At 45.3% G+C, this 72,089-nt stretch overlaps 1 long non-coding RNA gene across 1 annotated transcript; it reads right to left on the bottom strand.

The window, feature by feature from the left end:
- Positions 1 to 45,640: 45,640 nt before the first annotated feature.
- LOC142747750 (uncharacterized) lies at positions 45,641 to 58,233 on the bottom strand. Its single transcript, XR_012882011.1, has 3 exons — positions 58,137 to 58,233; positions 48,548 to 48,634; positions 45,641 to 46,576 (listed from the first exon to the last, which is right to left on the bottom strand). It is a non-coding gene; the product is annotated as an uncharacterized LOC142747750 (long non-coding RNA).
- Between the last annotated feature and the right edge of the window lie 13,856 nt (positions 58,234 to 72,089).

Below are 72,089 nucleotides of genomic sequence, written 5' to 3'. Positions count from 1 at the left end.
AGGAACGGCGTGGAGTTGGTTTGCAGTTCAACCTTCGAAGTCCGATTGTTTCGCTTGGCTTTTTCATTAGCCTTTTTTGGGGCTTTTAGAGTGGGTGAATTGGTGTCACCAAGTGGGTTGCGCGCGGGGGGACTGAGTCAAGAGGATGTGGAGTTGTTTGCCGATAGAGTGGAGATATTGCTGCGCAGGTCAAAAACGGACACGGCGGGTAAGGGGACGCGAATTGTGTTATTTGCCATCAGGGGCTCGGCGGTGTGTCCGGTACAGTGTATGTCTGCTTTTGGGGTACAGGTGGGGGTAATGGGGGTTCCGTTACTGTGGCATGAAGACGGGTCCTTTTTATCCAGGTTTCAATTTGGGGCAGTGTTTAAACGCTGTTTGCTGGCAATTGGGTTGCAGTCAGCTGAGTATTCTTCCCATTCGTTTCGTATTGGCGCAGCAACTGAGGCGGTGCGATGGGGGTTGGATGAGGCTGGGGTCAGGCGTATCGGGAGATGGGAGTCTAACCGTTTTCGATCTTATGTGCGGCCTCACTTGCTGTCAGACTGTTAAGAAGCTGCTGGGAGGTATGTGGTGCTGGTGGAAGATGGAGTGTGATTGGGATTTGTAAGAAGTGTGTGTTTATTTCTTTCACAGGTTTGCGTCCTTTGCTGGTGTGGATCCTGGGGCACTCCTTTGTGTACTGGGGCGCATTACGGGCGGAGGTTCGCCCGGATGGTCGTCAACTAAGGATTCCGCGGGAGGATGCTATCCTGCATTGGCTGGGTTTTCGGGGAATGGTTTGATCAAGGGTACTACCGGAATTCCAGGTGTATACGCAGCTAGACCGGGTTCCCGAAATTTTAGTTTTACATGTTGGGGGGAATGATTTGAGTGTTTGCCCTTTTCGAGATTTGGTGAGGGATATTAAGCACGACTTGTTGTGTTTATGGGCATTACACCCGGGCCTGATTATAGTATGGTCAGATATTGTACCAAGAAAGACATAGCGCTTGGCCCGATCCGTGGAGAGACTTAATAAGGCCAGAATAAAAGTAAACAGGGCTGTGTCGGCATTTGTGGCAAGAAATGGAGGTGTTGTGGTCAGGCATAGGGATCTGGAAGCGGGGGTAGGTTGTTATTGGAGACAGGATGGGGTGCATTTGAATGAGGTGGGGATGGATTTGTGGAGTTTGGCCCTAGCAGACGGGATTGAAAGAGGTGTGTTGGTGTGGAGGAGCTCACGGCCTTGAGGCGGTCAAGGTCCATGTCGCAGTGGCGGGGGGAGTCCTTGAGGTTGGTCAGTAAAACTGGTGGGGGGGACGCATACCCCCAAAAATAGGTGGAAGGCTTCTTAGGGTGTTACCCCTTTGAAGTGCTTTATGGAAAAGCCATCTGCAAGAAGGTGCCTTCGAGCCGGTTTACGGCTGGAGGTAAAACAAGTGGTGGTGGCAGATGGCTACGTTTTTTATAAGTCGTGGTAACCTCAAGGGCTTCCCCTGGTCAATTATAAGGTGTTATTTATATTGACCCTGTTAAGGGTTTGGTATGTGTATTCTGGTAGAATTTCCAATGTTCGGGAATTCTAAGTTATTTAAAGTTTGGGTTATAAAATTTTCTAATTTTATAAAATTTATAATAAACGGCTGCCGTGGCCATTAAAATCCAACCTGGTGTCGTGTGTTATTACTCTGAAAGGGTAAGGAATAATTATGGATCACTCGACTCTACTTATCCAAGTCATGTAATTTATGTAGAAATTTGGCAAAGTTAATATATAATCGGGGGGGGGGGGGTGAAAGAAGAGAGGTTTTGCTGTCTCCAACACATTTGGAAACCCCACTTTAGAAATGCTGTGATTGTCTTTGTACATTCCGTTTCGTCCAAAAAATGAAGTGGGACCCCATACAATGTTTTTCTCAGAGTCTTCCACAGACCTCGATGTAGAGCAACTTATTGCAAACATTATAATACATTATTCAGATGAACATGGATAATCTGTAACGTAAAAGCAAGAAAATACCAGATCTTACAGTGGAAATAGGGCCGACATAGGGTGCTTATACACGCTAGATAAAACTAAGGCAAACCCGCTGATTTCGGTGGGACAGGATGCCTATCTAATATATATGAGGGTGTATCCACCCTTCCCCAATGGCAGATGTTGGGGAAAAGTAGGATCATTTCTTTGTTCCTGCAGGAGATAAGCTACTGCCAGAGGAGTGTGGTTGAGCCGAGCATGCATGTGCATGGGGTAATCTGAAGGAATATCTGTCAGCCAACATGAAATTTATGTATTAAATTTTCTTTGCACTTTTACGGATCCCCAGTAAATGGCCAAGACACTCCCCAGCCAGTTAGAAATGTAATATTACATGGCGGTTATTTCGATAAATGTAATACATGGATAGCTCCAGTCTTCCAGAGCAATTTGTCTCATAGAGTGACAGACCCTCTCTAAGGTTCATGTGCCCTAACAACGCATTTGGACAGGGGTTGTCTTCATGAAACAACCCCTTTAACATAGGCCCCAATGCATGAGATCTATATACAGGGTGGGCCATTTATATGGATACACCTAAATAAAATGGGAATGGTTGGTGATATTAACTTCCTGTTTGTGGCACATTAGTATATGGGAGGGGGGAAACTTTTCAAGCTGGGTGTTGACCATGGCGGCCATTTTGAAGTCGGCCATTTTGTATCCAACTTTAGTTTTTCCAATGGGAAGAGGGTCATGTGTTGCATCAAACTTATAGAGAATTTCACGAGAAAAACAATGGTGTGCTTGGTTTTAACGTTACTTTATTCTTTCATGAGTTATTTACAAGTTTCTGACAACTTATAAAATGTGTTCAAAGTGCTGCCCATTGTGTTGGATTGTCAATGCAACCCTCTTCTCCCACTCTTCACACACTGATAGCAACACCGCAGAAGAAATGCCTCCCGATCTGACCCCCTTAGACTTTTATCTTTGGGGTCATCTGAAGGCAATTGTCTATGCTGTGAAGATACGAGATGTGCAGCAACTGAAACTACGGATACTGGAAGCCTGTGCTAGCATTTCTTCTGCGGTGTTGCTATCGGTGTGTGAAGAATGGGAGAAGAGGGTTGCATTGACAATCCAACACAATGGGCAGCACTTTGAACACATTTTATAAGTGGTCAGAAACATGTAAATAACTCATGAAAGAATAAAGTAATGTTAAAACCAAGCACACCATTGTTTTTCTTGTGAAATTCTCGATAAGTTTGATGTGTCACATGACCCTCTTCCCATTGAAAAAACTAAAGTTGGATACAAAATGGCCGACATCAAAATGGCCGCCAATTTCTGTACAGTTCTGTAGCAAATGTTGCCACAGTATAAACGATGTGAAATAAATAATAATAATAATATATGACAACCCCTTTACATATGCTCTATTAGGCAATATGAAAGTCACAAATGGGGTCCCATGCTCAGTACCAGATGATTCTGATGATTCTCCGCAGGCCCAGACATAATAATGGATCCCAGAGGTCCAGCCAAAGACAACCCCATTTGGAGGTGACCTTGGATCGATTACTTAACACTAGGGTCATTCCTTATGGGATGATCACAAATAAACTATTAGATCTTATAGATTATACACTACAGTTCTAAAGTTTAGGGTCACTTAGAAATTTCCTTATTTTTGCAAGAAAAGCACAGTTTTTTTCAATGAAGATAACATTAAATTAATCAGAAATACACTCTATACATTGTTAATGTGCTAAATGACTATTCTACCTGCAAACGGCTGGTTTTTAATGCAATATCTAGATAGGTGTATAGAGGCCCATTTCCAGCAACCATCACTCCAGTGTTCTAATGGTACATTGTGTTTGCTTACTGTGTTAGAAGGCAAATGGATGATTAGAAAACACTTGAAAACCCTTGTGCAATTATGTTAGCACCGCTGTAAACAGTTTTGCTGTTTAGAGGAGCTATAAAACTGACCTTCCTTTGAGCTAGTTGAGAATCTGGAGCATTAAATTTGTGGAATCGATTAAACTCTCAAAATGGCTAGAAAAAGAGAGCTTTCATGTGAAACTCGACAGTCTATTCTTGTTCTTAGAAATGAAGGCTATTCCATGCGAGAAATTGCCAAGAAACTGAAGATTTTCTACAACGGTGTGTACTACTCCCTTCAGAGGACAGCACAAACAGGCTCTAACCAGAGTAGAAAGGGAAGTGGGAGGCCCGCTGCACAACTGAGCAACAAGACAAGTACATTAGAGTCTCTAGTTTGAGAAATAGACGCCTCACAGGTCCTCAACTGGCAGCTTCATTAAATAGTACCCGCAAAACGCCAGTGTCAACGTCTACAGTGAAGAGGTGACTCCGGGATGCTGGCCTTCAGGGCAGAGTGGCAAAGAAAAAGCCATATCTGAGACTAGCTAATAAAAGGAAAAGATTAATATGGGCAAAAGCACACAGACATTGGACAGAGGAAGATTGGAAAAAAGTGTTATGGACAGACAAATCGAAGTTTGAGGTGTTTGGATCACACAGAAGAACATTTGTGAGACGCAGAACAACTGAGAAGATGCTGGAAGAGTGCCTGACGCCATCTGTCAAGCATGGTGGAGGTAATGTGATGGTCTGGGGTTGCTTTGGTGCTGGTAAAGTGGGAGATTTGTACAAGGTAAAAGGGATTTTGAATAAGGAAGGCTATCACTCCATTTTGCAACGCCATGCCATACCCTGTGGACAGCGCTTGATTTGAGCCAATTTCATCCTACAACAGGACAATGACCCAAAGCACACCTCCAAATTATGCAAGAACTATTTAGAAACAGGCAGCTGGTATTCTATCTGTAATGGAGTGGCCAGCGCAGTCATCAGATCTCAACCCTATAGAGCTGTTGTGGGAGCAGCTTGACCGTATGGTACGCAAGAAGTGCCCATCAAGCCAATCCAACTTGTGGGAGGGGCTTCTGGAAGCATAGGGTGAAATTTCTCCCGATTACCACAGCAAATTAACAGCTAGAATGCCAAAGGTCTGCAATGCTGTAATTGCTGCAAATGGAGCATTCTTTGATGAAAGCAAACTTTTATCTTCGTGGGTCATCTGAAGGCAATTGTCTATGCTGTGAAGATACGAGATGTGCAGCAACTGAAACTATGGATACTGGAAGCCTGTGCTAGCATTTCTTCTGCGGTGTTGCTATTAGTGTGTGAAGAGTGGGAGAAGAGGGTTGCATTGACAATCCAACACAATGGGCAGCACTTTGAACACGTTTTATAAGTGGTCAGAAACTTGTAAATAACTCATGAAAGAATAAAGTAACGTTAAAACCAAGCACACCATTGTTTTTCTTGTGAAATTCTCGATAAGTTTGATGGGTCACATGACCCTCTTCCCATTGAAAAAACTAAAGTTGGATACAAAATGGCCGACATCAAAATGGCCGCCATGGTCAACACCCAGCTTGAAAATTTTCCCCCCTCCGATATACTAATGTGCCACAAACAGGAAGTTAATATCACCAACCATTCCCATTTTATTTAGGTGTATCCATATAAATGGCCCACCCTGTATATATATATTAATAGAACCTGCTGGATAGCCCAACCATCCAACAGTCCAGCATATTCGATAATCTGGCACCTCAGTGGTCCCGAAGATAGGACAATGGTGGGTATAAAAGTTTGATGGGTTGGAGATTGTTAGATGGCAAGAGGGCAGGAATTCCTGAGAATATTTGAGTGTAAGAAGGTGACTAGAGTAATACAGAGGAGAGGGTCAAGGGAGTGGAGGTTGCATGTTGGATCGTTTCTCAGGATTAGTGTAATGCAGGTAGGACCAGGGTCGGACAGGGCTTTGTTGGTTGGGATGTTGAATTGTGATCTCTACGTATGACGTTAATGAGTCTAGCAGCAGAATTTTAGAAATTCCATATGTGTCCGTGTGTTCATTTGTAGATCACAGAGCAAGGTGTTGTAATAGTCTAGCCCTGATCTTCATGGACCAGTATTTTGGTTGTATCATGGACGAGAAGCTACAAATGTGGGAAAGCTTTGAATTGGAGATGGCAGGAGGTTATGGTAGTTTGGATATGAAGTTTAACTGGGAGAGTCATAGGTTACCCCCATAGAAGTTAGAGGGGGTTAGAGAATATTAGCTCAAGTATTGAAGAGATTGACAACTTTTGAGATGTCAGTCTTGAGGAGAATGAAATGGTTCCTTTGGCGCGTTACCATCATATATAGAACATGATGTTAGGCTGTCCGCAAGTTGATAGGATATGGCTGTTAACATGTTGGTTGTGTGTACAAGATGGTGCCAACACCTTGCCAGCCCATACTACATGACCTATTTCTGACTTTCTATGAGGCCCTGTGATTTCTATGAACATCTGGATTTCTAAAACATAAATTACAATGCACCCCAGTTTTTTTCTATAATTCTAAATAGCCATGCCAAGCAATGCTCAGAAAGCCCAACTTATAGTATTGTCACCACAGTAAAAAGAGGACAAAATGGGAATGTAAAATACTTAACTATTTACCAGTTTGTGTCCATTTTAATAGAAATTACACATGATACATGATATGTTTAACAAACGCTTGTGACTCCGCAAAGGAATTGCCTATGTGAAATAAATCATTTTGACTTGCTTTTTTGTTATTGTACCATTGAACTGAGAAATTTGGCATTTTTTTTGTTCCATCAAGGGCCATTATACGGTGTAAGTATCACTCTGTTGGTTTTGGAATTATACTTATAAATTGAAGTGGGATGAAAGCAACTGGAAAATGCTACCTTTAAAAATAACATTTCAAAAAGGTCTTCAATTATAAATAGGAATTTCTATCAAGTCACAGATTTGTCATTCCTACATGAGTTGAAGGATATGCAGTAGAGTCAAATATCAAGGTCGCACAAAGCTGCATTGACATGACGAGCTCTCGTAAAAGATAGAATAATGGCAAATTCTACCTATAGGACCTGCTTTCCTCACAACTTCACTTAAAGGGGTTGTCTAGTTTAGAAAACCCATTTTCGTATACCCTATTAGGGAATTCTGAGATAATAGAGGGACGTCCGCTGTTCGGGAGCCTCATCTCTTGACCTGAATGGGGAGCGGTTACAATGAACTACTCTATCTATGGAGAACCTGTCCTGTCCTGTATTACACAGGAAACCCATTTATGTAAATGTACAACATGTAATACTTAATTTCCCCTCTGGTGGCACTGCAGAGAAATTGAACACTTACTGCTAAGTTTAATCATAGAATACAGCTGATCGCTGGGTTGTCCCAGGAGGGGGACACTTTGTTATACGCTTATGGTTAGTGTTGCTAACCTCAGGGCTCAAAGGGGTTCTATTAGGCAGGGCAACACGGGGCTCAGCGTTAGCACTGTTGCCTTTCAGCACCGGGTCCTTGGTTCGAATCTAACCAAGAACAACAACTGCATGGAGTTTATACGTTCTCTCTGTGTTTCCCATTTCCTCCCATACTATATTGTACTGATGTATTAATTGGCCTTATAGTGTCTGGGATAACGGGGATTAGATTGTGTGCTCCATTGGGGACCAGAAACTGGTGAATGGTGCCAATTTCTGTACAGTTCTGTAGCAAATGTTGCCACAGTATAAACGATGTGAAATTAATAATATATGACAACCCCTTTACATATGCTCTATTAGGCAATATGAAAGTCATAAATGGGGTCCCATGCTCAGTACCAGATGATTCTGATGATTCTCCGCAGGCCCAGACATAATAATGGATCCCAGAGGTCCAGCCAAAGACAACCCCATTTGGAGGTGACCTTGGATCGATTACTTAATACTAGGGTCATTCCTTATGGGATGATCACAAATAAACTATTAGATCTTATAGATTATACACTACAGTTCAAAAGTTTAGGGTCACTTAGAAATTTCCTTATTTTTGTAAGAAAAGCACAGTATTTTTCAATGAAGATAACATTAAATTAATCAGAAATACACTCTATACATTGTTAATGTGCTAAATGACTATTCTAGCTGTAAACGTCTGGTTTTTAATGCAATATCTACATAGGTGTATAGAGGCCCATCTCCAGCAACCATCAATCCAGTGTTCTAATGGTACATTGTGTTTGCTAACTGTGTTAGAAGGCAAATGGATGATTAGAAAACACTTGAAAACCCTTATGCAATTATGTTAGCACCGCTGTAAACAGTTTTGCTGTTTAGAGGAGCTATAAAATGGACCTTCCTTTGAGCTAGTTGAGAATCTGGAGCATTACATTTGTGTATTCGATTAAACTCTCAAAATGGCTAGAAAAAGAGAGCTTTCATGTGAAACTCGACAGTCTATTCTTGTTCTTAGAAATGAAGGCTATTCCATGTGAGAAATTGCCAAGAAACTGAAGATTTCCTACAACGGTGTGTACTACTCCCTTCAGAGGACAGCAAAAACAGGCTCTAACCAGAGTAGAAAGGGAAATGGGAGGCCCGCTGCACAACTGAGCAACAAGACAAGTACATTAGAGTCTCTAGTTTGAGAAATAGACGCCTCACAGGTCCTCAACTGGCAGCTTCATTAAATAGTACCCGCAAAACGCCAGTGTCAACGTCTACAGTGAACAGGTGACTCCGGGATGCTGGCCTTCAGGGCAGAGTGGCAAAGAAAAAGCCATATCTGAGACTAGCTAATAAAAAAAGATTAATATGGGTAAAAGCACACAGACATTGGACAGAGGAAGATTGAAAAAAAGTGTTATGGACAGACGAATCGAAGTTTGAGGTGTTTGGATCACACAGAAGAACATTTGTGAGACGCAGAACAACTGAAAAGATGCTGGAAGAGTGCCTGACGACATCTGTCAAGCATGATGGAGGTAATGTGATGGTCTGGGGTTGCTTTGGTGCTGGTAAAGTGGGAGATTTGTACAAGGTAAAAAGGATTTTGAATAAGCAAGGCTATCACTCCATTTTGCAACGCCATGCCATACCCTGTGGACAGCGCTTGATTTGAGCCAATTTCATCCTACAACAGAACAATGACCCAAAGCACACCTCCAAATTATGCAAGAACTATTTAGGGAAGAAGCAGGCAGCTGGTATTCTATCTGTAATGGAGTGGCCAGCGCAGTCACCAGATCTCAACCCCATAGAGCTGTTGTGGGAGCAGCTTGACCGTATGGTACGCAAGAAGTGCCCATCAAGCCAATCCAACTTGTGGGAGGGGCTTCTGGAAGCATGGGGTGAAATGTCTCCCGATTACCTCAGCAAATTAACAGCTAGAATGCCAAAGGTCTGCAATGCTGTAATTGCTGCAAATGGAGCATTCTTTGACGAAAGCAAAGGAGAAAGGAGAAGGAGAAAATTATTATTTCAAATAAAAATCATTATTTCTAACCTTGTCAATGTCTTGACTATATTTTCTAGTCATTGTGAAACTCATTTTATAAATATAAGTGTGAGTTTTCATGGAAAACACAAAATTGTCTGGGCGACGCCAAACTTTTGAACGGTAGTGTATGTCCTGTGTGTGCAATGATAATAACATATATTACTATATGATTAATAGGAGACGTGTAAATGTTCTTTATGGGTAATGAGTTGGCCGATGAGACCACAGTTTAATACAGGCCGGCCCCACTTAATAAGCCAGCCCCCATTAGTTCAGACCCATATATGAAACAGAGGGCCATTTATTTTTATCACCTAGCAGCAGCTGTAACTTTGTATGTCTGGCAGCGACTTCTCCCCACAATGACATCTGATTACTGGGGGTTTCAGAAGCAGGACCCCCATGGCAATCAGCCAATCACAAAAATGCATTGTCTATATGAGAGAGTGTCTTTAGAGGGTATTGGTTACCTGGTAATTGATTATTTGAGTAACCTTTAGGAGAAACCAGGGTAAGGAAAATGTAGAGGAGAAAGAGGTTGCAAGCAGCAATGGGGGCTCTCACAGTTGACTTGCTGAGTCAAGCTCAATAGACAGGGGTAGCACCAAAGGATACAACAAATACATGGTCAATAACTAGCCAGGGTAAGAGCGGAAGGGTACAGTAGCCAAAATACTGTAAGGGGGATATATAACAGTGATGTATAATACAGATGTAGCCATTTTTACTTTGACTTTTAACGCATTAAATAAAAAATGGCTAGATCTCTTATCTTATTGACTTTTTCAATGACTTTTCAATGGCTTTTGTTGTGTTATAGTTATCAGAATCAAGTTAAAGATGGCTACATCTGTATGCTGCCATTGTATTTGTGTTTGCATACTAGGCATTCTTTATTGTTGCTGCCAGGAAAGGGCGGAGGTGTAGAGAATTATAGGTATGAAAATGTAATTTACTCTAGAAACCACCCACCAAATACCCAGAGGTTCATTGACAATGTGTTCCTGTATCTGAGTGGCTGACCTGCAGGTTCACCATCACTAGCTACATGAGAAGCTATCCCTTAAAATAAACGTGCATCTTTTAAGACTTTTTGATCCAACATTTTGTGCTGATTAGCTTCTTAATATATATTTAAGCAGACTGAGCTTTGTTTTTCTGATTCAAGCTCCAAATCCCCTACATTGACATAGATTTAAAGGATAACATGCTGACTAACTTCAGCCACCACTAGAGGGAGCTTAGGAGCTTCCTGTATACTGTGATATTATTGAGTTTCATGTATAAACAGTCTACAGTAAGCTCCTAAGCTCCCCCTAGTGGTGGCTCCAGGTAGTCAGAATGTTATCTTTTAAATCTACGTCTATGCAAGGGCTTTGGCGCTCTGTATAAGAATAACAAAGATCCTATCGCTATAAATATATATTCTGAAATTAATTTGCTTCAATTTTAAGACTATTTAACAAAATGGTGCTCAAGAGCAGACATTTGCTTTAATAGTCTGGAACCTGTGATAGCTCATAGCTGGGTGACAAGTCTTGTGAGGATAGAAGTGTGGCCTTATTGGTTTACTCCCCGGCTTTCCTAGAAACAGGATCCACTGACAAGAGGCTGATCACAGAATATTATGCTACGTAGACCCCTGTGATCATCTGTATTCTCTGGAGGAACCTGGCAGCAAGCGACACAGCAGGGTAAAATAAGGTATTACCAGTTCTAATCATAGCCTTACATTGGATTGTGCCCTGTGCCATTTCTTCTGTTGCCCCTCCCCTCATATGATGTACAATCAGGGCCGGCATTAGGATAGATGGCGCCCTGTGCAAAATATTCTTTCGGTGCCCCACCCCATCTCAAAAACAAATTGCCCCATAAAAGAGTATAATGCCCCCACACAGTATAATGCCCTTTTTAGTGTCCTACACAGCATATTGCCCCACACACAGTATAATGCCACTTTAATGCCCCCAACACAGTATAATGTTCCCCAGGTGTGCCCACAAATTATAAATAATGCCTTGGAGGTGCAGGGAGTGAGTGTTGGTTGGATTTCACTTACCACTGGGCGCTCCTTCTCTGCTTCGGCCCCGGCGCTGCACTAAGTCTAACATACATTGCATTGTACTGTCAGATGACACGTCACATCACACATCACAGAAGAACCGCCCGGGCCAGAAGGCAGCTGCAGAGTCGCCGGGCCGTGAGCCAGGGCTGGTTTTAGACAGTGTGGTCCTGGGCAAAGTTAAAAGTGGGGCTCCAAATACTGAATTATTGTATTAAAAATGCAATAATTTCAGAAGGCGGTGTGCAGAGAATTGCATCGCTGATTTCTACCGCATCTGGGAGTGTTGCAAGCCCCAAAGCGTATGTCCCCCCTCTCCCACAAAAAAAATTATATATACAGTGAAGGAAATAAGTATTTGATCCCTTGCTGATTTTGTAAGTTTGCCCACTGTCAAAGACATGAACAGTCTAGAATTTTTAGGCTAGGTTAATTTTACCAGGGAGAGATAGATTATATAAAAAAACAACAGAAAATCACATTTTCAAAATTATATATATTTATTTGCATTGTGCACAGAGAAATAAGTATTTGATCCCTTTGGCAAACAAGGCTTAATACTTGGTGGCAAAACCCTTGTTGGCAAGCACAGCAGTCAGACGTTTTTTGTAGTTGATGATGAGGTTTGCACACATGTTAGATGGAATTTTGGCCCACTCCTCTTTGCAGATCATCTGTAAATAATTAAGATTTCGAGGCTGTCGCTTGTCAACTCGGATCTTCAGCTCCCTCCATAAGTTTTTGATGGGATTAAGGTCTGGAGACTGGCTAGGCCACTCCATGATTGTAATGTGCTTCTTTTTGAGCCACTCCTTTGTTGCCTTGGCTGTATGTTTTGGGTCATTGTCGTGCTGGAAGACCCAGCCACGAGCCATTTTTAATGTCCTGGTGGAGGGAAGGAGGTTGTCACTCAGGATTTGACGGTACATGGCTCCATCCATTCTCCCATTGATGCGGTGAAGTAGTCCTGTGCCCTTAGCAGAGAAACACCCCCAAAACATAATGTTTCTACCTCCATGCTTGACAGTAGGGACGGTGTTCTTTGGGTCATAGGCAGCATTTCTCTTCCTCCAAACACGGCGAGTTGAGTTAATGCCAAAGAGCTCAATTTTAGTCTCATCTGACCACAGCACCTTCTCCCAATCACTCTCAGAATCATCCAGATGTTCATTTGCAAACTTCAGACGGGCCTGTACATGTGCCTTCTTGAGCAGGGGTACCTTGCGGGCACTGCAGGATTTTAATCCATTACGGCGTAATGTGTTACCAATGGTTTTCTTGGTGACTGTGGTCCCAGCTGCCTTGAGATCATTAACAAGTTCCCCCTGTGTAGTTTTCGGCTGAGCTCTCACCTTCCTCAGGATCAAGGATACCCCACAAGGTGAGATTTTGCATGGAGCCCCAGATCGATGTCGATTGACAGTCATTTTGTATGTCTTCCATTTTCTTACTATTGCACCAACAGTTGTCTCCTTCTCACCCAGCGTCTTACTTATTGTTTTGTAGCCTATTCCAGCCTTGTGCAGGTCTATGATCTTGTCCCTGACATCCTTAGAAAGCTCTTTGGTCTTGCCCATGTTGTAGAGGTTAGAGTCAGACTGATTAATTGAGTCTGTGGACAGGAGTCTTTTATACAGGTGACCATTTAAGACAGCTGTCTTTAATGCAGGCACCAAGTTGATTTGGAGCGTGTAACTGGTCTGGAGGAGGCTGAACTCTTAATGGTTGGTAGGGGATCAAATACTTATTTCTCTGTGCACAATGCAAATAAATATATATAATTTTGACAATGTGATTTTTTTTTTTTAAATATAATTTGTCTTTCACTTGTAAAATTAACCACATCATAACCACACAGTAATTGAATAATACCCCCATACAGTTACTGAATAAAATCTACTAAACAAAGACCAATTTTTCCACCATATAGTGACTATATAGCGGTAGATGCCAGTTATACACATGGGCTCTGCAGACTATATAACATTAATACCATATATTGACCATATAGTGGTAGATGTAAGTTATACACAGGAGCTCTGCAGACCATATAAGTGATTACTGTCAGGTCCGTATTTCACACCGAATAACCACCTCTGTAAATTGAAAGCTGAAGGCATGCCTGGAGAGAAGTACACCACACAAATGTCTGAGGTACAGCTTCAATGTCAGCCAGGAGGAACTGAACTTTATTCAGAACAAAGAAACACACACAGAGAAGACACATGCCCCTCCCTATAGATGTGGGACTTGCTTAAATTCCATTGGCTCCTCTGCTGTAAGTTTTCCTATACATTCTTCTGCACACTCCTCTTTGCATTCCAGGGGGCGGTGTCTTCCATAGGTGTGTCCGACATGAACAAAGAACTTGTTATATATATCAGTATATTACACAAAGAACTGAAATGTATATACATATGTGTGAGGATAATATTTTTCAGACAATATACATAGTAATGATCCATGACAGTCCCCCCTAAAAATATTATTACTCTATCCCTGAGTCTTGCCTAGCAACCTACCACTGACCACTCGAACCAGGCGGGTAGGGGTTTTGGATTTCTTCACCAGCTTGAGACGAGCTACTCCTGATGAGTAACCCCCCTTTGTACCTGGACTTCCATGGTGTCAGAGTGGTCCTAACTTTCCCTATTCTCCTCTGGATACAAGATGGTTGTCTTGATATAATCTACAAACCGCTGCTGGTTGTAATATATATATAATTAATCCGGTCTACATTTTATTAATGGTAACAATTGTCGCACTGTCACTTACTGTCCTAATGGGACTTTTACCCCTGCAGATATAACAGGTCATGGGCAGCACAGTGACCTTCACATCACACCTTCACATAAAACTCCTCAGATTGTAATTTGCAGCACCGTGGCATATTTACACACATTATAATTATAAACCTCAGACATTATAAACAATAGGGCCTCAACTAATAATCATAATGCTATCACCCTCAGGTTTCGGGTCCCATCAGTTCATTGCCAGTCCTGTACACCATCGTCTTCTTCTTCTCCTGTCTTCTGCTCTTCACTGACTGTCACCCTCAGGGTAACCCACACAATTGTGGAGTCAGACTACGTTGGTGTCCAGTGGGGGAGTTATTATTACCCCCTCCTAGTCACTTACTTATCAAAACACTTGATCCTGCTGACGGATTCACTCAGGTCTTTGGTCTTTACTTTGATCTTTGCTGATGTCATCAGGACTTGGTTTGGTCCTTCTCATCTGTCCGACACCGTCTCCTTTAGTTTACGTCATCAGGCTGTACATAGCACCTCATGTTGTGAGCCTGGGGTGAGATCCCACGTAGGCGGATTAGTGGAGTTGTATTGTGACTATCAAGTTACTTGTCTGGGCGGCCGCTTAGAATTGTGACACTGCCGTCAGTTCATGATAAACGCGTTGTACTGGCTCAGGCTGTGCCTGCCGCATCTCAGTGATGGAGTTCATCATATTAAAAGTCTTCTAGTTCATGTTTACTGGCACTTGCTGGGGACCCCCAACTCTTGTCAATTGTTAAAATAAATACTAATCTGGTGATAACATCATCCGCATACATTATAAACGTTGTTCTAAGTACATACAATAATGTCAGGCCCTTAAATGACATCAAACACCTTTATATAAGGAAAAACTTCTCTGTTACAATGGACAGGGCACCTAGAAGATGTGTGATTACTGGGTACATTTCATTTGCACTTGGTGATACCCTTTCAGCAGGATTTGTACCTTGATCTCAGCTGATCGCCTAGAACATCTCCACCTCACAGAAACAGGCACAGATACCACATGTTTATCTGACAAATGTCTCAAACCAATTTTTCTTACTCTAATCTGGTTCGTTCTACCTGGGAAGGCCTCTCAAGGTCTGTTCTCTTCGTGGGAGGCGGGTATGATAAGGTTGGCACCGGTCTGCCAGGACTGTTCTGTAGGCAAATCAAACAGCTCTAACAGAATTTAGCGGAGACAGCTGTAAAACCTGGGACATACCAATTAGATCTTACCACGTCGATCCTTGCAGTCTTGGGGCATATGTGAGGTCATACACCATCAATGCAAAAGCGTGCCTTGGGTCTTACCGGTTCATCTTCCCTTATCCGTCCACATTCTGTTAGAATCTGGTTCTCACGCCTTCCGCTCCCAGTTGGACTCTTCCTGTGAAGAACAAGCTTTTCATAGCCTAATCAGTAATTGATCTTAATCAGATAATTAACTTGAAGGAGAACATTAACAATGACAGATTTATTTTAAACGTTCACACTGGTCAGTAACTAAAACTTACAAACTGATTCTTCTTCTTTATATACATATCTATACATACACATATACACTGCACAGAATTCTCTGCTCTAAAATTTCCCTTTCACAACAAAAATAAACAAATAAAAATGTTTTCGAATGGGAATATTCCACTTCTGTACCTTTTATCTGACGCATGACTCTAATAGTCCAATGTTAAGGCTGGTCTAGAACTTTACATAAAACTTAACTTCAGAATTTAATATTCCCACAACACTTCTTAAATACAGTTATTAAACAAACTAACTTTGGGACAACGTCTAGAGAACTGCTAACATCTTATCATTGTACAAACATCAGGTCAATACTTGGGATAACACTGTACCCCCGTCACTTACACACAACATCTGCAGTGGGGAAGATACAGGCCGGGCTTCAGGCCCCCCTGAGAACAGGTCTACACATTCATATACTTCACATATTTTCACTTTATATTTATATTCATTTTTTGTATTATTATTCTATACACCTTATATATGTAATTGTTTATAACATCACTTGATTCACATCAACACTATTCATTTAATTATATATTTTTATATTCTTTATTTATATAGTATATGTTGTGATTAATAATGTATTGAATTTCTTTCAGGTATTATTATTCACGTGTGTATCACCTTATATTTCTGTATTAGTTTTTTAATAAAACTATTATTATATATATTTTTTTACTTTTTCACTGGGCACGTGTGGTCACTCACCTTTATCACATTTTATTTTAGGTATTCATTTATATATTTTATTTATATATGTGGTAATTAAGAGAAGGGAAAGGAAGGTAGACTAATGCAGGAATAATGAATAAATAAAATAAAAAATAAAAAAATTGAATATAAAAAATGATAAAAAATAATAAATATAATTTCTATCAAATATATGTATAATTTTGTTGGGCCTTTATATGTTCTTCAGGCATACAAACATCCTATATATTGGTTCTATGTATATTTATATGTATGTATGATGTGCATATGTATTTTGTTATCTATATATGTTGTACCCTGAAATCCATAATCACTACGTGGTTTTGGCATATATCTCCCTCTGCTTATTTTAGGTGTTAAACATGGCCACTGGAGTGTGTGCGATTAGATTCTGACATCTACACTGTTTTCTCATGATGTTTGTTTATTTATATTTACTTTGCAACTCATCAATGGTTTACGGTCTTGCTATACATTTTGCCCTCATTGTCTCCAGTATTAAAGATGGCCACTAGAGTGTGACACGTCATACTTCGGCGTCCACACTGCTTTCCTATAGCGCATTTCTATTCATGTTCATGCGCATGCACAGCTGCACTTTGCGAACACTCACATTAGGTTAGCCACACGAGATATTCATCATTATTTTTCATCTACTTAGTACAATCCAGGTAATTATACATCGTTCGTCTTAAATGTGAGCTATATAGCATATGTATAGTTATGATACTATCTGTATTCAATTAGTGTTCATCGGCAGTAGTTTACTATTGGTCTTGTCTCAACCAAACTCCGCCCATTTTTTGTATAAATTGAGCGTTCATCTCCTCTCCTGTCAGTACCCCTTGATAAAGCTACCACGAAACGCGCGTCGGGGCTCATGGTGTGGTGTTCACCCTAGGACTAATATGACTTATACTGGTTGGTACATTCTTTGGGACCGGGTTTGAACCTCGGTTACTCCCTTGATACACTGTGTACACACATACTTGTGTGCTTTGTATGTTCCTTCCTTCTATACTCGCTGTTTATTCAGTGTTTGAGTCATTGTATTGGTATGGCAACTTATATTGCATTTGTGGTTTGTGGATTTTTCCATTAAGAGTATGCCTTTCTGATTTATTATTTTTCTTACACCATTCTGTGCTGAGTATAGTCTACTGTGTCATATTTTGGGTGTTTCCCACATCTTTGTATTTTAACCGTGTGTCCTATTTTAGGTCTTGATGGCCAGTATGTTTTTATATGCATTTCAATAAAACTATGTATTTGTTACCATATACACCATTGTACTTGGCTCTATTTTTTCTTCCTTTGTGGATGTGTGATAGGTCCACATGTACATGTATAGGTATTCATTCTAACTTTGGAATAACATCTGGAGAACTGCTGATATCTTATTGTACAAACATCAGGTCAATACTTGGGATAACATTGTTCCCCTGTCACTTGCACACAACGTCTGCAGTGGGGAAAATACAGGCCGGGCTTCAGGCCCCCCCATGAGAACAGGTCTACACACACAAGCACATTGTCATACACTTCTACCTCCGGTAGTTGTATGTTCTGCAGTCGCTGGGACGGGTAATCTGGCCGGGCTTCACTTTTCACAGGTACCTTTGCTGTTTTACCTATGTCATGCCGTGCGCACATCATGCCGGCTGCTACAAACCTAGTGGTGGCATTATTGTATCCAGGGGCAAGCCAATTTACGACACCTGGCTGCATATACCCTTGTTGTCAGTTCTGTTTTCTCTTGCTCTCTCAATTGGCTTACCCGATGATCCATCCAACAAAGTTCCTACTACCAATGGGCCCATAATTGTGGGCGATGCCAAAAGTGTACCTAGAGCCAGTGTAGATGTCGGCCGTCTTACCTTCTGCCAGGTTACAGCCTCAGCGAGCACCTCCAGCTCCTATCCTTGAGATGAACAAGAAGGTAAGAGTGGTTTCTGGATGATTTACCTGGTGCCTCGTATCCTGTCTTGTACATATTGTATAATAAAATATCTCTTTATTACAAATTTACATTAAAAACCCATGTCACATATGGATAGAACATCTCAAAGGGGTGGCGTCTTCATCCTCTAAAATAAAACCAAATGTTATACACTTCTCCACACTCATCTGATAATCCAGAATACTTTGAGAATTTCACTTTTATCAGGTTCTGCAAATACTTGATTAATACAAAAACAAATAAAAATAAAACATTCCTAAAAACTTTACATCAAATTAACAATGTCCAGACAACTTTTGTTTTGCCTTCTCCCTCATCTAAATCCATAAAGACTCGTGTGAGTGATGTCACCTCTGCCTCCTGTGTAACTTTGCTGGAGGGGGATGGTCTCTTACACATAAACCAAAATTGTACCTGATCAGTTCCTTCACCCTTCCCCCCTTTGTGGACTCTGCGAGAGTAATGTAGCAGAGTTCAAAACGACATCTCAACATAACACTAGTTTAACCCCCTGTAATGTACAACAGCCTGAAACAAAAATGACTTTTTCCTGACAAATACATTTGATCTTTACAATGACATAATTTATATGTGAAATCAAAAATAAAACAATTGTAGTTAGTTATTCAATAAAAACAGAAAATATTATCTCTGATAACATTAATTACTGCAAACCAATAAACTGTATATAAAAATAGGGAACGGTGGGGGGCACATACATTTTCAAAATCCCGTGTCTCACAGTATCTGTAGTTTAATACATCTGAATTAACATCAAAACACATGAAATCTGATCACATCAGAACACATAAATATCGTAACTTTTATAAACAACAGCGCATGCGCAAAAGAGAAGAAATTTATTTAGGTTTGTAGACATTACTGATATATATATATCTAAGCAGTGCATATTGAAATCCCTTTGTCTCATCAGCCCTGCATACTGCACCCAGTCAGCCCCCCTCCTCCACCCAAACACAGCACACTACAGGGGAGAGGGAGGGGGGTCACACACTCACAGCTTCTCACAGCTTCTAGTCTCACAATCTTAACACTTTCAATGCCGGCAAAACAACATACGTATCTGCAATCATTCATCACACTATTGTATAAGAATTATCTACGTTCAAAACATCAAACATATAATTTGTAACAGTCCAATCTTTCGGCCACCATCTCTATATTATGATGACGTGTTGCTTCATAAGTGAACAGCGTCTAGCATGGAACCTAAAAAATAGAAAACACTACAAATGCCAAAATTAACAAGGCGATTATTTCATACTGATTTGGTTGGGCCGGGCGTGGCCACATCAGGGGCAGGGGGGGGGGGCAGCCTCTCCCATTGGAAACACAGTGCGCAGCTGTGAAGGGGGGGTGGTTTCCCACCCACAATGAGGACACACTCAACATGAGGTACGGACGCCATTACCGGGCGTCGGCTGGTCCTGTTTTCTAATACATACAATACCTTTCTTATTCCTAACTTCCTCTTCTGCAAATCCCTCTAAAGCACTTTCCATCAACTTACTACCTTACAACTTCCCTTTGTTCTCCAGAATACCTTTTGCCCAATCTGCGGCTTGGAGCCGCCCTCCTCTATGGATCCCACACACTTCCATCAATTTCTTCATTTTACGCACGATCCTGGAGATTTGAATATGGACCGTAAACCATCCATTCTAACAGTCTATATTATACACGTAATTTATATAACAATTTTCGATCTGCAACTCTTGGTCTGGCAGGAAATATTATAATTCCACAGTCTCCAACGCTAAGTCTCGCCGAAATAGTATCATCTCTAGTCTGCAATGTATTTATTATTACATCTCGCTAGGATTATTATCATCTCTAGTCTGCAATGTATTTATTATTACATCTCGCTAGGATTATTATCATCTCTAGTCTGCAATGTATTTATTATTACATCTCGCTAGGATTATTTAGACTCTCTCTGGCCTCGCTGGAAATATTAATATTTGCAGTCTGCAGCTCTCCGGTCTCTTATATAATCTTTTATTTAGACTCTAATTACCCAGAGGATGGTTAGTCGGGCGCGACTAAGGTCTCACAGGTTTTCAACCTCACAGCTGAAAATATCACCTCTGTCGTCTGAGATAATCCAGGAAATCAACAAAAGGGTTCTACAGATCGCTACAAGACTGCCCACTAACACAGATAAGACAAAGATTTATAAAATCAATTTGCTTACCGTGTTATTGCGGAGGTGATCAAATTCCTTCAGTGGGCAACTTTGAGTCCTCTGTTTCACCCTGTGATTGTCGGTTGTCCGGATTTTGATATTTCCTCGAGTGAGGCCCCACGTTCGGGCGCCAAATGTCAGGTCCGTATTTCACACCGAATAACCACCTCTGTAAATTGAAAGCTGAAGGCATGCCTGGAGAGAAGTACACCACACAAATGTCTTTGGTACAGCTTCAATGTCAGCCTGGAGGAACTGAACTTTATTCAGTACAAAGAAACACACACAGAGAAGACACATGCCCCTCCCTATAGATGTGGGACTTGCTTAAATTCCATTGGCTCCTCTGCTGTAAGTTTTCCTATACATTCTTCTGCACACTCCTCTTTGCATTCCAGGGGGTGGTGTCTTCCATAGGTGTGTCCGACATGAACAAAGAACTTGTTATATATATCAGTATATTACACAAAGAACTGAAATGTATATACATATGTGTGAGGATAATATTTTTCAGACAATATACATAGTAATGATCCCTGACAATTACAGCACATTTATATCCAGTGACTCACAGGTGACGTTTTCTCTGATTAGAGTCGTTCACTTTCCCTTTTTTTCTCCATCCGGCCCAGACCACTGTGCCAGCCACGACTCTTCTCTGCAGAATTTGACACACAGACATGTTGGTTTCTCGTTTTTACAGCACCTTCCACACCTAAACCTCATCCTCTAAACAACCTCATAATCTACAGTGCCCCAGATGTTAATAATGATCCCTCAGTGCTCGACACTATAAAAGTGCCCCATCAGTAACCTTGCCCCCTTTGTGCCCCCACAGTAATAATGCCCCTTTGTGCCCTGTAGATAGTGCCGCTGCATCCCCTGTAGATAGCGACACACACAGCCCCCTGTAGATAGCGCCACACACACAGCCCCCTCTTGTAGATAGTGCCACGCAGCCCCCCCTTTGTAGATAGTGCCACACAGCCCCCAATGTAGATAGTGCCATGCAGCCCTCCTCCCTGTATAGTGCCACACAGCCCCCCCTTGTAGATAGTGCCACACAGCAATCCCCCCATTTAGATACACAGCCCCCCTTGTAGATAATGCAACACAGCAATCCCACAATTTTAGATACACACCCCCCCTTGTAGATAATGCCACACAGCAATCCCCCTCATTGCAGATAGCCCGCCGCCAAAAAAAAACACATTTACTTACCTAGCCCCATTCCCACGACGGACGGAGCGCTTCACAACCTCCAGACAGGACACATGCATAGGCCAGCGTGATGCAGTGACGTCATCATGCCGGCCTACGCAGGAACTCTGTCCCAGTGTCTTATAGGCTGCCGGTCACATTATACTATTCAATTGTATCTGCGTCCTGAGCACGCGGATACGAGTGAATGTGGCAGTCACTAGCACCGGTGCTATCGATGCCACCGATATATATGTTATGGGCCGGGCTAGGGGGCGCCCTCAACCGCTACGGTTCCCGTTGCACTTACGGCAGTGTTCCCTATAAGGTGTGCGGCTGCGCGGCAGCGCACCTTCCACGGTCCGCCCACTAACTAAACTTTAAAGCCCGCGCACTGTCACGAGCGGGGGGTGGATGCAGTGGCATCGCTAGCACCGGAGGGGGCTCTGGTGCTAGTGACAGCCACATTCACTTGTATATGCGTCCTCGGGACGCACATACAAATGAATACTATAGGATGCAAGCAGGGCCAGCCTTAGGGGAGTGCGAGCACACAGGGCGCTGCACCCTCCCAGCATGTAGGGGGCACCACTGGGCTTCGCCTCCGCTCTGTGCTCTGCTCTTAGTTAGTTACACACATGGAGCCAAGAAGCAGAGGAGGAAGTTCCGCCTACAGCCCGTCCTGCAAGAAGCCTTTGATCCTGTCAGCAAGGTGAGTAGTCTGTGTGTATATGTCTGTGTCTGTTGGTGTATTCGTGTGTCTCTGTGTGTATACAGTGTGTGTCTCTATGTGTATACATTGTGTGTCTCTGTGTGTATACAGTATGTGTCTCTGTGTGTATACAGTGTGTGTCTCTGTGTGTATACAGTATGTGTCTCTGTGTGTATACAGTATGTGTCTCTGTATATACACGGTGTGTTTCTCTGTGTGTATACAGTGTGTGTCTGTGTGTATACAGTGTGTGTCTCTGTGTGTATACATTATGTCTCTGTATTTACAGTATGTGTCTGTGTTTGTATGTGTATATGTTACAGTGTGTGTCTCTCTGTCTCTGCATGTGTTTATGTCTCTTTGTAAAAGTGTGTTCAATATTAAAGTAGAACAGATAAAATTAAGATAAATGTGCTGCCTCCTATGTACCCTGCTGCCCCTATATACCCTGCTGCCCCCTATACATCCCACTGGCCCTGTATACCCTGCTGCCCCTTATATATCCTGCTGTCCCTTTCTATCCTGATGTCCCTATATACCCTGCTGCCCCTATATACCCTGCTTCCCCCTATATACCCTGCTGTTACCTATATACCCTGCTGCCCCTATATAACCTGCTGCCTCCTATATACCCTGCTGCCCCTATATACGCTGCTGCCCCTATATTCCCTGCTGCCCCTATATACCCTGCTGCCCCTATATATCCTGCTACCCCTATATACCCAGCTGCCCCTATATACTCTGCTGCCCCTATATACCCAGCTGCCCCTATACACCCTGCTGCCCCTATATACTCTGCTGCCCCTATATACCCAGCTGCCCCTATACACCCTGCTGCCCCTATATATCCTGCTGCCCCTATATATCCTGCTGCCACCCATATATCCTGCTGCCCCTTATATAACCTGCTGCCCATTATATACCCTGCTGCCCCTTATATACCCTGCTGCCACTATATGCTCTGCTGCCCCTTATATACCATGCTGTCCCTTATATACCCTGCTGCCCCTATATACCCTGCTGCCCCAATATACCCTGCTGTCCCTATATACCCTGCTGTCCCTATATATCCTACTGCCCCTATATACCCAGCTGCCCCTATATACTCTTCTGCCCCTATATACCCTGCTATCCCTATATATCCTGCTGCACCTATATATCCTGCTGCCCCTATATATCCTGCTGTCACCCTCATATCCTGCTGCCCCTTATATAACTTGCTGCCCATCATATACCCTGCTGCCCCTTATATACCCTGCTGCCACTATATACCCTGCTGCCCCTTATATACCCAGCTGCCCCTATATACCCTGCTGCCCCTATATACCCTGCTGCCCCTATATATCATGCTGCATCAAAATATCCTGCTGCCACCCATATATCCTGCTGCCCCTTATATAACCTGCTGCCCCTTATATACCCTGCTGCCCCTTATATACCTTGCTGCCCCTATATACTCTGCTGCCATTTATATACCCTGCTGCCCCTTATATACCCTGCTAACCATAATATACTCTGCTGCCCTTATATATATATATATATATATATATATATATATATATATATGCCTCTGTGTGTGTGTGTTTATGTGCCTGTGAGTATAGTTATCATCTACAACATTATCTGTACTCAGAGTTATCACTGTGTTATCTGTGGTGTTACATAGCACTGCAGGTAACCACTACTACATTAACTGTACTCAAAGAATTATCACTGTGTTATCTGTGGTGTTACATAGGACTGCAGGTAACACTACTACATTATATGTACTCAGAGTTATCACTGTGTTATCTGTGGTGTTACATAGCACTGCAGGTAACCACTAATACATTATCTGTACTCAAAGAATTATCACTGTGTTATCTGTGGTGTTACATAGGACTGCAGGTAACATCTACTACATTATGTGTACTCAGAGAGCTATTACTGTGTTATCTGTTGTGTTACATAGGACTGCAGGTAACGTCTACTACATTATCTGTACTACGTTATCACTGTGTGTTATCTGTGGTGTTACATAGGACTGCAGGTAACGTCTACTACATTATCTGTACTCAGAGAGTTATTACTGTGTGTTATCTGTAGTGTTACATAGGGCTGCACGTGAAATCTACGACATTGTCTGTACTCAGAGAGTTATCACTGTGTTATCTGTGGTGTTACATAGGGCTGCACGTGAAATCTACGACATTATCTGTACTCAGGGAGTTATCACTGTGTGCTATCCATGGTGTGACATGGGACTGCATGTGAAATCTACTACATTATCTGTGTCACGGGTACAGGGTATGTGGACCCACTAGGCCGCTCCGCCGTAGCGGGGAGGCAGCTGACCAGGTCACAGTCTAAGCAGAAGTAAATGGTAGACAGTATGCTTGGGTACCTGAAATAGTCCGGGCGGTGGCTGTGGCTTCAGCACGGATGGAGGCAGGTGCGGCAAGTGGCGCCAGACATGGCGGGCAGTATCCGATGACACTTGACGTGGCAGATGGCACTTGACGTGGCAGATGGCACTTGACGTGGCAGAAGACACTTGACGTGGCAGATGGCACTTGACGTGGCAGATGGCACTTGACGTGGCAGATGGCACTTGACGTGGCAGAAGACACTTGACGTGGCAGATGGCACTTGACGTTGGCAGATGGCACTTGACATGGCAGAAGACACTTGAACGCGGGTAGGCACAGGAACAACACGGAATACAGGAACGGTAACAGGGCACGGGTAACAGCTGGAACGGAAGACACTAAGGAACCATTTGCGAGACAGACTGGGAAAGACTAACAACGCTCAGGCAAGGATTAGAAGGCCAGGGGCCTTCTTATAGACCAGGAAATCGTGGCAGTTGATGGTGATGACGATTTCCTAATTGCGCGCGCTGGCCCTTTAAGGCCGGGCGCGAGCGTGCGCGCGCACCCTATGGGATCCAGCCGAACGGAGCGGAAGTGAGCGCTGGAATCTCCTAGGAGGGAGACGGAGGCCAGCGCTCACAGATCCATGGCTGCGGGCGTCGGGAGGTGAGTAAACCCGACGGCCCGCGGCCATGGGCGCTACAGTATCCCCCCTCTTACGCCCCCTCTTCTTGGGGCCAGAGTGAGAGAGGAACTTTTTAATAAGAGCAGGAGCCCCTAGGTTCTCTTCTGGCTCCCAGGACCTCTCCTCAGGACCAAACCCTCTCCAGTCCACCAAATAGAAAGTCCTTCCTCCTACTCTCTTGCGGTCCAGGATCTCCTTTACCTCAAATACATCAGAAGGACCGCTGGGAGCAACTGTGGGACTAGAGGTCTTGCTGTAGTGGTTCAGGACCACTGGTTTCAGGAGGGTCACATGGAAGGAGTTAGGGATTCTGAGGGTAGGAGGCAGCCGCAGCTTATAGGACACAGGGTTAATTTGTTGCAGGACCTCGAAAGGACCAAGGAACCTGGGAGCGAACTTGTATGAGGGCACCCTCAAGCGAATGTTCCGAGAGGACAGCCAGACTTTAGTCCCCGGAAGATACTGAGGCGGCTGTCTTCTCCTAGTATCTGCCTTTCGCTTCATGCGTTCGACCTCCACCAAAATAGAGGACCGGGTCTGTTGCCAGATATGCAGGAAGTCCCCATATGCAGAGACAGCAGCGGGTACCTGAGATGAAGTCGACACAGGAAGAGGGACTCTGGGATGTTGACTGTACATGATGTGAAACGGAGTGGAAGTGGTGGACTCACTTGTGTGGTTGTTGTATGAAAACTCCGCCCATGGAAGAAGCTGTACCCAGTTATCGTGCTGTGAAGAGATGAAGTGGCGGAGGTAATTTTCCATGACCTGGTTGATCCTCTCAACTTGCCCATTGGACTGGGGGTGATAGGCAGAGGAAAAGTCCAAACTCACATACAGGAGTTTACAGAGGGCTCTCCAGAACTTGGAGGTAAACTGAACCCCCCGGTCGGACACAATGTGAAGAGGCAAGCCATGCAAGCGGAAGATGTGCAGAATGAAGAGACTTGCCAGTCGAGGAGCAGAGGGTAGGCCGGTCAGCGGGATAAAATGTGCCATCTTAGAGAACCGGTCCACCACCACCCAGATGGTGTTGCATCCTGCTGAGAGAGGAAGTTCCGTGACGAAGTCCATAGCAATGTGCTGCCAGGGGGCACTGGGTACAGGCAGGGGTTGAAGCAGGCCGGCAGGCTTGCTGTGAGTCACTTTGTTGGAGGCACACACCGTGCAAGCAGAGACAAAGTCCAGAACATCCTTAGGTAGCGTGGGCCACCAGAAGTGACGAGCGACCAGGTCTTGGGTTTTACGGACACCAGCGTGCCCAGCCAGTTTAGAACAGTGTCCCCAGCGGAGAATTCTTTTTCGGTCTGCCAACCGAACAAAAGTTCTCCCCGGAGGGATATCTCTAAGCTGCAGAGGATTGGCGGTGACAACGCAGGATGGGTCTATGATCGTCTGAAGGGACTCCACCGTGTCTTCCGTCTCAAATGATCTGGACAGGGCATCGGCCCTCACATTCTTGTCAGCGGGACGGTAGTGGAGCAGAAATTGGAAACGGGTGAAGAACAGTGACCACCTGGCTTGACGGGGATTCAGTCGTTGAGCAGACTGAAGGTAAGTAAGATTCTTGTGGTCGGTGAAGATCAGGATGGGGTGAGCAGCGCCCTCCAGAAGATGTCTCCACTCCTCCAGGGCCAATTTGATAGCCAGTAGCTCCCGATCTCCAATGGAATAGTTGCGCTCAGCAGAGGAAAACAGTCTTGAGTAGTAGCCACATACTACTGCCTTTCCTTTTGGAGCTCCTCTGGAACAGAAGTGCGCCTGCACCAACAGAGGAAGCGTCCACTTCCAGTGAAAACTGCAGAGATACGTCAGGGTGATGGAGGATTGAAGCTGAGGTGAAGGCTTTCTTGAGGCTAATGAATGTGGATTCTGCCTCTTGAGTCCACACCTTGGCATTCACACCCTTCTTGGTAAGGGTAGAGATGGGGGCCGTCAGAGAAGAAAAGTTCGGAATAAACTGCCTTTATAAATTGGCGAAACCCAGGAACCGCTGTATGGCCCTTAGGCCTTGAGGACGTGGCCATCCAGGACAGACTTTAGCTTCTCAGGGTCCATCTTAAGGCCTTGATCCGAGATGACATAGCCCAGGAAGGACAAAGACCTCTTTTCAAAGGTGCATTTCTCTAACTTGGCATACAAGCGATTCTGTCTTAGTCGCAGAAGAACTTGACGAACATGCCTCCGATGGGTCATCAGATCTGGGGAGAAAATTAGAATATCATCGAGATAAACTACAACACACGTATAGAGGAGATCTCGGAAGATGTCATTAACGAACTCCTGAAATACTGCGGGAGCGTTACACAGTCCGAAGGGCATCACTAGGTATTCGTAGTGCCCATCGCGGGTGTTAAATGCCGTCTTCCATTCGTCACCCCGGCGAATCCGGATTAGATTATAGGCCCCCCGCAGATCTAGCTTGGAAAAAATTTTGGCTCCTCGTATGCGATCAAACAGCTCGGAAATGAATGGCAACGGGTACTTGTTCTTGACCGTGATCTGATTGAGACCACGGTAATCAATGCAGGGTCGGAGAGATCCATCTCTCTTTTTAAGGAAGAAGAATCCTGCCCCGGCCGGGGAGGAAGACTTTCGAATAAAACCCCTCTCCAAGTTCTCCTTGATATAGGCTGACATCAATAAAGTCTCTGGCAAGGAGAGAGGATATACTCGTCCACGGGGAAGAGAAGCATTGGGAACCAGTTCAATGGGACAGTCGTAATTCCGATGTGGAGGCAACGTCTCAGCCTCTCGTTTGCAAAAGACATCCGCAAAACTGGCATACTGAGTGTTAGGGATCTGCCAGGTACTACGTCTAGGTATACTCCTGGGATTAATCAATCCACACCTGAGGCCAGACCTGTTAGACTGACACCGTCTCCCACCAACCAGGGTTGCAGGCTCAGGAGTGGGAGAGCCTATCGCGGCCTGGTCAGTCGGAGTTAGCTCCGCCCCCTGTCCTTTATTGCCTGCCGTGTTCTCTTCCTCAGTGCTTGTAATTCTTCTGGATTCCTGGCCTCTCTGCTGCTTGCTCCAGCCTGCTTCTGCCGTGCTTCTGCCTTGCTGCAGTTCCGCTTTACCTGCTTCGCTTTGCCCCTGGCTTGCTTCCTTCTCCGTCTCACGTTGGTATACTCCACTTCATCCTGGTCCTGACTATTCGTTCACCGCTCCGTTTCCTCGCGGCGTTCCGTGGGCTACTGCCTCTTCCCTTGCGTGTTCCCTGTTTGTTCTCCCGTGCACTTAGACAGCGTAGTGACCGCCGCCCATTTGTACCCCGTCGCCTAGGGCGGGTCGTTGCAAGTAGGCAGGGACAGGGCGGTGGGTAGATTAGGGCTCACTTTCCCTTCACCCCCTTCCTGCCATTACACTGAAAAGGTAGATCGGAGAGTGACTGAGGCAGAGGAGGCACAACAGGACGGACTTGTGACAGGCAATGGCTATGGCATCTGGAACCCCATTGAAGAACTTCTCCAGAACTCCAGTCGAGTGTCGGGGCGTGTAGACGGAGCCATGGCAGACCCAGCAGGATAGGATTGATAGCCTTGGGTAGTACCAGGAAGGAGATCTGTTCCGAGTGAAGAGCTCCGACCCGTAGTGTCAACGGCTCAGTGATGAGCATGATCGGATCACGCAACGATAGACCATTCACAGAAGCAACTGCCAGGGGTCTCTCCAGACGGACTGTGGGTAGTTGAAACCGGTACACTAGATCCTGGTGGATAAAATTGGCAGCCGCTCCAGAGTCAAGATAGGCGGAGGAAGGATGTGATGCCTGTCCGGTGACGATGGCCACAGGTATCGACAATTTGGAAGAGGTTTTAACGTTTGGAGACGTTCCACCTAGAGTTTCCTCTCCAATCAACCCTAGGTACTGGAGTTTCCAGGTTTCTGTGAGCATTGGCGCACAAAATGACCCTTGAGGCCACAATACATACAAAGTCCAGAGGAGCGTCTGTGCTGCTTCTCCTGTTCAGATAACCGGACTCTGTCTACCTGCATGGGTTCCTCAGGTAGCGCACTAGGAGTGGACAATAGTGGTCTCTGGGCAGAGGGTGCTGGTCTGTGGGCCCGGCTCTCCTGACGAACCTCTTGAGAGCGCTCCCGGATTCTCATGTCAACCCGGGTGGCTAACAGGATGAGGGCATCCAAGGTAGAAGGAAGGTCGCGGGCTGCCAGTTCGTCCTTGATGTGAGAGGACAGTCCCTGCCAGAAGGTCGCCACCAGTGCCTCATTGTTCCATGCCAGCTCGGCTGCTAGGGTACGGAAGGAGATAGCATACTCCCCTACTGTGGAGCCCTCTTGCTTGAGGGTCAGCAGAGTGGCTGCGGCAGAGGATGTTCGACCCGGCTCCTCGAACACGGCACGAAAGGACTGAAGGAACAAGGCTAGGTCCGCGGATACAGGTCCTTGTTGCTCCAAGATTGGGTTTGCCCATGCGAGGGCCTTGCCAGCGAGGAGGGAGATAATAAATGCCACTTTGGCCTCCTCGGAGGGGAAGAGATGAGGCCGTAGCCTAAAATGCACCGTGCATTGGTTGAGAAATCCTCTACATGCTCTGGGGTCACCGTCGTAGCGAGGAGGAAGAGGCAGAGTAACTGAGGATCCGGAACAAAGAGGGGGAGCAACAGGCAGTGGCACGGCAACAGCTTCAGGGGGAAGAACCGGGGGTGGAACAGCGAGTAGATACAGGCGGACCAGGATAGAATTCACCGCCTCAAGGAGTTGATCCTGACGTGTGCGTAGGTCATGCATCTCTGTCTGAATCTTCTGTACTGGGGTCTTGGGCTGGCCAGCGGGTTCCATGGCCTGAGCGTACTGTCACGGGCACAGGGTATGTGGACCCACTAGGCCGCTCCGCCGTAGCGGGGAGGCAGCTGACCAGGTCACAGTCTAAGCAGAAGTAAATGGTAGACAGTATGCTTGGGTACCTGAAATAGTCCGGGCGGTGGCTGTGGCTTCAGCACGGATGGAGGCAGGTGCGGCAAGTGGCGCCAGACATGGCGGGCAGTATCCGATGACACTTGACGTGGCAGATGGCACTTGACGTGGCAGAAGACACTTGACGTGGCAGATGGCACTTGACGTGACAGATGGCACTTGACGTGGCAGAAGACACTTGACGTGGCAGATGGCACTTGACGTGGCAGATGGCACTTGAACGCGGGTAGGCACAGGAACAACACGGAATACAGGAACGGTAACAGGGCACGGGTAACAGCTGGAACAGGAGACACTAAGGAACCATTTGCGAGACAGACTGGGAAAGACTAACAACGCTCAGGCAAGGATTAGAAGGCCAGGGGCCTTCTTATAGACCAGTAAATCGTGGCAGTTGATGGTGATGACGATTTCCTAATTGCGCGCGCTGGCCCTTTAAGGCCGGGCGCGAGCGTGCGCGCGCACCCTATGGGATCCAGCCGAACGGAGCAGAAGGAGCGCTGGCTTCTCCTAGGAGGGAGACAGAGGCCAGCGCTCACAGATCCATGGCTGCGGGCGTCGGGAGGTGAGTAAACCCAACGGCCCGCGGCCATGGGCGCTACAATCTGTACTGGGTTTATATTTTTGTGAATGTGCATTTTATGTCTTTGTATATGTTCCTGTCTGTGTATTTATCTGCCAGGGTGTGTGTGTATATGTGTCTGTACGTCTATATATTTACTTGAATGTGTGTATGGATATTTGCCTGTATGTCTAAATATCTGTCTTTATGTATGTACAGTATATATGTTCCAGTATGTCTGTGTCTATATATGTGGTTAATTTTTGGTTTGTGTAGGGGGCGGCAATAGGGAGTCCCACACAGGGCGCCATCCAACCTAAGCCTGGCCCTGGCTGTAGGTCACGTTAGGCCTGCAGCATATAAGGTGCTAGGAGTCACGCAGGCTGGGCTGATGACGTCACATCATCACGCTGGTCTGCGCATGCGTCCTGCCAGAGAGGCTGTGTAGTGCTCCGTCTGTCGCTGGAACGGGGCAAGGTAAGCACAATCTTATTTTATTTTTTTAAGGAACTGTATGGCAGTATATACAGGGGAGGGGTGGCAGTGTAGTGCAATATACAAGGGGAGGAGGGGGCTGTGTAGCGCTATATACAAGGGGAGGAGGGGGGCTGTGTAGCGCTATATACAAGGGGAGAGGGGGCTGTGTAGAGCTATATACAGGGGGGAATTGCTGTGCAGCGCTCTATACAAGGGGAGGAGGGGGGCTGTGTAGCACTATATACAAGGGGAAGGGGGCTGTGTAGCACTATATACACAAGGTAAAGAGGGGGGCTGTGTAGCACTATATACAAGAGGAGGGGGGCTGTTTAGCACTATATGCACAAGGGGAAGATGCGGGCTGTGTAACGCTATATACAATGGGAGAGGGGCTGTGTAGCACTATATACAGGGGGGAATTGCTGTGTAGCACTATATACAGGGGGCTGTGAGGCAGTATATACAGGGGGTTGTGTGGCACTATCTACAGGGGTCTGTGTGGCACTATCTACAGGGGGGTCTGCGTGGCACTATATACGGCGGGTCTGTGTGGCACTATCTACAGGGGGTTTGTGTGGCAGTATCTACAGGGGGGTCTGTGTGGCACTATCTACAGGGGGTCTGTGTGGCACTATCTACAGGGGGGTCTGTGCGGCACTATCTACAGGGGGGTCTGTGTGGCACTATCTTCAGGGGGGTCTGCGTGTGGTGCTATCTGCAGGGGGCTGCGTGTGGCTCTATCTGCTGGGGTCTGCGTGTGATGCTATCTACAGGGTAGTAATGCTATCTACAGGGGGCTGTGTGTGACGCTATCTACAGGGGGGCTGTGCATGTCGCTATCTACAGGGGGGTAAAGCTGTCTGCCGGGGGATGTGTGTGGCACTATCTACAGGGGCTGTGTCGCGCTCTCTACAGGGGGTCTATGGCACTATCTACAGGGTGTGGCTGTGCGTCGCTATCTGCAGACGGTCTGTGTGGCACTAGCTATAGGGGCAGTGGTGTAATGAAGGATTCTTTCATGGAAGCCTATAATTGGTGTCTATAACTGTCGTCTATTTTACTGCTGTACATGTAATATTATATTATTTTAAAAAAGTAATTTAAAACTAATTTAAAATATGTTCTCTTATTCTCTTATTTAGTTGCTACATTAGCGTTTACTGGAGGTATTACTTTTGGTCATCAGATCGCCCACCATTGATGGAGAATTGCCATGCTCCCTAACTGCCCCGCTAAGGAGCTGCGAAGACTTAGAGGGAACATTGACTGACGAACGCTTCAGAAACCCAAGGGGAGGGCAGCCAGTGCAGCACCCCCTCCTTCCTCTTGCTGGGGAGATGCGCCCTGTGCGATTGCACATGTCACACACCCCAAAGGTCAGTCCTGTGTACAGTTATACAGTGTACAAATAATCATACCATACAGCGCACTTTTTTAAGTAACATACAGTGCCATATGGTGGCCAAATAACACTTCCATTTAGTTACCTAAAAAATACTGCCATACAGTGCTCAAATAATGTTGCCATACAGTGACCATATAAAAGCCCCATTCATAAAGTAATCTAAAAACAGTGATATACAATGTCTAACTAATGGTACTATAGAAGATGGAGGTCCTGAATCTGGGGGCCACTCTCTTAATTCAGAACTCTCTTTTGTGTATTTTACTTTTATCTCTGTAAAACAAATTTTTATACAAAATTGTTTTTTTTCTGACACAAACAAAACAATTTATGTTCTATCTCCTGAGGACATATCACAGTGTCTCAGAGGTGATGCTGACAATTTGTCTTGTATTTTTTTTTTATTATTGCTGCTTTTTGTCACTGTCTTTCACAGCACTCATTTGCTTACCTATTATGTCTCTTATTGCTTTTTGCAGCAAGCGAATTATAAATCACTGCAATGACTGCTGATGTCGCTACTTTTCTGTGCTGTCTTTTAATTATAGGTGACTACATGGACTCAGCAAATGAACATTTATACCAAGGACTCGAAGAAGCACTGTATATATATATATATATATATATATGTATATATATATATATATATATATATATATATATATAAACGTGTTACATGCGAGTAGGTTACTCCATTATAAACTGCAATGATTTAAATCTTAAAGCATGATGTTTTGAAAATGACCGAATGCTACATATGGGTATATAAGTTGTCTTGATTTAGTTAAAAGAAGTCTGATGTAGCAGAGCTGGAGTTGTCATTTGGCGCAACGTGATATCACAATTTGTTTAATCTAGGACTACAAATAAACCTTCTGCATTAGGGGTTGTCCGGACACGAACCGGTTTCCATACTGATGACCTATCCACAGGATAGGTCATCAGTATATGATCGGTGGGGGTCCGACACCTGGATCCCACACCAATTAGCTATTTTGGCTGCCTCCTATCCTGTAGATAGGTCATCAGTATGAAAAAATGGCCCGTGCCTGGACAACCCCTTTAAAGGTGTTCCCCCACAGCAAAAAACTAAAAGTCGCCCCACAAAAAATAAGCCCTCACACCGCTCAGTCGACAGAAAAATAAAAAACAGTTCTGGCCCTCAGAATGTGGCGACACTAATCTATTTTTCTGTAACAATTCGTTTTTTCTTTGTAAAAGTAGTAAAACATGAAAAAAATCTATATAAATTTGGCATCGCCATAATCGTATTGACTCGCAGAATAAAGTTAACATGTTATTTTTGCCGCATGTCGAACACCGTAAAAATGAAAAACAAACAACAGTGGAGGAGTTACAAGTTTTTCCCATTCCATCCCACAAATATTTTTTTTCCAGTCTCCCAGTACATTATATCGTACAATAAATGGTGCAGTGGAAAACGACAACTCGTCCCGCAAAAAAATAAGCCCTCATACAACTGTATTGATAGAAAAAATAAAAATGTATGGCTTTTGGAAGGCTGGGAGAAAAAAAATAAAAAGGAAAACCTAAAAATGGCTGTGGTGGGCAAAGCAGTTAATAAAGTTAATTAAAAAGTGGTTTTATTTTCAAATGTGTAAACAAAATAAAAATAAAATACACATCTTTAGCATCTCCGGAATCGTAACAACCTGTATAATAAATGTATCACATTATTTAAACTGCATAGTGAACGACGTAAAAAAACACAAAATCAATGGTGGGATCATTTTTTTTCTACCCCCCCCCTAAAAAAAGTTAGATAATTTAATCAACAATTTATATGTACGTACCCCAAAATGGTTCGATTAAAAAATATGACTCGTCCCACTAAAACCAAGCCCTTTTATGGCTACATCGACAAAAGAAAAGAAAAAAAAATGTCTCTTGGAATGCAGCAACATAAAAACAATTATTTTTTCATGAAAAAGTAGTAAAACATAAAAAAGGTACATATTTGGTATCGCCATAATCGTACCACTCCATAGAATAAAAGTAACATGTTATTTAACTGAGAATGGCGCAAAATTTACAAGGCAAAAAACCAATAGTGGAATTTTTTTCTACTCCACCCAGAAAAAGTTAATAAAAGTTAACCAATAAGTTATATGTACCCGAAAATAGTACCGATACAATGCAAAAATGCAACTCATATAGCAAAAAAACAAGCCCTCATAGGGCTACGTCGACTGAAAAACAATGAGGTCATGGCTCTTTGAATGTGGCGAATAAAAAGTATAAAAACCGGTGGTCCTATAAGCCTAAATGGCACAAAAGAACTTGTTACTACCTCTATTAAAGTATAACTTTTCTTAGTATCTAATTAATAAATATGACTACAACAAGAAGAATGTGTATTGATGGAAAGCCAGTTCTGAACACTGCCGGTACTCTATCATTATAAGTTTATAATCTCCTACTATATAACACTTATGTTCCTGATAACACCACAGCAACGTAATAACAAGTGTAATACAAAGTGGGGTGGAATGAGCGAGTGACTGATATACACAACAGTTACCAATTGTAATATGCAACAATGTATCCACTGTAAAGTACTTTATATGTGTCTGTAGCACCTGCTATGTACATATTCTCAGATCGCTCAGTCTCTATTGAAGATTTGAAGCGCTGGTGGCCGACAACGCTAAGGTGCTGAAATTATACACAGAAAATTATAAACTGGCAACGTGCCCCCCGACTTGTTTCACCAACATATTGGAATCTCCTGGGGAAACAGGAAGCTGGCGCTCTTAACTATGATTAGACAATCAGGACCATTTTAACACATTGGTGGGCCCAGTGCAAAGATGTCCTAAGTGGACCCCCACCTTTCTGGCAAGAGGTAAAATAATGACCCCATAGAGCCCCCCACACTGTATAATGGCTCCTTAGTGACCCCTACAGTATAATGTATTCGTAGTGCACCCCCATACAGTATAATACCCACATAGTGCCCACCACACACAGTATAATGCCAGCATAGTGCTCCCACGCAGTATAATGCCTCCTTAGTGCACCCCCACACAGTATAATGCCCACATAGTGCCCAACACACACAGTATAATGCCCACATAGTGCTCCCACACAGTATAATGCCCCTGATAGTGCACCCACACAGTATAATTTCCCCATTGTGCCCCCCCCCCCCACAGTATGATGCCTCCTTAGTGCACTCCACACAGTATAATGCCCACATAGTGCTCCCACACAGTATAATGCCCCCATAGTGCGCCCACATAGTGTTATGCCCTCATAGTGCCTCCTCTCATAGTATAATGCCTCCATAATGCCTCCACAAACCTTCTAATGCCCCCATAGTGCCTCCCTACACAGTATTAGGTCCCCATAGTGACTCCTAAAAATAAAATAAATTCCCACTTAGCACCGTTCCCAATATAAAAGGAGGCGATCCTTCCGGGCCGTGCTATATATTCTATATTGCTTACAGCAGGCTTTACAGTATGAATAGTGGAGCAGGGAGTTGATGGCTTCATAATTTGCCATTGTACTCCCAGCGCCACGTCCTGTTGAACGGCGGTGGCTCCTGCCGATGGCTGCATTCAGTTGCTAGACAACCAGATGCCTGCTTCATCAGGCCTACTATACCGACTGGCGGAGCAGAACCTGAATACAGTTAAAATGGTGCCGCTGCCAGGGGTCCCGGCTGCCATGGGCCCTACCGTTTGACCTAGGACTCAAGCGGCCTTGGGACAATTTAAGGCCTAGAATTCTTTATCTGTGCATACATCTGTAAATACATGCAAACATCAGTAGATTTCACAAATACTGTTGACGGGATTAATTATACGAGTCGGCAATTAATTAATTGCAGATCTTGAGTAGTAATATACAGTATATTGGGAAATGCCCTTTCCCCAAATCATATGTGGGCAAAACTCTTTAAGAATTGAGAAAACATATTTGTTCATCCCATTAGTACCATCAATACTAAAGCGGATGCCACCATCAGTAGACATATGAGATGAAATCACAATGGTAACCCATATGACATTCAACTTTAGGGCCACTGCCAGCTGTTTGTAGGTCCAAGAAAGGACAACTTAGATAAAAAAAAACTTCTTGCAAACAGAGGCTTAATGAATTCAGCAGCTAAAATCCTTGAGTCTACTAGGACTTAAAGGGGTTATTCCGGTTATTAAAATTAATGGCCGATCCTTTGGATAGGCTATCAATATTGGATTGGCAGGGTGCTGATAGTCAGACTGCCGCCAATCTAATATTGATGGCCTATCCTAAAGAAAGGCCATCAATTTTAATAACCAGGATAACCCCTTTAAAGAGGACCAGTTGGCTCTCCTGACATGTCTGTTTTAGTAAATATTTGTTTTTCCCTGTAAAATCTGGAGCATCTTTTCTTAGAACTCTGCGTTGTGCTGTTCCTCCTATTATTCTTCTTACAAATGTATAAATAAATTAACGAGCCATCACCTGTGTGTCTGTTACATAAACAGGACAGATTTATTCCCTGGAAGTAAACAATGAAGGCTCCTAATGTATTAAAGCAAGCAGAGATCTTGAAAACCATGAAGAATTGATACTTAAAGTATATTGTAAAGTTGTATAACTTTTCATTATACAAAAAAATAACATTCATTTGTGAAACTGGAAAATACCCCTTTAAGCCCACCCTGGTCTTACAGGATCATGTTTTTTAGACGGAATGAAGAGCTCAAACAATTCTAAGCCTGCAGAGCAATGACTATCACCATTAAAGGCCAAACTAAACAGTGTGACTCTGAAGGAAGATCTGCTAAACTAAGACAGGAGAAGTTATTAAAAAAAGGAAGCACGGAGCCCGGTCCTCAGGAAGAAATGTCTTCAAGAAATAACTAGGTGCTATCCTAATAACCAAGATATCACACTTTATTCTTTAATCTTGACAGAAACAAACAGGGGAAATCACATTCGGATTAGAACGCAATGTTCCGAGCGCTCGATTGTTTGGGAAACATTATTTTAAGTTTCTTTTCATCATTAGTGAATATTGCAGATGCCTCCTGCTGGGTCTTTATCTTGCAGTAAATGGAGGCTTATTATACTTTATTATTTTACTGGTATTTTTTATGGTTCATGTTATGACAGAACAGACGTTGTTACGGCCACCAGTGAGGATCCGCAATAACAAAGCTGTGTGAGTGCATCAAAAAGCACTCACTTTTATCTCTGGCATATAAAATCTGGGCACATGACATTAAGAAAAGTGTGTTCTGCACGTCTCTATTTTTTATCCTTTTATGGGACTCGATAATGTTTTTGCTTCAAAGAATAAATCAATACATTTTTTTTATAAAATATGAAGCAAAATCTCAGCTTATTATATAATACTGTGATGACTCCTTCTTCAGGTCAAATCAGGGGTGTAGCTATAAGGGGTGCAATCGCGGGGACAAGTCACACCCAGGCCCTGGTGCCTGAGGGGGCCCAAACTACCTTCTGTAACATGTTGGGTTACCACCTATTCCACCTAAAAATACCGGCCAAGTTTAGGGTGAATTAACACATGTCAATATTGTGTAATCTTTTTTTCTTGCTCACATTTAGCTCAAACTAAAGCAAAAAAAAACAAAACACAAAATTTGGAACATGTAAGTACACCCTAATGCGTAAAAAATTGGTGTATTTTTGGGGCATGACTTCACACTGAGTGTGATTTGCTACTTAGGTCTAGGCGGCTCTGAAAGACAATGACTCCCTGTATCTCAGTCGCTGTAACGTCTATGGCCGCAGACTGTCGTGCTGACTTACCCTCTGACGGCCGCGGCCATGGACGAGTGGGTTCCTGGCGGCATCTCCCTCCTGAGACACGCCGGCACTCACTTCCTGGTCCAGACACTGTCTCGCGCAGGGCGCGCGTGTGCACGGCCTTAAAGGGCCAATGCGCGCACAGTTGCAGAATATTTGCAATTAGCCCAGAATGCTGCTGGACTATAAAAGGGACTCTGCCCTCTTGATCCATGTCTGAGCGTTATTCTTTTATCTAAAGTTTGTCATTGCAAATGTTCTCCTAGTGTTTTCCAGTTCCTAGTGTTACTCGTTCCTGCTGCCTGTACCCTGTATCCCGTGCTACCGTAACGTCAAGAGTTGGAGTCATGTTGTGTCTTCCGCTGCATCTATTGTGTCACACCCCTGCCTGGTGTCTGTCTACTGTCGTAGCCTCATCTTAGCCTGAATCCATCACTACTGTCTACATTGCCTCAGGTACCCTTTCTGGACTATAGACATTGCATTGTACCTGTTTGGCCAGCTGCTATCCCGCTACGCGGTATGGTCCACTGGGTCCACACCTCGCTATCCTCCTCCTCCGCTCTTGACTCTCTGGGCTGTGCAGGCAGGGTGCTTATGTCCATAAATTCCATAACAACTGGATTCCTAAGGGTTAATATGATTACGGTGATACCAAATTTATATAGTTTTTTCATGTTCTACTGCTTTTACAAAATGAAAACAATTTTTTTATGTCTCCATATTTTGAGACCCATAACTTTTGTGGGGTGAAATGGGCAAAAAACTGCGATGAAACCATTTTTGGGGGGTTTTATTTTTACGGCATCCATCAGGGGGAAAAAATACATATTCACCTTATTCTATCGGATGATACGATTACGGAGATACCAAATTTATATGTTTTGTTTTATGTTTTACCACTTTTAACAAAATACAATTATTTGCTAAAAAAATATGTTTTGTGTCGCCGTATTCTGAGAGCCATAACTTTTTTATTTTTCCATCAATTTAGCGATGTGAGCGCTTACATTTTGCAGGGCGACCTGTAGTTTTCATTGATATCATTTTGGGGTACATGCGACTCTTTGATCACTTTTTATTCTTTTTTTTGGAGAGTTAAGGTGACAAAAAAAACAGCAATTTGCATCTTTTATTATTTATTTATGTTTACGTCGTTTACCGAGCAGGTTAAATAAAGCTATATGGTGACAGTTTGGACTTTTACGAATTTTTTTGGGGAAAATTATAAAAATCTATATTTAGCAGTTTTTTACTTGTTTTATTAGTCCCCCTTAGGGGACTTGAAGCAGCGATCGTTGGATCGCTTGCATGATACACTGCAATACTAATGTTTTGTTTACTACAAATATTGCAGACCTAGGGGCCTTTAATAGGCCCCCAGGCTGCTACAACATCCACTGTAAGCGGCCCAAACGTGCCGCGGGGGGGGGGGGGGGGGGCACGATGGCGTGTTTGAGGGGGCACTCCCCTGATTATAACAATTTAAATGCGGCGGTCACGATTGACCGCGGCATTTAAGGTGTTAAATTTGCGGAATCAAAGTGAACTTTGATTCTGCCCTTTGCAATGAGGTGTCAGCTGTGCAACACAGCCGTCACCTGCTGTGTATGGAGGGAGCTCAGCCCATTAGCCCGTTCCATACTTCCCCTTAACGGCTGCCGCGTACCAGTACGTGACATGTCGTTAAGGGGTTAAACATGTGATCGCTTGAACAATATACTGCAATATTTATGTATCGCATTATATGATACTTTTATGAGTATGTTCACATGTAGGAAACTTGCAGCTGTATCCGCATTGTATTCCCCCGCATATTTCCGTCTCCCATTCATTTCAATGGGAGTCTGACGCTTCTGTTTCCCACTAGCTGAAAGAAGCGTCCTGCTCGATCTTCGGGCGGATTCCGCTTGAACCTTCCGTTGAAGTCAATGGGAGGGAGGAATATTCCTGTCGATGGCAGTAATAGTTCCGTGGTGGATTATGCGGCGGGACCCACCACGCAAATTCTGCCATGTGAACAGGGCCTAATGGTTTCCAATTAAGCCTGGCATCTGACAAGGCTCAATAGGAGCACCAACATGGCAGACCTCTAGGCCTTCATTGGGCCCAAGGCTGCCATCAAAACCCATCGGTACCCCCCGATCGCCTTGCGGGGCAATGGGGAAACAGAGGGCCCCCTCCGTCTAGCAGACTTAGATGCCGTGATCAATAGCGACGGAGAAGTCAAAATTACAGGATTAGAACTTTCTTCGGTCTCAGCTGTTACTTCCCCCCTCCGACTGTCAGGAAGGGGTTAAAGAGGTATTCTCACAATTATCACTATCTATTGTTATTGTATGACAATTAGGTGGGGTGTCTAGGAACTTTGTCCATCCCCCTCGTCACCTATTCTTGTCTCAATGATTGATCACTAGTTAGTATACATGTGACCCTGGCTTGCCAGGGTATTCATATACAGGACTACGGTAGTGAGCGGAATCTGTGCCCCCGGGTGAAGGAAAGTCTAGCTACTGTACGTCGCTGTGGGATTGCTTTTCATTAGGAGTTTATTTTAAATGGGTTCTAAAGTTTTTCTCCAATTTGTTTTTAATTAACTTTTATAATATGTCTTATGTTACAGCTTCTTGCAGCAAGGGTGTGTTTACATATGAACCAAGAACACTCACCCAGGCTGAGGAGGCTTCTGTGCCAGGACAAGCATCCTTCGTGTATATCCAAATAAACTATTAGAGTTAGCGATCTCTGACATCTGCTCTTTGGGACATCTTTGTAAAATAAGCTATATTATAAATGCAGAGCAATGTATTTACTTAGCTGGGAACTAAACATGTGGTCAAAGGTTCAGAGGCCACTCCCTGCTTGTTCAGTGTCTGCACAGAGCTTGCTCTGGTGATTTGCATTCTGGGTAGTGTAGTCTTTAAATCAGGCAGTATAAAGTAATCTGATGCGACAAGGCGTAACTTGTAGTTCCCTGACCTACCATGTGTCGTTTTTATTCGAGTGTCTTTTTATGTAGCAGAAGGGAATTGGACCCTCTCAGGCACCAGGGTCTAGGAGCGACTGCTACCCCTGCACTCCCTATAGCAAACCCCCTGTTAATGTATTAATGAACTTTACCTTACAGCTAAGCTGTTAGGCATGAGTGTTTCAAAAAGCTTTGTGAATGATTCTAATAGCACCCAGCAGAATTGTAAATGCAGCTCTGGATTATAATACAAGCTAAAAAAAAATCAGTGCCTATGGTAGACTGGAATTTTTTTAACCTTAAAATATGGCATATTTGGTAAAGAATGTGCAATTAATTTACCAAAATAAAACAGAAGACAACCCCATATGGAGGGGACTTTGGAGCAATCACTTTCCACTAGAGTCTATTTTTTATGGGATGATCACAGATAACCTGTTAGATGTTACAGGTGATCTGGCCTGTGTGTACAATGATAACAACAAAGATTACTATGTGACTAATAGGGGACATATTCTGTATAGATGGAGGGTGGCCCTCATAATTATTCCCCAGGTGGGCCCCTTGTTTTAACGCACAAGATGATTGCTCCCTATTACAGCTTCCAAATGTTCTTTCTAAACACGTGTTCCTTCTCTTACCAGCTTTGACATGTTCTCTCATTCGTTCTATGTGCACTTCTAAAACCACCTATAACTGCCAAGTGGTCATGCCAAGAGAAATTACTGTACTGTATCCATGTGCCCAGTAAAAAGATAAAACATGTAGTATTTTCGCTGCCAACTTCACCTCTTTCAGGATTTTCTGTAAACTATATTTGTAACAAATGATTAGCTCTTTGTGTCAGCTTCGGTGCCCCTGCACGTACTATATAGCTTGTAACTTTCCATGCAATTGTATGCCACCTGTCTTCATTAAAGGTGTTTTTACATCAATCCTACATATTATTGGTTACACTATTGGGGGCCTGGCACCTGGGACCCCATAGACATTTTTAATGAATAGATGACCAGTCATATGTATGGACCACCTTGATGATGAAACTAAAGGGTTCTAGAAGTTTCTAAAAACTTCATAGTGACATATCAGTACACCCCCACCGATTGATGGATTTGAGTGTTGTGCCCCTTTTGCTCTGAGTAATGGTTTTTGGGCTCTCTATGAAGAGCAATGTACAAGCCCATATAAAGTCTATGGCCCAATTAAGGCTGACCCACCTCACTAGAGACAGGGATAGGGTTTCTACCCCTTTGTTCCAGTACATCTTAGAAACATTAAAGTGTACGGTAATTGTTGAGCCCCATTTTACAGTTTAGATATAATTCTGAGTACCTCTTTCAGCAATTTTTTGTGGCAATTATCCTAACCTACCTAAAAAAACATGTACACTCGAATCAATGCATATAAACGGCCACAGATCCGACGTTCTATGGCGTTCTATGGCTTCTGGCTGAGTCCTTCTGTCTCTTCGTACTGGACGCACTCTCCATCACTGCCGCTCTCCTCCTTCACTTTTTAGTGCTTGCGCTTGCTGACACTCCTACAAATAATATGCCAGATTTTCTAGGTTATAAGAGGGTTTCAATCACACTACTACCTTGCCTGAGCATTTAGGTTCCTTTCTAGATTGCTAGCCATACTTTGTTTGGATTTCCTTCGATTGAACTCTGCCTGTACCTTTAACTATATTTGCCTGCCGCCTACCCTGACCTCTTGCTTGTGACCCGTGATAAACCTCTGCCGTCTGCCCTAACTTTTGCTATACCTGACCTCGCATTCTGTCTGCTGATTTTGTACTGTGCCTGTTTACAATGGCCGTTGTCAAGGAAGATTATTCTAGGGTTGTCGACTTGGGGTTCCCCAGCAAACCAGATCCCTGCATAGAGGTTAAGGGGTAAATACCTGGGGTCCACGTAGACTCTGCTCCCCGATTTAGCCCCATGTCAAATCCCTTGGTGACACAGTGGATTCACACCACCCTCTGCAGGGTTCGTGACAGGGGAGAGGGGACAAATGGAGAAGAAAATTATCTCCTCATAGAACAAAGGATCAGGCAAGTTAAAATCCAAAATGCCCGATTCATTGTTTGCCGCAACATCTGCCATCAGGGGACAGTAGACTGTCACAATATATATTCGATTGTTGGTATTTACCATAGTTACAAGGCTAGGGAAGAGATCTCATTATTTCCACCCGGTAAAGGAAAGCTTATCTATGTTCTATCTTTAAAAAAATAGACTGGTCTTTGTTAGTTATCTGACTACTTGGATCATCACACAGGTTTAGGCAAAGACACTGCTCTTACCCATCAACTTGGTCGTCTCTAAATCCATTACTGAGACCCAATAGGATTCTCTTCCCAGCTAATCCATTGCATCTTCAAGTAGAGCCCCAATGGAGCATGTCATGCACTGTATGTAAGACAGACTAGGCGGTAGATGAACGGTGCATGCTCCACTGTCCAGGCAAGACTCCTAGAGGAACAAAGGCTCTTGCAGGTAAAAACCCGAAGCCCAGACACTGTAGAGTACGGCTTAGACCATGACATCATCAGTGGTCCCCGAAAATAAAATCTCATGTCTATGGCATATTTTCCCACAATATTCTACAGACTAACTATGCGTTAGGAATAAGGATGTCATACACATTCGTCGTTCCTTAGTGATGTCACTGGATGAGCCTCCTGCAACGGCCTCTTTATGTAGAATGAGGAGAAATGCATGGGTCTCGGGTCACAGGGTAGATGTCATAGAGCCAGAACCTAGATGGACATGGCCATTTATTTACACAATGAACCTCATGTATGAAAATAGTATCTTGGATTAAGTGGTCACGTCTCCTATAGCGACTATTCCTCTTGTTTCCGGTGCTTTTTAGTCTAAACTTTATTTAGTTGCTATGAGTCAGTATTCATACACAAATGTTTTCTGTTGCCTCAGTGGGAAAAATCTAAAACAAGTCTGTTTAGCATGTAGTGGTAGTCTATTATATAGTAAACAGACTTTTTTGTTACCACTTCACAGTGCAGGATCAGACGGAGCAGGCAGGAGTCCTGTGCCAGAAAAGCTGTAGATGTTGAGATCTGTTGCCCACTTTCTTTGAGTACAATGGTGAGGAAGTGTCATCTGTTACCTATAAATATGTGTGGGGTTAGCAGCTGGCCATCATAAAGTATTGCACTTGTGCAAAGGGGTAGAAGGAAATTGGAAGTATATATTCCATATAAGAACACTAAAAATTAATCCAGGGCACCAACCACCGGGTAAGCTAGAGGTACCGAAGTCCTAGGGCCTCGATTTTGACCAAAGTCTTGGGTAAGGGGGGGGGGGGGTGCCATAGGTGCATTGTGTGCAACCTGGTTAATTCTTACTCTAGGTATCGTAGGAACCATATTGCTCACATAGCATATATTTGATAAGTCCCGGGAAGGAGGCAGAAGTTTAATTGGGGCCTGTGAAATTTACGGGCCCCAGGTATTTGCCTATTAAATGGGATTCCTTTTAATATTATAAGTGTAACCGTATGGGTCCCAATGCAGGGACTCCTGGGAGGTGGGTGGCAGCAGGGGTGGCAGCTGACAGTCGAGGGTGAGACGACTTTTGGACAGTAACCTGGGCCCGTCTACTGTGCCTCGTATACCGACCTCATTGCAGTTCTGTGTCTAAATACCTGATTTTACCTATAATGACTATTTAGCCAATATTAACTAAACAATGCACTTCACTATAACTGTAGGGTAAATTGTATGTGACGCTCAGGGAAAAAGTGTGGAGGCACCAACCTTACCCCCAAAATCTCAGGGTATTCACAGGTATCTTCTGGCATGCCGCTCTTGCGAACAGTAAACATGCATTTAGTTGTTTAGCAAGAAGTAGTATAAATAAAACAGATTATGATTGCAAGATCAGACTACGCAGGGTTTATTTGTAGTCTGTTACCATGGAAACACAAAGGTCTGCATAGGAGATACAGACACAAAACAGTAGTAGATTTTGAATTACAACTATTTGCAAAGTTGTTTCTTTTATTGTTTTAGATGCTTTGGAGCAATACTTTGAGTGCGAACATATGGTCCCACTCAATTAGCATAGAGGGCGCTCTTTTTGCAGTACCCTCCACATGAGTATCTACTGGCTTGTTTTTCTAGGGGTCTAAACCTCGTTCTGCTTTATAGAACAGATCAACTCAATTTAGCTGAAAAATATCTCTTTTCGGCCATATTCACACGAACGGGTGCAAACTCGGAGGTGAAAAACAGCAGTTTTTCACGTCGAAGTTGCACTCATGCGGGACCCGCTTTCACAGATCCCCATAGTCTTGAGTCTATCGAGAAATCTGTGAAAACAGCTGAAAATAGTACATGTTCTATTTTTCAACGGACCCTACACACGGTCCATTAAAACAAGGCAGAATTCAGATGACCGTAGTATACGTCCGTGTGACGGCGGTTAAAACAACAGCCGTCACACGGAAGCATGTATTTCAATGGGGCCGTTCACACAGCCGTTGTTTTAACAGACCATGTGAAGGGTCTGTTTAAAAATAGAACATGTCCTACTTTCGTCCGTTTTCTCGGATCCCTTGATAGACTCAAGCCTATGGGGATCCGTGAAAACAGCTGTTTTTCACGTCCGAGATTGCACTCGTTCGTGTGAATCTGGCCTAAAAGTGACCGCTAAGTTTAGGCCCCCACAGATCAACCTTTACTATCAGCCTTTCCGTTTGCAATAATAACTCCTCTACATCACCATAAGATTTCACTCAGCGATATTTGTTTTCAATTTTTCAAGTACATTTCAATCTTAACTTTGCCCTTTCTGACTGGTATCATGTTCGTACAAATCACAGATTAAGATTATTTGCAAGGCCATATAACGGTGACCTAAGAAAAAAGAGAGATAAAAAATAAATTAAGAAATTAAAAATATTGAGTGTGGGTCATGTTCAATGGACTGAAAATAATGTAGGAATGCAGAACAGAACACTGTGTACCCAGAGCTGAGCAACGTCATCCTTTGTCTGCTCTTGGTATAAGTTTAGCCCAAGGAACCTGCATGAATATTTTACTTTACTGCAAAGGTTGGCCTAGATCTTTCATGCGTTAAAGGTTTGTTCCAGTGTGCTCTAGACGGTACATAAAACAATAAGTTATTATATTATGTATACACAATTCACTTTATTATGCAACAAGAAATCTGATAATAATATAAATATTAAGGAATCAATGTGAGAAGATGTAGCAGACCTGACTTCGTCATTTGGCAGAAAAGGTCAGGATAGAACGCTGCGTTATCTGTGGTTTTACTTCGAAAACATTACTCACAAAGTCAGGTGCCCTTATGCAAGGAAGGTATGGAGGTCTCTTGTTGCGTACCAGTTCATCGAAAGTGAGGTGCTCATCAGATAGGTATTTTTTATCAAGTCCCTCAATGGTGCGCCAATTTTTTGTTGGACTGTAATTAAGGGTGTGTTCACATCAGCGTCGGGCTTCGGTTCATGGGGTCTGTTTGACCTTTCCATCGGAGGAACCGATGAACGGAAAGTCAAACGGAAACCATAGCTTTCATTTGCATTACCATGGAAAGAAAGATCGATAGATAGATAGATAGATAGATAGATAGATAGATAGATAGATAGATAGATAGATACGACAAAAAATAGGCAGCACTCAGTAGATCAAGTGGAAAAAAAAAGGGAATTCTCGTCCACAGCATTGCCGGCGTGGAGGCCGGTGATTTGGCTCCAGGAGAAGCCCCTGGCATCACTGTCCATAAATTTACAGAGATGTCAGGCGATTCTCCTGGAGTGAAATCACCGGTCTACGCGCTGGCAACGCTGTGGACGAGGATTCCGTTTCAAGAGTTGCCCCTGATGTCACTGGACAGAGACCTCAAGTCCTCCTTCCAGGAGCGGAATCACCTTTTTTTTTCCCCTTGATCTACAGAGTGCTGCTTTTTTTTGTCGTATCTATCTATCTATCTATCTATCTATCTATCTATCTATCTATTTATCTATCTATCTATCTATGGTAATGCAAATGAAAGCTATGGTTTCCGTTTGACTTTCCATTCATCGGTTCCTCCGATGGAAAGGTCAAACGGAACCCATGAACCGAAGCCCGACGCTGATGTGAACACACCCTTAATTACATGGGGGGATTCCGCTCCTTCAGGGAGCTACAGTGGTGCAATGTACAGGAAGGGGGGCTATCTACAAGGGGGCTTTGTGGCACTATCTACAAGGGGGCTTTCTAGCACTATCTACAAGGGGGCTGTGTGTGGCACTATCTACAAAGGGGCTGTGTGGCACTACCTACAAGGGGCTGTGTGGCAGTACCTACAGGGGGCTGTGTGGCACTACCTACGAGGGGGCTGTGTGGCGCTACCTACAAGGGGGCTGTGTGGCACTACCTACAGGGGGCTGTGTGGCAATATCCACAGGGGGCTGTGTGGTACAATCTAAAGGGGGCATCTGTGAGTGGCGGGCTGATGGTCATTTTACTGTGAGTGGCGGCAGGGCTGCCATCAGGAATTTCTGGGCCCCATACTGCCAATGAGTCTGGGCCCCCGCCCCCCCTCGTTATTAGGAGGGGGGGTGAAATGTAAAGGGGCGGACAGGGCAGAGACAGGATGTGGGTGTCGGAGGGCAAAGGGGAGAGACTAAGTGCCAGGGCTGGGAGAACTGAAGGTAGCAGTGGTAGCCAGGGGGGAGACGCAACCTAACAGGGGCTCTGTGGAGTGACAGGGAAGAGGTGTGTGTGTGTGTGTGTGTGTGTAGAATCTGTCAGGGTGTAGGAGGGCAATATAAACAAAAATCATTGCACTGAAGCCCTATACACAGGAGAGTCACTCACCAAAATGTAGTCCCTAAGATCTCCCACCGCCACGGGCATGTCTGGATGATGCTTTTGCATTCTCTTCACACGCTGCACACACGTTATCTGTGTAAAAACCACACAACAAAATTAATTCAGACACCAAGCCAGAAAAAAATTCAGATCCTAGACCAGACCTGTTAGGTAATTCAGACACCTTTCCACCTGACCCCTACCTGTGGCCAGAGTTTAGCATTTAGACTTTTATCTACAGGGGGGCTGTGTCTGGAGCTATCTACAGGGGGCAGTGTGTGGAACTATCTACAGGGGGGGGGGTTGTGTGGTACTATCTACAGGGCAGTGTGTGTGGCACTATCTACTGGGGGGTGTGTGTGGTACTATCTACAGGGGGGGTGTGTGGCACTATCTACAGGGGGGTGTGTGTGGCGCTATCTACAGGGGTTGTGGAGCACTATTTACAGGCGTTGTGTGTGGCGCTATCTTCAGGGGGCTGTGTGTGGCGCTATCTACAGGGGAGGTGTGTGGCACTATCTACAGGGGGGTGTGTGGCACTATCTACAGTGGTGTGTGTGGCACTATGTACTGGGGTGTGTGTGGCGCTATGTACAGGCGGGTGTGTGTGGCGCTATCTACAGGGGGCTGTGTGTGGTGCTATCTGCAGGGGTGGGTGTGGTGCTATCTACAGGGTGGGTGTGGCGCTATCTACATGGGATTGTGTGGTGCCATCTACAGGGGGCGGTGTGTGGCACTATCTACAGGGGAGTGTGTGTGTGGCGCTATCTACAGGGGGTATGTTTGGCGCTAACTACAGGGGAGTGTGTGGCACTCTCTACAGGGGATTCCAGTCCAGGAGGAGACCCTGACCTCACTGTCCATATATGGACAGTGACCTCAGGGGCTACCTCTAGGAGAGGAATCCCCAGCCAGAGTGTCGGCAACTCTCTGGCCGGGGATTCCGCTCCTGGATGGGTGAATGGCAGAGCAGGAAGCTGATACTTTCCTGCTCTGAATATGGCAGTGGCTGAGACACGTCTGGGACAGTAATTTGCCGGGACTGCATCTGTAGATTCAGGACAGTCCCTGCAAATTCAGGACTGTTGCTAACTTTGCCTCCGGTATAAGCTTTCTCCCCCTGCCCAGGTATACTCTCTCCTTCCTCTACCCCTCCCCATGTATAATTTCTCCCATCCCTTCAGATATCATCACTTTTCACCCAATTATTACCCCCCCCCCCCATTGTATAATGCCTCCTCCAGTGGAGGGATGTCACGATACCAGAATTTGGACTTCGGTACCGATGCTTTGTGTAGTATTGCGATTTCGATAACAAAGCGATACTTTGCCAACAGTAATAATTATTAAGTGAAAGAAGTTTTTATTTTATTTTTTTACAGCGTACACATCATAAATGACGCAAAAAAATTGTTGTGCAGGTTATTACGGCCGCGCCAATACTGAATGTGTGTATATTTTATGTATTGAGACTTATTTTAATGTGTTTTGTAAAAATGGTGTAGGTGTATATTTTTTTTATTTAACATTACGTTATGTTTTTACTTTATTTTGTAAACTTTAATGTACTGGTATATATCTATATACGGATAGTACACAGGCAGTTGTTAGGACAGACCTGAGTATGCCCTAACAGGAAATATGGTAGGACAGTCTTGGGGTCCTTCATTGGACCCTGGCTGTCTGCCCATATATGGTATGTCCCTCAATCGCGTCACAGGGATTCCTGCGACGCGATCCAAGGGGCATCCCCCCTTCTTATTTTCCCCTGAATGCTGCAGTCAGCTTTGATCGCAGCATTCAGGGGAATAGCGGAGGAGATGAGAGGTTTCTTTGATCTCTGCCTTTATAGAGTGGGACTGTGGCTGTGTAATACAACCATTGCCCCGCCCCGCACGCGGTCAGCACGAGGTGATGCGGGCGGCGCTGCACTAATGAGCGGCGGTTCAGGCACTGAAGACAGAACATGGGGGTGTTTTATAGTGCGCCCGCCATGTTCTGTTTTCAGTGCCGCCACTCATTAGTACAGCGCTGGCCGCATTGCATCATCCTGGCGGCGCGCACATGTCAGGACTCCGGAGCGGGGCCGTAACTGTATCACACAGCCGCAGCTCCGCTCTCATACATTCATGTATTACAATATTGAGCTGTGCGGCCGCACAGCTTAGTATCGAAATACATGAAATAACGGTATCGAACCGTTTGGGGGTGCACGGTATCGAAACCGTATCAAAGTTTTGATGCATCGTGCATCCCTACTCAAGTGCCATCCTCCCTCCATTATTATCTCCTTCCTACTCAAGCATAATTTCCCTCCCTACCCAATGCCATCTCCCTGCCCCATTATCATCTCCCTGCCCCCATTATCATCTCCCTGCCCCATTATCATCTCCCTGCCCCCATTATCATCTCCCTGCCCCCATTATCATCTCCCTGCCCAATTATCATCTCCCTGCCCCCATTATCATCTCCCTGCCCCCATTATCATCTCCCTGCCCCCATTATCATCTCCCTGCCCCCATTATCATCTCCCTGCCCCATTATCATCTCCCTGCCCCCATTATCATCTCCCTGCCCCCATTATCATCTAACTCTACCCCATTATCATCTCCCTGCCCCCATTATCATCTCCCTGCCCCCATTATCATCTAACTCTACCCCCTCCCCATAGAAAGCAAAAATCTTCCCCACGTCTGTATTAGTTTACACTGCAGCATAGGATTGTATCACTATCAGCTCCAGGACGGCTCTTTATCACCTGTCCAGAAGAGGCTGGACGCAGCTGCAGGCTTAAGGGAAGCCGACATGACCGTCCTGGTAGGGAAAGGGTTAATGTTACGAGGTCAGGGAAAGTTGAAGGAGCTGAAGGAGGGACGGGGAGGAGTTAAGGGGGGCGGGGGGGCCGTTACTGCGCTTCCCGCTGTTTCTCGGCATTGAGCCGGAAGCAGCGGGAGGAGTAACACACAGTAAGCAAAGCTCCCCGTTGCCCGGTTTTTTAGCAATGGCAGAGGCCCTGATTTTAGAGCGGCTGCGCGCCGCTGCTGTGCACCACGGTCCCGGATGGCTGGAGGAGACCGTGGCTGCATTAACGCGGATCCCGGACGCCGTTTCGCCACGTCGGGCACGGCGTTCGGGGTCTGTTGTAAGGGACAGGCTCCCCTCCCCCGGCCCCCCTACGAGCATGGCTATGGCGGCGGGGGGGGAGTGGGCAACAACCGCTCCTGCGCTGGGCAGGCAGAGAGCGGTGGCAGGGGTGACGGCGATGCAGGCTGTGTCGACCCGTCCCTCTCGGCGGTCCCGACCTCCAGAGCGCCTTAGTCCGGAGGTAGTCCCGCGGACACGGCGTCGCAGAGGGAGCCCGATCCCGGACGCTGCAGGCCAGGCAGCTGGGAGGACCGCCCCTTCCCAGGCCCTGCGTCCTGGCAGGAATCCCAGGCCGCGACGGGGTCCGGCGGTAAGCAGGGAGTCGCAGGCTGGGCTCCCTGTCACCCCTCCCCCATCAGATGGAAGATGTCGAGAGCAAGGTACGGCCGCCCCGCATGGTGATGTTCCGGCCAGGGGGCAGGCTTCGTCAGGATCGTCTAGACGGACGACTAGATCTGCAGCGACGTCGAGGCAACAGGTCCGGTCGGAAGTCTGGGTCCCGGCGGTCGGGCGGCAGGTTGCCGGCCCATCGGTCAGCGCGTCCTCATCCCCTTTCCGAAGATGTCGTTGGGAGGGACAGTCGTCGGCGAGAGAAGAACTGGAGGAAGGTGAACTGGACGTCTATCGTCGAGGTCAGGATGGTCCGGCTGACGGGAACACAGCGCCTGTGCAGCCCGGTGAGTGTATAACTCCATTATTGTCTTATCCAGCGATTTTTATGTCGGGTGTCGGCGGGGGGGCTGCTAGCATAGCATCGGGGGCCGGTAGTGGCGCGGGCGGACGCGACGGAGCGGGTTTGGCAGATTTAGTGGGTTGCTTACGGGAGCTGGTGGGGCGCCTTGATAGGGCCGCGGCGCCGGTAGTAACGGAAGTGTCCCCTGCGGTAGTTTGGGAAGGCCCCAGGGACGTGGGATCGTTGCAGGCGCGTCCTGTGGTGGCGGTTAGAGAGGCGGTCGCGGTGTCGGTGCAGACTGAGGCACAGAAGGACGGCGATCGAGTGCGCATGGACGATCGTGCTCGGGGGGAGGTGTATGTTTGTTTTGAGGGTCCGTTGGGGGCGCATTTAAAGCAGGAGGTGCGTGATCGGATCGGGAAAGATGAATACGTTGAAATTTTTTCTCTCTTGCCGCTGGCTAAATTCAATTTGGATAAGAGCAAGCGGGATGAGAGTAAAAAGGACGAGGAGGAACGGCGGCGGTATAGGCTTATCCCGCAGACGTTCGTTAATTGGTCGCAGGCGTTCGCCATATTGGCTAGTGTGATAGGGAAAAAGGCGCCGGAAAATTGTTCGGCGTTATTTTGTTATTTTGATGCTATTGGGGAGGCTCATAGGGCGTATGGGGGTCAGGCGTGGCTGCGATATGATGAGCAATTCCGTCAGCGGAAGGCGGTTCGGCCGGCGATTCGGTGGGACCAGAAGGATATTGCTCTCGGGTTGCGGGTTACGGCTCCGGTTAGGCAGCCCTTTCCCGGGAGCGGTGGCCAGGGAGGCCAGTCTAGTCAGAGTGGACCAAGCGGCGGGGGAAAGGCGGGGTTTTGCTGGCAATTCAATGAAGGCCAGTGCAAGTTTGGGGCCACGTGCAAGTTCAAGCACGTGTGCTCCGAGTGTAATGGTGCATCACACGGGGCGGCAAAATGTCTGCGAAAAAAGAGGTCCGGGAGCCAGCACGGGGCTGGTCAAGGGGGTGTCGCCGGTGAGGGTGGAAAGGATGGCCCTTTATCTAAATGAGTATCCGGATAGGGCGGCAGCTAGGTTGCTTTATGAAGGGTTTAGTGTTGGTTTTGTTATTCCTCCGCCTCCTTATGAGGTTCCGGTTACGCGGAGAAATTTAAAATCGGCTTACTTGCATGCGGAAGTCGTGTCGGAAAAGTTGTTAAAAGAAGTTTCGTTGGGGCGCATGTCGGGGCCATTTGTGGAGTCGCCGGTGAAAGATTTAGTTGTGTCCCCCTTTGGGTATTGTCCCTAAACGCGAGCCCGGAAAGTTTCGTTTGATTCAACAGTTATCGTATCCCAAAGGTTCGTCGGTAAATGACGGGATTGATCACGAGTTGTGCTCCGTAGTTTATACCTCATTCGATAAGGCGGTGGGGTTAGTGCGGGCTGCGGGTCCTGGGGCGCTGCTAGCAAAAACTGACATCGAGGCGGCGTTCAGGTTGTTGCCGGTCCATACAGAAAGCCAACGGCTGTTGGGTTGTTTTTGGAATGGGGCCTTTTACGTGGAGCAGTGCCTTCCGATGGGGTGTTCCCTTTCTTGTGCATACTTCGAGGCGTTTAGTAGCTTCGTGGAGTGGGTAAAGAGGGGAGTATCCGGGGTCGACTCGTTGATCCATTACTTAGATGATTTGTTATGCGTTGGCCCGGGGGGTTCGCCGGTTTGCGGTAATTTGCTTCATGCTCTACAGAAGGTGGCGAGGGATTTTGGGATTCCTTTGGCGCCGGAAAAAACGGAGGGCCCGGTAGCGACGATTTGTTTTTGGGAATCGAAATAGACTCGGTGGCAATGGAGTGTCGTCTCCCGGCGGATAAGTTGGGTGCTTTGAGGCTGGAGGTTCAACGGGCTTGTAGAATGAAGAAAATGACGCTGAGGGAGCTTCAGTCGCTGCTGGGGAAGTTGAATTTCGCTTGCCGGATTATGCCGATGGGGAGGGTGTTTGGTAGGAGGTTGGCGGCGGCAACGGTGGGAGTGCGTGCGCCGCATCATTTTGTGCGGCTCAAGGAGGAGTACCGTGCTGATCTTCAGTTTTGGAATGACTTCTTGGGCCAGTTCAATGGTCGCTCGCTATGGATGGCCCCAGCGCAGGATACGAGTGTTTTGAATATTTTCACGGATGCGGCTGGGGCGGGTGGTTTTGGAGCTTACGGGGGAGGTCCGTGGTGCGCAGGTCAATGGCCGGCTAGCTGGGTGTCCAGTGGACTCACGCGGAATCTGGCCCTGCTCGAGCTGTTTCCCATCGTGGTGGCGGCTACCATTTGGGGGGACTGGCTCAGGGATGAGAAGGTCCGTTTTTTACTGCGACAACATGGGGGTGGTGCTTGCCATTAATAACATCACGGCGTCCTTTCCTCCGGTAGTTCAATTGTTGCGACATTTAGTGTTGGTATGTTTGTCGTTGAACGCGTGGGTGGTGGCGGTGCATGTCCCGGGTGTACGGAATTGTATCGCTGATGCTCTTTCTCGCTCGCAGTGGGACCGGTTTCGGCAATTGGCACCGGGAGCGGAACGTCTCGGTTTGGCTTGTCCGCAGCATCTTTGGGATCTGGTCTCGGTCCCGTAGAACAATTGGTACAAAGGTCTTTGGCGCGCACGACGTGGAGTGCTTATGCTGCTTGTTGGAGGCAGTGGGAGGAGTGGGTAAGAGAGTTGGGTGACGTCAATACGGATAGAGACAGGTTGGTGGCACTTTTGTACTGGTTAGGGGACGCCTGGGAGGCGGGGTTTTCAGTGGCGAAGGTGAACCGGTTCATATCTGCGGTGGCGTTTGGGTTTAAGTTGCGGGGCTTTCAGGATGTATCGAAGGAATTTCTGGTATCGCAGGCTTTGAAGGGGTTGCGCCCCGGGGTCGGTTATGTGCCCAGTAGAGTGCATGCGGGGTTTTACGCCAAACAGGGGGTCTCCAGATTTGCCTTTGTTACGTCATGTGGACGGGTCGTTTTTGTCCAGGTTTCAGTTTGGAGCTGTATTTAAAAAATGTTTGACGGCGGTTGGTGTCGCGGCAGGCTCATATTCATCTCATTCCTTCAGGATTGGCGCAGCAACAGAAGCGGGGCGCTGGGGGTTGGATGATGAGGGGGTGAGGCGTATTGGTCGTTGGGAGTCCAACAGGTTTAAGTCCTATGTCCGCCCCCATATGTTATGAATTTTGCTGTTAACGCTTTACAAATGTTATATGGTGGTGCCTAATTGTTTTTCCGTTTCAGATTCGCCTCCGTGTTTGGTGTGGTTGATGGGTCATTCTTACGTGCACTGGGGGGCTTTGAGGGCGGACGTCCGCCCGAATGGTCGCCAGTTGCGCATTCCGCGACAGGATGCGGTTGTGCATTGGCTGGGTTTTAGAGGTATGTCGTAGAGCAGGGTGTTGGCGGAATTCCAGACATATGCTCGGCTTGATAGGGTTCCGGAGGTCTTAGTGTTGCACGTGGGTGGGAATGACTTAGGAGTCCGCCCCTTTCGTGAGTTGGTGCGGGATATCAAACATGATATGTTGTGTTTGTGGGTATCTTATCCCAAGTTGGTGATAGTGTGGTCGGACATAGTCCCAAGAAAGCATTGGCGGTTAGCTAGATCTGTGGAGAGAGTCAATAAGGCTCGCATTAAAGTTAATCGGGCGGTGTCCCGTTTTGTGGCAAAAAACGGGGGCATTTGCGTGAGGCATAGGGATTTGGAGTCAGGAGTGGGGAATTTCTGGAGGAGTGACGGGGTTCATCTGACCGAGGTTGGCATTGATCTTTGGAGCTTGGCGATAGCAGAAGGAATAGAAAGGGCGGTGGTGGTGTGGAGGAACTCACAGGCTTAAGGTGGTCAAGGCCTGTTTCGCTGTGGCGGGGGGAGTCCTTGAGGCCAGTCAGTACAAAATGGTGGGGGGTCGCATCGGGGGTATGCGTCCCCCAAAAAAGGTACATGGTTGAAGACTTCATCGGGTGGTATCCCTTTGAAGTGGTCTTCTGGTAGAAGGTATATCACTTGAAGGCTTCATCGGGTGTTATCCCTTTGAAGTGGACTTCTAGTGGTCGGTATATCACTTGAGGGCTTCATCGGGTGTTATCCCCTTGAAGTGGACTTCTAGTGGTCGGTATATCACTTGAGGGCTTCATCGGGTGTTATCCCCTTGAAGTGGACTTCTAGTGGTTGGAGCCATCTGCAGAGGTGAACGGTGCTTCCGAGCTGGTTTACGGCTGGAGGTAATTGGTGGTTTGCAGATGGCTAATTCGGTGTGTTCTTTAAAAAGGACTATCTGAGGGGGCTTCAAGGACTTCCTCTGCTCGGGTTAATGTTATGACCCATGTTGGGTCATGTGAATTATTAGGAGGAATTCTCTGGTGGATTCCTAACTAGTTATCCGAATGTTTCGGATTTAAATTGTTTTTATAAAACTGTGAAATTAATAAACGGCTGCTGTGGCCATTTCACATCCAACCTCGGTGTCATGTGTCGTTACTAAATGGGGATGGGGGATAGTATGGTTTAAGGTTAACACACGACTCTACCTAGGCAGGTCAAGAAGAGGCTGGACGCAGCTGCAGGCTTAAGGGAAGCCGACATGACCGTCCTGGTAGGGAAAGGGTTAATGTTACGAGGTCAGGGAAAGTTGAAGGAGCTGAAGGAGGGACGGGGAGGAGTTAAGGGGGGCGGGGGGGCCGTTACTGCGCTTCCCGCTGTTTCTCGGCATTGAGCCGGAAGCAGCGGGAGGAGTAACACACAGTAAGCAAAGCTCCCACCCTCCCACCCTTGTTTTGTTACTCTTTAGGTCTTATGTACGTCTGGCTATGAGCGTTGTGTTTTTATTTTGTGTGCTTATTTAACATGTTTTTCTTTTTTCCGGAGTAGGTTCTGTTGTCATGGCAGCTGGCGGGGGGAGTCCTTGAGGCCAGTCAGTACAAAATGGTGGGGGGTCGCATCGGGGGTATGCGTCCCCCAAAAAAGGTACATGGTTGAAGACTTCATCGGGTGGTATCCCTTTGAAGTGGTCTTCTGGTAGAAGGTATATCACTTGAAGGCTTCATCGGGTGTTATCCCTTTGAAGTGGACTTCTAGTGGTCGGTATATCACTTGAGGGCTTCATCGGGTGTTATCCCCTTGAAGTGGACTTCTAGTGGTCGGTATATCACTTGAGGGCTTCATCGGGTGTTATCCCCTTGAAGTGGACTTCTAGTGGTTGGAGCCATCTGCAGAGGTGAACGGTGCTTCCGAGCTGGTTTACGGCTGGAGGTAATTGGTGGTTTGCAGATGGCTAATTCGGTGTGTTCTTTAAAAAGGACTATCTGAGGGGGCTTCAAGGACTTCCTCTGCTCGGGTTAATGTTATGACCCATGTTGGGTCATGTGAATTATTAGGAGGAATTCTCTGGTGGATTCCTAACTAGTTATCCGAATGTTTCGGATTTAAATTGTTTTTATAAAACTGTGAAATTAATAAACGGCTGCTGTGGCCATTTCACATCCAACCTCGGTGTCATGTGTCGTTACTAAATGGGGATGGGGGATAGTATGGTTTAAGGTTAACACACGACTCTACCTAGGCAGGTCATGTGTAAACAGAGGGAGAAGACAGGTTTATTGTCACATGTTACACAGGACGGGAGATAAGAGCTGTAGAGCTGATACAATCCTATGCTGCAGTGTTAACATAATACAGAGGGGGGTAAGATATTTACTTTCTATGGGGGCAGGAGGAGATTTTTTCAGGAGGCTCCGGGCAGCAGCAGCCAGAGACAGACATAACTTAGTACTCACTGTGTCTGAAGAAGAAGACGACGACTGCTGCTGCTGCTGGACGTATCCTCCGAGGCTGAGCTCATAACTCCCGCTGCTGTGATGTCTCCACCCCTTGTCTCCTCCCCACACGCTGTCACGCTGTTGTGGAGGAGGAGGGGCGGGCACATCTCACTCTCCAGCGGGCCCTTACGGTTATTCTGATGTAATGAACGGGCCCCGGCTTCATGATGGGACCTGTTCCTTTCACCGTAATGAAATCGTAAGAGCCACACTGCCGTGAGTATATTAATTCCAGGGGCAGAGTGCGGGCCCCTTTTTTTTAAATTTATGCCCGGGCCCCTCACTGCAGTACCCCCAGTACCCCCCTGATGGCGGCCCTGAGTGGCGGGCTGATCGTTATTTTACTGGGGGGTGGGGGCTGATGGTCTTCAAGTGGTTTCCACCTCTGACCTCCAATTGAAATTAATAGGAGGCAGAAAATACTTGCAGCGCTCGTTTGGAGTGCTTTTTTGCCTGCGTCTTTTGCATTAGCTTCACCGGCTTAAAAAATATGCAAAATCAAAAGTCAAATAATACTGTCAATTCAAAATCTGCCTCAAAATTCCTGAAATCAATGGGAGGCAGAGGCTTTTTTTTCCCACGTGCGGGAAAAATAAGCGTCATGCCCTTTCTTCAGGCGTTTCCGTCTCTGACCACTTTCGGCAGAGAAAGTGGTTTTCGCTGCGTTTTTTGCCCATGGCACTCAATGGCCATGTTCGGGAAAACAAAATGCAGGTAAGAGTGCAGGCAGGTCAAAATCTGCCTCAAAATTCCTGAAAGAGTTTTGAGGCAGAATTTTCTGCCTGCAAAAAAACTCTGTGTGTACAATCCAGTACTTGACCATCTGAAGTGATGGTCGGGCACTGGGGCGGCCGCAGACTGGTATTATTAGGCTGGGAATGCCCAAAAACAATGGGCCTTCCCACGCTAGTAATGGTAGCCTGCGGTTGCTTTATTGTATCTGGCTGCTTATGAAAAATGGGGGGGACCCCATGTCATTTTTTTTAAAAATGTAAAAAAACAACATGGTGTCCCCTCATTTTTCATAACCAGCCAGATACAATAAAGCAGCCGCAGGCTACCATTACCAGCGTGGGAAGGCCCATTGAATTTGGGCGTTCCTAGGCTAAAAGTACCAGCCTGCGGCCCGACCATTACTTCAGATGGTTGGGTACTGGATTGTACCCGGCTCTTCCCGACACCCCTGTTGGTGGTGGGTAACGGGGTAATGGAGGAGTTTAGTGTTAGCCTCTTCACCAGCTAACAATAAGTCCTGCCTTAGTAATGGATGCTGTCTATCATTGAAATTAATCCCCCCACACACACAACCATTTTATTGAAAATAAAAACGCTGTCATCGAAGTAGTCCTCGCGGCGGAGTAGGTGTTGAAATTGCGGACTGCATTGGACATGGCTTTGGCTGCGCGTAAGTTGGAGTTGCATCAAATTCAATTGTTGTTGGGTTTGTTGGTCTTTGCTGGTCGTATTATGCCTATGGGGCGAGTGTTTGCAAGGAGGTTGTCCTTAGCTACAGTGGGCGTCTCGGTGCCTTCTCATCATGTTCGGATTTCGAGTTCTGTTAAGGCGGATTTGCGCTTCTAGCGCATTTTCTTGGAGGACTATAATGGGCGTACGTGTTGGAGGGCACCTTCCATTTCCAGCAAGGACTTGGAATTGTTTACGGATGCGGCTGGTGCGGCGGGGTTTGGGGCGTTGCTGGGTTCGGCCTGGTGCGCTGAAGCTTGGCCCGATGCCTGGAGGGACAGGGGGTGGTGTGCCAATTTGACGTTGTTGGAACTTTTTCCCATAGTTGTCGCTGTGGAGTTGTGGGGGGCACGCCTTTCCAATAGGTCTGTGGTGTTTTGGTCAGATAATATGAGTGTTGTGTTTGTTATTAACCGCCTTACTTCTTCCTCAGGTCCGGTTTTGGCTTTGCTCCGTCATTTGGTGTTACGTTGCTTGCAGTGTAACATCCGTTTTCGTGGTCGTCATATCCCAGGTGTTCACAATGTTGTTGCTGATGCTTTATCTCGTTTTCATTGGCAGGTTTTTCGCTCTCTTTGCCCGCAGGTGGAGCAGGAGGGGGCCAGCTGCCTGGAGTTTTTGTGGAGGGTCGGTGAGGCATGTAGTTGAGGAATACATGGTCACCTGGTGGCGGTAGTAGAAGGGGATTTACCTACATGTCCTTGGTTAGGCAGGCATACAGGTTGTTCATTGACCTATGTTAAGGTCATTTAGTGTGAATATATTTTGTAAATATGTTATTTACATTTTTATTGTATTAATAAAGCTGTGGCCGACCCCCGGGTCAACCCCACTTTAAAAGAGAATTAAGTGTCGGTTGTTATTATTTGATGGGGGGAGACTCATGGGTTAGATGTTGCTTTATGCATACAGTCTTTATGCATACAGTCTTCAAAACCTGCAACAATTAGCTCAACTTGTGGAAAGGCGCTGATTGGCGGGGGAAGTCATTCTGCCCCGTCAATCAAGGATGGTAGTGGTAGTGGTGTGATGACATCACACAGCTTTCATTGTTGAAGGGCGCTGATTGACGGGGCATGTCATTCTACCCTGCCAATCTGCGCCTTTCAATGATGCAAGCGGCACAATGGGGTCGCTCAGCCCCAGCAGACCTGCTCAGAAGAGAGCAGGCCTGCATTGGGGGCTATATGTGGGGCACAATCTACAGGGGAGGCTTTATGTGGGACACAATCTACAGGGGGACTATATGTAGGGCAGTATATACAGGGGGAGCTATATGTAGAGCGCTATCTTCAGGGGGCTACATGTAGAGCACTATCAACAGGGGGGCTATATTGGGCACTATCTACAGGGGGCTCAATAGGGGCACTATCTACAGGGGGCTCTATGGAGGCACTATCTACAGGGAGCACTATGTGTGTTTGTGGGAAATAAGTATTTGATCCCCTACCAACCATTAAGAGTTCAGCCTCCTCCAGACCAGTTACACGCTCCAAATCAACTTGGTGCCTGCATTAAAGACAGCTGTCTTACATGGTCACCTGTATAAAAGACTCCTGTCCACAGACTCAATTAATCAGTCTGACTCTAACCTCTACAACATGGGCAAGACCAAAGAGCTTTCTAAGGATGTCAGGGACAAGATCATAGACCTGCACAAGGCTGGAATGGGCTACAAAACCATAAGTAAGACGCTGGGTGAGAAGGAGACAACTGTTGGTGCAATAGTAAGAAAATGGAAGACATACGAAATGACTGTCAATCGACATCGATCTGGTGCTCCATGCAAAATCTCACCTCGTGGGGTATCCTTGATCCTGAGGAAGGTGAGAGCTCAGCTCAAAACTACACGGGGGGAACTTGTTAATGATCTCAAGGCAGCTGGGACCACAGTCACCAAGAAAACCATTGGTAACACATTACGCCCTAATGGATTAAAATCCTGCAGTGCCCGCAAGGTCCCCCTGGTCAAGAAGGCACATGTACAGGCCCGTCTGAAGTTTGCAAATGAACATCTGGATGATTCTGAGAGTGATTGGGAGAAGGTGCTGTGGTCAGATGAGACTAAAATGTAGCTCTTTGGCATTAACTCAACTCGCCGTGTTTGGAGGAAGAGAAATGCTGCCTATGACCCAAAGAACACCGTCCCCACTGTCAAGCATGGAGGTGGAAACATTATGTTTTGGGGGTGTTTCTCTGCTAAGGGCACAGGACTACTTCACCGCATCAATGGGAGAATAGATGGAGCCATGTACCGTCAAATCCTGAGTGACAACCTCCTTCCCTCCACCAGGACATTAAAAATGGCTCGTGGCTGGGTCTTCCAGCACGACAATGACCCGAAACATACAGCCAAGGCAACAAAGGAGTGGCTCAAAAAGAAGCACATTAAGGTCATGGAGTGGCCTAGCCAGTCTCCAGACCTTAATCCCATCGAAAACTTATGGAGGGAGATGAAGATCCGAGTTGCCAAGCGACAGCCTCGAAATCTTAAAGGGGTTTTCCGGAAGTAAAAAATTACTTTTAATTAAACGAAACAATAAAAAACATTTAACTTTGTAATGTACTTACGTTTGATTTGCTGGACGTATCGTCGTATCCCCTCTTCCGTCACGTGACCGCTTGTCCATGTAAAATTTGCACTTCCTGTGCATACCCGTCCATTTGCGCCTAACTTCCGGTTTGCAGTTTCCGGTTTTCACATTGTACGGTTACGTCATAAATGACGTAACTGTACCACGTGTTTTCCCCATCTGCTTAGAGCATGAGTGGTTAACACTACCACGCATGCTCTGTTAAATGATATGGCTGCGTCTTCAGCAGCAGTGTTTCATTGCGCATGCGCAAGTTATAATATATGGTGTCGGTGTGCACTGTGACGGCCGTGTCTGCCGTAGCTCGCTCTCTCCTTCTCCTCCTCACAGTCCGAAGCGCATGTGAGGAGGAGGAGGAGGGTGTTAATTTGCTCACTGTAGGAGCGGAATCCCCAAGCCCGGGATTGGGGATTCCGCTCCAGGAGAAGTCACAGACTTCACTGTGTCCATATATGGACACTGACGTCAGGGACTAATGAAGCGGAATCCCCGCCGATGTGGCCGGGGATTCCGCTCCAGGAGAAGTCACGGAGTTCACTGTGTCCATATATGGACACAGTGACTTCTGAAGCGGAATCACCGGCGAATTGGCCGGGGATTCCGCTCCAGGAAAAGTCACTGACTTCACTGTGTCCATATATGGACAGTGACGTCAGGGACTTCTGAAGCGGAATCCCCGCCGTTGTGGCCGGGGATTGCGCTCCAGGAGAAGTCACTGACTTCACTGTGTCCATATATGGACAGTGACGTCAGGGACTTCTGAAGCGGAATCCCCGCCGATGTGGCCGGGGATTCCGTTCCAGGAGAAGTCACGGAGTTCACTGTGTCCATATATGGGCACAGTGACTTCTGAAGCGGAATCACCGGCGAATTGTCCGGGGATTCCGCTCCAGGAAAAGTCACTGACTTCACTGTGTCCATATATGGACAGTGACGTCAGGGACTTCTGAAGCGGAATCCCCGCCGATGTGGCCGGGGATTCCGCTCCAGGAGAAGTCACTGACTTCACTGTGTCCATATATGGACAGTGACGTCAGGGACTTCTGAAGCGGAATCCCCGCCGATGTGGCCGGGGATTCCGTTCCAGGAGAAGTACCTCACTTCACTGTTCATATATGGACAGTGAAGTGAGGGATTTCTCCAGAGCCGTCCCCTACAGGAAAGTAGGGGGGTGGCACTACCTACAAGGGGGGCTATGTGGCATTACCTACAGGGGGGGCTATGTGGCATTACCTACAGGGGGGCTATGTGGCATTACCTACAGGGGGGGCTATGTGGCATTACCTACAGGGGGGGCTATGTGGCATTACTTACAGGGGGCTGTGTGGCATTACTTACAGGGGGCTGTGTGGCATTACTTACAGGGGGCTGTGTGGCACTGCCTACAAGTGGGATGTGTGGCATTGCCTACAGGGGGGCTGTGTGGCATTACCTACAGGGGGGCTATGTGGCATTACCTACAGGGGGGCTGTGTGGCATTACCTACAGGGGGGCTGTGTGGCATTACCTACAGGGGGGCTGTGTGGCATTACCTACAGGGGGGCTGTGTGGCATTACTTACAGGGGGCTGTGTGGCATTACTTACAGGGGGCTGTGTGGTACTGCCTACAAGGGGGATGTGTGGCATTGCCTACAGGGGGGCTGTGTGGCATTACCTACAGGGGGGCTGTGTGGCATTACCTACAGGGGGGCTGTGTGGCATTACCTACAGGGGGCTGTGTGGCATTACCTACAGGGGGGGCTGTGGCAGTATCTATAGAAGGTAGTGTGTGGCATTATCTACAGAGGGCAGTGTGTGGCAGAAAATTGACAAATGAAATTCATCCATTTTTAAAACGGACAAGGAAAAAAACGGGTGCAAAACGAGTTAAAAACAGAAGCATGGCCCGGAACGGAACAGATGCAAAACGGCCGAGAAAACGGACCAAAACCGCCGTTTTTTATAGGCCGACACTCAGACCCTCTCGTGTGAATAGAGCCTAAAGGTAGTTGATGACGCGCCGTGTCTTTACACAGTCGAAAGTGCTGTCTTAGCAAAGACACGGAGCGTCATCAATCACAGAACACGCCCCCTCCTCTGACAATCTCGTCGTCCACACCTTCTCATCCTTCTTCACACTTGTAGTTCCCGCACTGTGTGTGTATATATGTGTATATATACATATATCTATAATTTTGTTTGTGTGTATGTATATGCGTCTATATATATATATATATATATATATATATATATATATTTATATATAATTTGTATGTGTTCATATATATGTATGTGTGTATATATATATATATATATATATATATATATATATATACACACACACACACACACACACACATTTTATATATATATATATATATATATATATATATATATATATATACACACACATACACAAGATTTTATATATAAAAATATATGTAAATAGTGAGACACACTAAGGCCTCATGCACACGACCGTAGCCATGTGCACGGCCGTGATCTTCAGGGTCGGCCTGCCCCGGAGTGTCACCCGCGAGCCACCCGCAAATCGCGGGCCGTGCACATGGCCACGTCCATTATTTTCTATGAGCCTGGACCGCAGGGTTCTGGGCCATACACGGACCTTGGAAACCACGGTCTTTTGCATGGGCCCATAGAAGTGAATGGGGCCGCAATTCTCTCGTGGATTTTCGGGGGAATTACGCCCACAAAAGCACGTTAGTGTGTATGGGGCCTTACATACATTTATAGTAAATTATGTAAAAAAAAAGAAACGTTTTACCATTGTTTGGAGTAGTGTTTGGTGTTTGCTTCACTGTAAGGCCCTGTTCACACAGTTATTTGCAGGCAGAAAATTCTGCCTCAATATTTCGCTTGAATTTTCAGGCAGATTTTGATCTGCCTACACGCCGTTTGCCACGATTGCAAAAACGCTGCGAAAAACGCTTTCTCTGCCTCCCATAGAAGTCAGAGGGAGGTCAGAGGAGTAAACGCCCGAAGATAGGGCATGTCGCTTCTTTTTCCCTCAATGGCCGTGGGCAAAAAACGTGGCAAACGGCGTGCAGGCAGGTCAAAATCTGCCTTCAAATTCAAGACAGAATCTTGATGCAGAATTTTCTGCCAGCAAAAAAACTCAGTGTGAACAGGGCCTAATACAGGATCTATTGGAACAGATCCAGCAGCAGGTGAGGTAAATGTGCTGACTGGATTGTGTGTACCAAGATGTCTGACTTAGGTGGAGTGGGCAGACTTAGGGCATGTTCACACGGCCTATTTTCGTCCGTTTTTCGGGCCGTAAACTCAGGAAAAACGACCTAAAAATCCGAAGCAGAACGCCTCCAAACATCTGCCCATTGATTTCAATGGGAAAACTGAGTTCTGTTCCGAAGGAGCGTTTTTTTATGTCTTTTTTTACGCATAAAAAAACGACCGCGAAAAAAAGTGCAGGAAACCTCTTGAGACGTTTTTGGAGCCATTTTCCATAGACTGTAGTGAAAAAAGCTCCAAAAACGGGCGTAAAAAACGCAGCGAAAATCGCGAATTGCACAAAAAACGTCTGAAAATCAGGAGCTGTTTTCTCTTGAAAACGGCTCCGTATTTTGAGACGTCTTTGCCTGTGAACATACCCTGACATTTATCAGGCTGTGGAAGGGGCGGGGGAGGGAGACGGGTGCCTGTAATTAGATCAGGGATAGATGGAGGCACAAAGGATAATGATGATTATTACTGTGTAAGGGCTTATTTAGACGAACGTGTAATACGTCCGTGCAACGCGCGTGATTTTCACGCGCCTCGCACAGACCTATATTAGTCTATGGGGCCGTGCAGATTGTCTGTGAGTTTCAGGCAGCGTGTGTCCGCTGCGTAAAAGTCACGACATGTCCGATATTTGTGTGTTGTTCGCGCATCACGCACCCATTGAAGTCAATGGGTGCGTGAAAATCACGCGCAGCACACGAAAGCACTTCCGTGGTACGCGCGTGATTCGCGCAACAGCAGTAAAAAGTATGAATGAAAACAGAAAAGCACCACGTGCTTTTCTGTTTACAAACATACAAACGGAGTGCCATAATGATGGCGGCTGCGCGAAAATCACACAGCCACGCATCATACGCTGCTGACACACGGAGCTGTTATGTACCTTTTACGCGCACAAAACAACGCGTTTTTTTGCGCAAGCAAAAGGCACACGCTCGTGTAATCCGGCCTCAGACAGTGTGCAGGGAGGGAGCCGTCTGCCTGTTATTTGTAATTAGAGCAGGGAAGGACCATGTGACCATAGAGGGGCGTGGCAGTATGCAGATAGCTGAGGTGCTTTGGAGGAAGGGGGAGGATGCAACTGTCTCCTCAGATGCAGCCGGGGATCATGGGTATAGTGGGTTACAAGACAGGAAACAGCCAGTAAGGGATGTAAGCAAACAGCAAGGGATGTAAACAAACAGAAAAAGCAGCAGTGACGATGGAAATCAAACAGAAACTGGTTAGAAGTTTAATAGGGGGTATTAGGGAAGGCAAATCAAGGCTGGGGGACATTTTTTAGATTTATTTTTTTTCCTGGACAACCCCTTTAATGATTTACAGATGATCTGCAAAGAGGAGTGGGCCAAAATTCCATCTAACATGTGTGCAAACCTCATCATCAACTACAAAAAACGTCTGACTGCTGTGCTTGCTAACAAGGGTTTTGCCACCAAGTATTAAGTCTTGTTTGCCAAAGGGATCAAATACTTATTTCTCTTTGCACAATGCAAATAAATATATATAATTTTGACTATGTGATTTTCATTTTTTTTATTTTTTTTTTTATATATAATCTATCTCTCACTGGTAAAATTAACCTAGCCTAAAAATTCTAGACTGTTCATGTCTTTGACAGTGGGCAAACTTACAAAATCAGCAAGGGATCAAATACTTATTTCCTTCACTGTATAGGGACTTTATCTTTGTTTATAGATGCAGAAATGTTTGAAAAGTGAGAAACCCAAGACATCTGAGCGAAAAACTGCAGAAATGGGTCGTGGCCAGAAGAAGTCATAGAGGTCTGGACCAGATGGAGAAGAAAAGAGAAAAATAATAACTAGAATCTGAAATTAAGTCACCGGTAAGTCACTTAATGTAAATGTTTATTCTGCCTTTAATCAGTACTGTAGTCACTGTATGATCTGCATCGAGATGATGGGTAGTATGATATTTTTTGGGGGGAAACAGCAACTCCCAACATATCCTTATCATTGTTCGGGCCAAGCTGGGAGCTGTAGTTTTATCCATACAAACCTATACAGCAGGGGTTGCACTAAGTATAGCTGTTTTTGTGCTGGTGCTGTATTTATGTACTAAGCTTGGTTCTGGGGCTGTATTTATGTACTGAGCTTTGTTCTGGTGCTGTATATATGTATGGGCTTTGTTCTGGGGCTGTAGTTATGTACTGTACTTGGTTCTGGTACTGTCTTTATGTACTGAGCTCGGTTCTGGTGTTGTATATATGAAGTGAGCTTTGTTCTAGTACTGTATATATGTTCTGAGGTGGGTTCTGGTGATGTATATATGTACTGAGCTTGGTTCTGGTGTTATATTTATGTGCTGAGCCTTGTTCTGGTGTTGTATTTATTTACTGAGCTTTGTCCTAGTACTGTATATATGTACTGAGGTTGGCTCTGGTGATCTATATATGTACTGAGCTTGGTTCTGATGTTGTATTTATGTGCTGAGCTTGGTTCTTGGTTGAGATGAATTCCTCAAGAGGTGTAGTTTCCTAAATGGAGTCCCTTTTTGGGCGTTTTCATTGTTTTGTCCCCTCAGGGGCTTTGCAAATGTGACCTGGCCTCCGCAAATCATTCCTGCTAAATGTGATCTCAAAAAGCCAAATAGTGCTCTTTCCCTTCTAAGCCCTGCCGTGTGTCCAAACAGCCGTTTATTACCACATGTGGGGCATTGTTTTACTCGGGAGAAATTGCTTTACAAATTTTGTGGTGTTTTTTCTCCTTCAGTCCTTCTGGAAATGAGAAAAAATTAGCTAAACCTAGATTTTTTTTGAAAAAATGTAGATTATTATTTTCAGGGCCTACTTCCAATAATTTCTGCAAAAAAACTGTGGGGTCAAATCGCTCACTATACCCCTAGATAATTTCCTCAATGGGTTTAGTTTCCAAAATGGGCTCACTTGTGGGGGGTTTCCACTGTTTTATCCCCTCAGGGGCTTTGTAAATGTGACATGGCCTCCGCAAACCATTCCTGCTAAATTTGAGTTCCAAAAGCCAAATGGCGCTCTTTCCCTTCTCAGCCTCGCCGTGTGTCCAAACAGCCGTTTATTACCACATGTGGAATATTGTTTTACTCGGGAGAAATTTCTTTACAAATTTTATGGTGCTTTTTCTCCTTTAGTCCTTGTGGAAATGAAACAAAATTAGCTAAACCTACATTTTATTTGAAAAAATGTAGGATTTCATTTTCACAGCCTACTTGCAAAAATTTCTGCAAAAAACCTGTGGGGTCAAAATGCTGACTATACCCCTAGATAATTTCCTCAAGGGGTATAGTTTCCAAAATGGGGTCACTTGTTGGGGGTTTCCACTGTTTTGTCACCTCAGGGGCTTTGTAAATGTGACATGGCCTCCGCAAACCATTCCTGCTAAATGTGAACTCCAAAAGCCAAATAGCGCTGTTTCCCTTCTCAGCCACGCCGTGTCTCCAAACAACCATTTATTACCACATGTGAGGTATTGTTTTACTCCGGAGAAATTGCTTTACAAGTTTTGCGGTGCTTTTTCTCCTTTAGTCCTTCTGGAAATGAGAAAAAAAATCGCCAAACCTACATTTTCTTTGAAGAAATGTTGATTTTAATTTTCACGGCCTACTTCCAATAATTTCTGTAAAAAACCTGTGCGGTCAAAATGCTCACTACACCCCTAGATAATTTCCTTGAGGTGTCAAGTTTCCCAGTCACTTTTGGGGGATTTTTACTGTTTTGTCACTGCAAGAGCCCTTCAAACCTGACATGGTGCCTAAAATATATTCTAACAAAAATAAGGCCCCAAAATCCACTAGGTGCTCCTTTGCTTCTGAGGCCGGTGCTTCATTCCAGTAGCATGCTACGGCCACATGTGGGATATTTCCTAAAACTGCAGAAACTGGGCAACAAATATTGAGTTGCATTTCTCTGGTAAAAACTTCTGTGTTATAAAAAAAATTGTATAAAAAATTTATTTCTGCAGAAAAATATGAAATTTGTAAATTTCACCTCTACTTTGCTTTAATTCCTGTGAAAATTCCTGTGAAATGCGTAAAGGGTTAAGACATTTTCTAAATGCTGTTTTGAATACTTTGAGGGCTGAAGTTTTTAAAATGGGGTGACTTTTTGGGGGTTTCTAATATATAAGGCCCTCAAAACCACTTCACAACTGAACTGGCCCCTGTAAAAATAGCCTTTTGAAATTTTCTTGAAAATGTGAGAAATTGCTGCTAAAGTTCTAAGCCTTGTGAGGTCATAGAAAAATAAAAGGATGTTCAAAAAACGATGCCAATCTAGAGTAGACATATGGGTGATGTTAATTAGCAACAATTTTGTGTGGTATAACTGCCTGTCTTACAAGCAGATACATTTAAATTGAGAAAAATGCTAATTTTTGCAATTTTTCGCAAATTTTTGGTGTTTTTCACAATTAAATACTGAACATATCGAGCAAATTTTGCCAGTAACATAAAGTCCAATGTGTCACGAGAAAACAATCTCAGAATCGCTTGGATAGGTGAAAGCATTCCGGAGTTATTACCACATAAAGTGACACATTTTTCAGATTTGAAAAATGAGGCTCTGTCAGGAAGGTCAAAAGTGGCTAAAGCGAAGGGGTTAAAGAGAGGTGTTCTAATTTTTTTTTTTTATTATTATTATTGTTTCTTTAACCCCTTCCTGACATTTGTCGTAAGTATACGTCATGGAAAGCCAGTGCTTCCCGCAAAATGTCGTATGCTAACGACAAATGTTTGGCACCGGCTCAGAAGCTGAGCCGATGCTATCATCGCCGGATCTCAGCTGTATCTTACAGCTGACATCCGGCTGTAATGGTGGGGACCGAAATTAGCTTCGATCCCCGCCATTAACCATTTCAATGCAGCGTTCAAAAACGTGATCGCTACATTTAAGCGGTTTGCAGCTCATCGGAACCCCAGCAATAAAATTGCCGGGGTTCCATTGGCTGCAATGGCAACCAGAGGCCTAATACTGGCCTCCCGATCTGCCTAGCACGGAAGCCGGTCAAGATCCGCCCGGCGGTGGAGCCTGATCGGCTTCCGTAGCCGCCGGCAAGATGGCGTCATCAGCGGTGGAAGTCAGCTGTATGTTACAGCTGACATCCACCTGTAATGGCAGGAACCGGAGCTAGCTCCGATCCCTGCCATTAAACCCTTCGATGCAGCAATCGAAAGCGATTGCTGAATCGTAGCGGTTACTAGCAGATCGCCAGCCCTGACAGGCAATCAGGACTGGCGACTGCTGCTATGGCCACAGGAGACACAATGGTCTCCTGCTCTGCCATTACGGAAGCTGATTAGGCCCTGCCGGGAGGCGAAGCCTAATCGGCTTGCTGTCAGTGAATAACTGATAGATCTAATACATTGCACTAGGTAGTGCAATGTATTAGAAAAAAAACATCAGACAGTTGGAACTCCAAATCCCCTAGTGGGACTTGAAAAAAAGTGTAAAAAAAAAAAAGTATAAAAAAAGTGTAAAAAAAAAGTGAAAAAATAAAAGTTGGAAAACAATAAAAGTTTCAAGTAATAAAATAAAACACAATCCCCCTTTTTCCCTTATCAAGTCCTTTATTATTGAAAAAAAATAATAAACCATACGTATTTGGTATCGCCGCGACCGTAACGATCTGATTTATCAATTATTTTATTGTTTATTGCATGCGGTGAACAGCGTAAAAAAAAAACGTAAAAAAACTATACCAGAGTTTCTGTTTTTTGGTCACTTTGCCCTACAAATATTGGAATAAAAAGTGATCAAAAAGTCGCACGTATTCAAAAATGGTACTTATAAAAACTATAGCTTGTCTCGCAAAAAACAAGCACTCATACAGCTCCGTCGACAAAAAAAATTAAAAAGTTATGGTTCTCACAACTTGGCGACAGAAAAAATACATTCTTTTTCCAAAAGTAATTTTATTGTGCAAAAAGTTGTAAAACATAAAAAAGTTCTATAAATTAGATATCGCCGGAATTGTACTGACCCGCAGAATAACGTGAACATGTAGTTTATAAAAAAAAATAAAAAAACTGACAGAATTGCGGTTTTTTATTTACCTGGCCTCCCAAAAGATAGGATAAAAGGTGATCAAAAAGTCGCATGTACCCCAAAATGGTACCAATAATAACCACAGCTCGTCCCGCAAAAAAAAGCCCTCATACCACTATGTCTATGAAAAAATAAAATGAGTTAAGGCTCCAATAAGTCAGGAAATAAAAAATATGCAGTTGTGCCGGCCCGAGGGGAACATTTCTTCTGTTTCAAGAGGCGATTTATCAAGGACCTATTATACTAGGACAACACTTTCCCAGCAATATTCCCCAAACAGCAAAGGTGCGGAGTGTGGACCAAAAGGGGCATAAGAAAGGACGCCATATATCAGTGTGACACTGGCCTGTGCAGAAAGGATTGTGTCACAGCGTAACACACATCTATGGATTATTTTATTGTTTTTTTACCCCATTATTATACCACCTGACTATGCCCCTGATATACTCTGCCCAGCTTACATATGCCCCCACATTATAAACGGAAACACCAGCAATAATCAAACAAATCTACTACCAAGCAAAATCCGCTCTCCAAAAGGCAAATGGCGCTCCCTCCGCTCTGAACCCTACAATGTG

Source organism: Rhinoderma darwinii, chromosome 1, assembly GCF_050947455.1.
Source record: "Rhinoderma darwinii isolate aRhiDar2 chromosome 1, aRhiDar2.hap1, whole genome shotgun sequence".
Lineage (NCBI taxonomy): Eukaryota > Metazoa > Chordata > Amphibia > Anura > Rhinodermatidae > Rhinoderma > Rhinoderma darwinii.
The sequence above is the reverse complement of the archived record's forward strand: the minus strand, read 5'-3'. Positions and strand labels throughout refer to the sequence as shown.